The sequence below is a fragment of the Notamacropus eugenii genome, chromosome 2, assembly GCF_028372415.1.
Source record: "Notamacropus eugenii isolate mMacEug1 chromosome 2, mMacEug1.pri_v2, whole genome shotgun sequence".
In the NCBI taxonomy this organism is placed as follows: domain Eukaryota; kingdom Metazoa; phylum Chordata; class Mammalia; order Diprotodontia; family Macropodidae; genus Notamacropus; species Notamacropus eugenii.
Window position 1 is genome coordinate 462,188,593 of NC_092873.1, and position 72,089 is coordinate 462,260,681.

Sequence of the window (72,089 nt, forward strand, 5' to 3'; positions counted from 1 at the left end):
CTGTCCATGAGCTAGCGATCAGAGCTGCGATCAGGTGCCCTGACCATTGCACCTGCACATACAGGGCAGTCAACCTCCCTACTGCCTTCCATCTGTCTTGGAGTGGGAAAGAGGACACTGAACTACATGCTCCAGTGTAAGGACCTCCACACCTCCTCCCCTTAGCTTAAGAACTGTTGTTCTTAATAGAGATCCCTCAGGCAGGTAACTCCACCTGTATCCTAAAGAACACTGCAGCTGAGATTCAGAATGAATACAAAAGCTATGGGTCTTAACATTGTGCCTCAGCAACAGAGAATTCCTTTTTCCCTTAAACCTCCAAGTGTTGACCAAGGCTGTGACTTGGGCCTCCAGCTGCTGCTATCAGGGCCAGGATCTGAACCATGGGCTTCATCAACAGAGAATCCCTCCCTCCTGTAGTCAAGGCAAGGCTAGTGTTCTCCAGGGAGTGTAAGTGGATCCTTCAGTTGTACTGTCATTTCCAAAACAATGAGCTCGGATCAGGTAAGGAGATGCCTTTTACTATTATGGATGCAGAAAAATGACCAAACAAGTGTTAGAGATGAACACAAACCACTAACAATAAGAGAAATAGAAATGAAAACAACTCTGAGGTTCTACCTCACACTCACTGATTGGCGAAAATGTCAAAAAACGAAAAAAACAATTATTGAAACAGGTATGGGAGGAGAAGCAAACTAATATACTATTGGTAGAGCTATGAATTGGCCAAGCCATTCATGAAAGTAATTTGGAACCATGATGGTTGTTGTTCAGTGTTCTCAAAGAGGACCAAAATGACATCACTATGTTGGGGTCAAGGCACAGTGTGGCTAACTGTGGCTGATCAGACCAATACGAGCTCAGAAGGTTCTACCACAGATCAGGCACAAATAATCCATATGAACATTTAAAGTGAAGACACACAGAGAGGGAGGTAAATAGGGGGTAGGAGCGAGGAGAGACAGAGAAAGAGGAGGAGGAGGAGGAGAAACAAAGCCTCATCCTATGACTGAAACAGTAGAAGGCAGTAGATGCTACAAGCTGGAACAGCATGGACAGAGAGTCAAACGCTTGTATGAGTGTACTTGACTCTCCTTCCCACTCTGAGCACAAAAAGAGCTATTTGCCAAGTCTATCACACAGCAGTATGAGTCTCAGATTAGTTTGTTTCCTACACTATCGATTTGAAGAAAAGAAACCTAATCCTCAGAATTTGTATGTGCATATTATTTTCCTGATTCCTTCACTAATTGTTTGAGTCCTGATTAAATGTTTTACTTTTAAAAAGGCATGTTCCTTTCTTGGTCTGCTAATCTGGCATAAACAAACTGAGTTTATATGAGTTTAGAAATTCCCATTTAAGCTAGGATGAGGGCTCAAGCAAAATGAGGTTTACTTGACATCCAAAAAAATAACCAGATTCATGTGAATCCTATTATAACCACTCTTTGTCAAAACTAAGATTTGTGTTGAGTGGAACTTAGTTAGACATGGCACTAAATTTAATATATTTGAATTTAAATAACTCATAGAATAATAAGATTTAGATGTGGAAGGGACCTCAGAGATCATCTAGATCTCTGAGATCAATGCCTTCATTTTATAGATGAGTTAATTAAGACCTAGAGAGGGAAAATGACTTGACCCAGGTCAGCATTTATTTTTCAAGGCACAGGTCCTCCAACCAATAATATAATTTATTTTACTACACAAGGGGTCTGAAATGTCTGTGTAAAAACTCTCTATATCTTAGGTAATGAACAAAGTCAAATAAGGAAATGTTTTTAAATGATCACCTTAATTTTAAATGGTGCTTTAAAGAATTCCATGAGTGATGGGGGGGGGGGGATTTTAATGTTTTTATCACAAATAAATTTAATAAGTCTAAATATTTCCATGTTGTTTAAACTGACTATAATCCAGTCCTTAAAGTAGGTTCATTTTTGCCCTTATTAACATACTAGTAGATTAAGTAGATTAATTTTATTGAAGTAAAAGATATTCATCCCCCAATTTGAAAGAAAGGAAAAACACTCAATTTTATCTTCAAACCACATGAAATTAAGAGTTGTTAAAGACATTTTTTAAAACCTTTAGTTATTTTCATTAAGGAACAATAGGGACACTATCCTAACTCAGTCACAAGTTTAATGCGAAAAATTGTTACTGGATTGCACAGCTTCCTTTAAATCCCAACTAAAATCTCACCTTCTACAGGAAGCCTTCCCCAACCCTTCTTCATTCCAATGCCTTTCCTCTGTTAATTATCTCCTATTTATCCTACACGTGACTTGCTTTGTATGCATTTCTTTGTATGTTACCTTCTTCATTACATGGTAAGCCCCTCTAGGACAGGGGCTATCTTGCGCCTTTCTTTAATATTCCTAGAGCTTACCATGGTTCCTGGAGCATAGCAGGCACTTCATAAATGTTTGATTATTGTCTTGTCATGTTGCACAGCCTTAGAAAGAGTTCATTAATTTACTTGGCAGATTTCTTTGGGTAGGGGTTTGAATTGTCCTTTCCTTAGGAGACAACATTGGATTTACTCACCCACAATGTCAATAGCTATAAGACACAATAACAAACACCACAAGATTTCGTGAGCACTGAAAATGAAGCCACTGTCTGGGAGAAAAAGAAGTATCATAGGAACTTTAGAGGTCATTAGTTACAACCCCTCATTTTACAGAGAAGAAAATTGGGACCCTGAGAAAGGAATTGACAGTAAAAGGCAAAGGTAAGATGTTAACAACAATAATAGCATTTATAGAATATGTTAAGGTTTGAAAAGTGGCTTACAAAGATTACATCATTTTATCCTCACAACCACCCTGCTATTATTATCCCCATTTCACAGATGAGGAAACTGAGGCCGACATGTTAAGCTTCTTGTCCACAGTCACACAGGTAGTAAGTATGAGCTATACAAATTTATTAAGTTCTTATTGAAACCTGATTCCTTTAGGTAATACTTTATTGGAGTAAATTAATCTAATTTTAAAAACTTCTACAAGAGGGAAAAATAGTTCAATTTATTTTCAAATAAATAAAATCTACTTCTTACTGGGGTTTAAAAATTGAGATTCAGGGGCATTTATTATGATTCAGCACTTTTTTTATCACTACTCCTTGTCAGAGCCAGGATTGTGTTGGTGATAGAATATACCAGACTATGGATATTTGGTATTAAGTGACTGGACAGACCCATTGGGATGACACATGCAAATTGCAGCTGATTTCAACATCAGAAAGTCCAGACAGGCAGGCCACCCAGGATCTCAGGGGTCTTGCAAAGGGCAAAAGGTGGATGGATATCTCAGAAAGGCAGGAAGCATACTAAAAGCTAGGGAATCTAACAGAAGAGGAAAACAAGCTGAGGTCCTGATGGACAAAGGATTAACATCAGAAAGGTCTGGAATCAAGAAGTGAGATCCCAGCTTTGGGATTAGAATTTAGGAAAATCATGGCAAGGAAGCAAGACTAAAGTCAGTAGCAGAACCTGAGGCAATCTGGGTATCCAGCAAGGAACCAAACCTGGGGAAAACAAAATAGAAACCCTGGAAAACTGAAAGAGGGAGTGAGAGGGCGATTTGGTCATAGAGAGTATTATTAAAATTAGGGAAGGAGTATAAAGAGTAAAGTAAGCAGAGCCAAGGAAAAATATAAACAATGACTACAACAGTGTAAACAGAAAGAACAGCCACCAAAATCCAAGATTGCAAAATCAGAAAGAACAAGCATGGCTACAAAGAAGATATATGAGATGATAACCTTCACCCTATCCTCCTTCTTTGAAGAGGTGGAAGCATCTACTTTTTCAGATTTTTTCACTGTATTGGTTGGTTTGTTAATTTCTCCCTTTTCTTCTTTACCTTTCTTTTACAAAATATTATGTTTTATATAGAACAGCTCTTAAGGAGGAGCTATATTGGGAGAAATTTTGCTGATTTTAAAACAAAAGATATCAATAAAAATTTATTTTAAAAAAGAATTGAAGTGTGGGAGTGGAGCTGTTTCAAAGCATCAAGGCTAATTGAAAGCTGAGTCAGCTAAGTTACAGTTCATTTAGTTGAGCTCTTCCATTTCCTATACTGAGGGATTGCTTCCAGGGTCTGGAGTGAGGCTAAGGAGACCCAGCTGTGGGGACATAGAGGTAAAGAGCAAGGCTACTCATTGCACTTTTCATCCTCCCCAGGACCTCCTTCCTTTCACTGTCAAATTTCCTAAGTGAGTGCTCTGGTCCTCCATTTTTTTAGCATCCTTTCTTCTTACTGATCTGCTGTGTTCTAGTTTTTATCCTCAACTAGCCACTGAAACTATACTTTGGAAAATCACTATTATCCCAAATCAGTGGTATTTTTCCTCAGTTCTCCGGTCACTATCCTTGATCTTTGCAGCATTTAGCACTGTTAACCACTCTTCTTTTTCTCGAGCCTCACTTCCCTCTGTTGACCATCCGTTAGACTCTTTCCTTGTTCTTCTTCTTATGCCTACCCCTTACCCAAGGCTCAGTCCTTGATCTTTTCTTCTCTCCTGTCCTCAACATCTCTCTCTTGAACAACTGGTCTATTTCATGGGTTACGTTATCCCCTCTTTGTGTATACCTCGCAAATCTCTAGTTCTAGCTCTAGCCTCCTTTCTCAGACAACCAGACATTTTGAGGTGTAGAGCACTTGGTGGTGGGTATACTTGGAGACCTGAGTTCTAATCCTTCCTCAGATGCTTACCGGCTTTGTAACACTGGATGGGTCAGTTAGCCTCTCTGTGCCTCAGTTTCTCCATCTACAAAATGGCGATAATGGTGTTGTGAGATTCAAATGAATTAATATGCATAAAGCGCTCTGCCAGCATTCGCCATTATTACTGTGAGATGCTTTTTTGGAGAAGCATGGCAATCAATGCAGTAACGAATGATAATGATAACAGCCAACACTTATGTAGCTCTTAGTGTGTGCCAGGCACTGTGCTAAGCACTTTGCAAGTATTATCTCAGTTGATCTTCACAGCAACCCTAGAGAGCAGATGTTATTATTATCCCCATTTTATGGTTGAGGAAACTGAGGCCAAAGAAGTTCAAGGATTTGCTCAGGGTCATATGGCTAACGGAGATCAGATTTGAACTCAGGTCTTCCTGACCTCAGGCTCTGTGCATTATGATGCCAACTAGCTGCCTCTGCATATGTACATACAAGATATAGAGAGAGTTGTTTAATCATGTTCAACTCTTTGGTTTGTTGGCAAAGATCCTGGAGTGGTTTGCCATTTCCTTTTCCAGTTCATTTTACAGATGAGGAATTGAGGCAAATAGGGGTTAAGTGACTTGCCTAGGGTCACACATCTTATTAAATATCTGAGGCCAGATTTGAACTCAGGCCTTCCTGACTTTAGACCTGGCACTCTATCCATTGCACCACCTAGCTGCCCTACATAGGGAGTAGATGGAAGGCAATCTTTAAGGGAGGTAAATGAAACAAGGTTTTGTAAAACTACAATTCAAACCCAGGACTTCTGATTGCAAACCTAGGACTTGTGATGGCAAACCCCCTGTTCTTTTTACTACCCCACACTTTTATATTCTCACACAAGCTCCCAAATCCATCCAACAGTCTCTGGTCTCTTGCCAGGAAACTTCTGAGCATTCTTGGATCCATCTACTGAAAGCCTTGCCAACAGTAGAACAGGGAGCTAACATTTTTGGTGATAACACAGGAACACTTGGTTCTGGACTCTGCTGTCCTTATGTCCCTATCATGTATCTCTGCTTCCCCAACACCTCTCCTTCCAAACCACTGTTTCTTTCCCTCATTCTGATTCTTTTCACTCTGCTCCCAAAGCAAATCTCTCCTTCTTCCCTTCTCTGTCTCATGCTTATGCAGCTGTTGCCACTCTACCCTTATCCTCACCATACCCTGTCCTTCTGTTGTTGCCTTCTGATATGTCCTCTGGGATTGCCCTTTCATTGTGAGCAAAACAGCCTGGAAGCTATACACAGGCATGACCATGCCCAACACAAGATATGGCTCTGCCTGCTCAGCCAAACTCCCCATCCTGCCCTGCACTCAGAGAGTCCCATGATGCAAAATTGGGTCTCTCTCCCCACCTGCAATTCTCTTATCAAAATACTCATTTTCTCAATGCAAGTGATTTTCACCTAGATTGGTCGGTCTATTTGTTTGTTGTTTTTAAGCCAGACCTATGATATCATTGGCATAGGGAACCCTCAGTGAGGAGACTGAACCCCTTCTACCAATGCAGATTCGTACCTACTCTGCAACATATATTCTGGGAGAGTTATCTACTAAGGGGTTAAGTGACTATCCTATCAGAGGCTAGACTTGAACTCAGGTCTTTCTCACTATGAGACTAGCTCTCTCATTCACTGTGCCACATCATCTCTCTGCTTGGGTATCAGGATCTAATAGTAAGATAGCTAACGTTTGTGCAGTGCTTACTATATGTCAGGCACTGGCTAAGGACTTTCTTTATAAATATTATCTCATTTGATCCTCACAACAGCTCCGGGAGGTAGGTGCTATTATTAGCCTCATTTTACAGATTAAGAAACTGAGGCAGAGAGAGGTTAAGCAACTTGACCAGGGACAGTCACACAACTAGTGTCTGAAGTAAAATTTGAACTCAGATACCACCCCACTGCTTCTATTAGGAGAGATTAAATTGAATTAACTGTAGTGTCACTGACACTTTCTCTCAGTAGTGTTTGTTTTTAAATTCCAATGACTCTTAATCGGTAGAATTTCCATAGCAATACAAGAAAGATAAACGTTAGTGTGTCTTCCCTGACAGAATGTTCCTTGAGTACAAAGACTGTTTTTAGTCTTCTTTGCATCTCCAGAGTTTAAAATGTCACCAGATACAGAGAAAACTCTTAATAGCTTAATGGTTGTGAATTGACTGATTGATTGATTCACAAAAGAGAACTGATTGATGTCCATTAAATCATACCATTGGCCTTCCCTTCTCTTGAACTATTTTAGGAAGGGATACCCAGTCCGAAGGAAGAGGGGACCGTAACTCCACTTTTCCCCTAAACTGGCAGTCTAGAGCCTAAAACATAGGTTGCGTTATCTTTTTTTTTTTTTTTTTTTTTGCCCCTCAATGAGAACTGAAAACTGCTATTGCAGAGAGGAAGGGCCTGCCCCACCTTAAGCCCAGCTATACTCTAATGACCTAATACCCCACCCAGTGCCTAGCCCCACCCAAGAGCAGATGCACCTCTCAGTTGGGGTAGCTGACTCTTAGAACATCTGAGTCATAATAAACCCTTGCCAGAGAACACGGCAATTTCAGTTTCCAGGGGTCAGAAAAATCACAGAATTTCAGAGCGGGAATTAATCACAGAAACCATTCAGTCCAACCCACCCCTGATGAAAGATCCTTTCTATGACTTCTATTTATAATAAATCCTAAGCCCAGCTTCAGTGAAAAATATTATACCATCTTCCCCTTCCCTTTTGTTTTACACTGTTTTCTGAGTTTTAATCTCAGCCCTGAAGGGATAAGACACAACTCCTTTGCCTGAATTATTGACCCACGTGACTTTGCAGCTGCAGACATCCAGAGCCGATGAAGAAATCTAAATATCTGGCATTTATGTGTAATACAAGGTCCCTGAAGTCTCTGAGAATGCTGATTCTGAAGCCCTTGCTACTTTTCCCAGGATGCCTGTGGTTGATATGGGCAATCAGTTATTCAAATTCAATCCCTATCTAATACAACTCAATTTTCAGATTGTGTAAGAGTTACCTATCCACTAGAGATTATATTAAACTATGATGTAAAAGTTATGTCAATAACAGGTTAGGGTATTCAGGAGTAAAGTCTTTCTCTGCCCCTAAACACAAACAGATTCAATCTCTTGCAGGCTTCAAGAGAATGATAATCTAATCCTCATTAATTTCCCTGTCAGGATAGAAAAGGGACACAGTCACTTCAGAATTGATGATAAAAGCTTAGAGTTCACTGCCATATAGCTCATGGAGATTTGTAGGAGTCTCTTAAGGCAAACTGGAGCCCTGTGTAGACTCTCATTTCAACTCTAAGAATAGTAGAATTCTACCAGGACTCCTGGGTTCAAGGATATAATCGATAGCTGTACCTCCTCCCTCTGATTTCCCTATATCTCAGCTCATCTTGGGACTGGACTCTGACTACACTTAAAAAATTTGGTAGCATTAAGTACATTCCTTACCAATGGAAGCTCTCACTCTACTTGCCTATAGAGAAACAGAGAAATATGATCTTCTGGGTTATGTAATTCAAGTCATGAGTCATGCTTTCTCAGTCTACAGCATTATGGGAAATAAAATCCTAGGAAATTAACTCTATGTTCATGCCCACTAACTGTATAATCTATGATGTCTATACGGCAGTGTTTTTGACAAAGAAAAAGACCTCTATTTTTTGAATCACTACAAACTCCTTTTTCTTGAAATATTTGTTATTAGTTACTACAGGACCTTTGCAGAAATGAAATTTCAGTCAGAATTGTTTGATCATCAAAGGCGTGTGTGTGTGTCTAGTGCACACACCAAGCCCACCTCCTAACTCCCCACCCCCAGCTGTATCTTTTGTATCTCTACTCTGGTTTATGCCACTGACTTCCCAAAATCCACATATCTAGCCCTCACCTCTCTCCTGAGCTCTGGGGCACATCTCCAACTGATTATTGGAATCTCCATTTGTATATCCCATGGACATCTCAAACATCACATATCCAAGACAGAACTCTTATCCTGCCTCCTCAATTTTCCCCTTCTGAAAGTTCCTTTTTTTCTATTAAGGGCGCCACTCTTCTGCCAGCTAACTAGATTCGTAGCATAGGCATTCTCCACTTTTCATTCTCCCTATACCCAATCAGTTACCAAATCTTACAGATGCCAGGGCCATGTAATCATATCTATCCCACTCTCTCCATTCACAAAACCACACCCTAATTCAAGCACTCATCAGCTCTGCTCTGGGCTAGTCAATAGTATACTAATTAGTCTCTTTACTTTCAGCCTCTTCCCTCTACAATCCAGTTCTCACACAGTTGTTGTTCCTAACATATAAGTAAGACTGACCGTATCACTCTCCTTTCTTAAAAGCTTCAATATCTCTCTTGGGCCTCTAGAATGAAATGTGATATATGAAAAGTCCAAGAGATATATTTCTGGGTAATTAACAATCATTTGACTAATTATGGCTAGACGATAATTAATTAAAGGATTGTCATTTGACTTTCTCTCATAAAACAAAGAGTCTTCAAAGCATATTGAATATTTAAAAAGCCTTTGGAAAGGTGCATCCCTGAGGATAAAAATCAACTGTGATTGGTTAACAAGAAATGAGAGGGTGAACATATTAATGAGGAGGGGGCAATAAGTCTAGCTCCTCCTGCTGTGAATGTGACCTGATCACAAAACTCAGGCACCTGAGGAGAGTAATCTGGGGAGAAGAATTCATCTCCACCCAGACCTCACTGGTTGACTTTCCCCTTCATAAGCTGGGTCACCCTAAGTTCTATTGGAAGGTCTCAAGGACAGACAGGGGCTTATTTTCCAAGGGCAAGATCTTGCTTTGACTGGATTCTGTTTGTAAGGTGTCTGAGTTGGTGTCCCACTCAAGATCAAAAAAGCATGTATCAAAAAGCATTTGGGCAATCTCATCTATCAGCAATGTCCTTTAGAAATGGGCTGAATAATCTACAAGGGCTGGTTTATGAATGAGGAAATAAAAAGGGTTAATGTCAATTAATAGCTAATTATTAATATAAGAGAGAAATAATCATTTCTTTCAAATAGAAACTAGTCTTTTAACACATGGCTCCAGTCTACCTTTCCAGACTGATAACACATTGATTTCCTTCATACCAAACTGGCCTGTTTGCCATTCCCACACACGTTTCCAGCTTTTGCACAGACCGTCCCCAATGCCTAGACTTCTTTCCCTCCTTCCCTCCACTTCTTGGAACTCTGAGTTCCCTTAAAGGCTCAGTTCAAGTGACATCTTCAGTCTTTCCTGATTCCTGTTGGATGTCTCTCCCCCATAAGATTGAGGCAAATTTGTAGGATGTAAGGGGAAGCTAAGGAGACATTGAGAAATGGCGGTATCCAGCATTCAGGCTTGGCTGTGGCCACAGTTGCACATTTGTAAACCATCAGATTAAAATGAATTATTTTGTGCCTAATAGATGTGAAATTTTGGATGGGCCCATTTGCATCTAATAAAGGTTATAAGGCTTTGACTAGCCTTAGTCTACCTACATATAGAACTGTGGTTTCAGCAGAAATAGTCATTTATATAACCAAGTACCAGGCCCTGTGGTAAGTAAGCACTTTACAAGTATTATCTCATTTGCTCCTCACAATAGCCCTGCAAGGTGGGACCATAAATTAGGATTAGGTCTCTCACAGCCTTGTACCAGGAAAAGGTGTCAAAAAGGAAAGGCCAAACCTAAAATAATTAACTTGCCAGGATGACCCTGTTCTCCTCTCTCCTGCTTGCAATGAGGCAGGCCTCAGAGCCAAACCTCCAGGAAAGGAGATGGAGTTCTTGAGTATCCCTTCACACCTTAATAGATGGCTTTTTGTAGCTTCTGTACAAAAAGAAAAAATCAGCTGCTGGTAAAACCAGTCTCAGAACATAACTAGACTGGACCTTGGACAACAAATGTAACATATTATTGGGTTTGTCATTAAAGTTTTTTCAAATTATTTGCATCTGCCAGAGTCTGGATTCCAGTAGCATAGGATTCAAGAATCCAGGGTCACCTCCACTCCATGATGAGTGGAGTAAATAAAGCAGATTACCAATTTACTCTACCTAAAAACAATACTTTCATATGTTGCCAAAAAAACCTGCAACAACCACCCACATACGTAACACATACATAATAAGATCAGTCTACTCATTCTAGCTCTGACACCTGCTAACTTTAGGTACAGCTGGTAAATCACTGATTTTTGGTGTCTCTATCCATGAAATGGGGGTGATAACACTCATATTAACTCCTCTAGATTTATGGTAAGAAAAGTGCTCTGTAAATCTTAAAGAGCTATGTAAATGGAAGTTATAGTTTTTAGTTTTAGAGGCAGACAGGGTGATACATTGGGTAGAATGCTGGACCTGGAACCAGGAAGACCTGAGTTCAAATCCTACCTCAGATCCCAGCTATATGAACCTGGGCAAGCACTTAATCTCTTCCTCCCTCAGTTTCCTTGTCTGTAAAATGAGGACAATAGTAGTACTTACTTCCCAGGGTTGTTGTGAGGATCTAAGGAGAAAATATTTGTAAGGTGCTTTGTAAATTTTAAAGTGCTATTATAATATGTTAATATGCTATAATGATATGAGCATTAATAACTAGCTCATAGCTAATTGTTATCCTGAAATTTATGACCTATAGAATCTGGCTCCACACTGCTTTTCTAATCTTATTTCCAAATTAAACCTACTGCAGCCAAGCTAATTTGTGCTTTGTCTCCATCCATGCCATGTTTATTCTAATCTCTACACATTTGCAAACACTATTTATTTCCCACCTCTGGCATGCCTTTCCCAGTCCTAGCCCACCATCATTCCTTTGGCCATCCCTCTAGGAACCAGGTCAGATGCCACCTCCTTCAGGAGCCCTTGCCTTACAGTTCTAGCTGGCTTTGTTCTTCCCTTTCAATGAGCTCTTACAGCACTTGATGCCCATGTCATTCATTTTGGCATTTAATCATACACTGCCTTACATCATTTCTTAACAATTTCATGTGGCTCTCTTTTGTCTATGCCACCATAGTGGAAATTCCTGAAGGGCCAAGGTCCACATCTTAAGTTTCTTTTGTATTCCTCCTCCTCCACCCACATCCTCCAACACTTAGCAAACTGTTACATACCAAGAAAACACTAGGTAAATTCTCTTTGAATAAATGCCTCCATTAGTTTTCACTTATAAACATGAATAACCAACCATTGATAAAAGTAGCAATGGAAATCAACCAGTTCATACTCTCACCTTCCTTGTACACACTTCCTCCAGAGGAAAAAGCTACACATTTGAAATGATAACTATCACTGGCTTTACTTTTGTTAATTTGCTAATGATAATAACAATATTAAATTATCTGTATTCAAAGTGAGTTTTTTTTTAATATGAGTTATTGAGATGTGATACATAGAGTTTTTGTTTCTTCTAACCAGAGAGCTGAATTCAGGCTAAACAATTCAGAGGTCTTAGGAACAGGACCAGACCACATAAGCACATTTCAACTAAAGAACCACTGTGGAAATCATTGTAGCAGCAACTGTTGAAACTCACATATTACAGAACTCTAAGGAACCTTTGTCCAACATGCTATACTAATACTCCCCCTAATATGTATACAGAGTATTCTAAAATGCAGCTTTAATAGCTTAAGGTTTTGGAGACACTCTATATGTATTTATTTTCCCCAAAAAGAGCTATTGTCTCTTTGTGCAGATTTAATTCTGAGTCTTAAGAGCATAGATGTAGAGCTAGAAGCATCCTTGGAGGTCATTGGTCCATCAATTTATTTTACAGATGCTGAAACATGAGATTCTAAGTGACATGTTAAAGGTGCTCAGGTCCTCTGACTCCAAGTTCAGCACTTCTCCCACTGCATAATGTCGCATGGTCCAGAACAGGAATCCAGACTATCTTTCTAGACTTACTTCTCATTATTCCCTTTCATGAATTCGATATTCCAGCCAAACTAGCCTACTTGCAATTCTCTGAACTCAGAATAGCATCTGCTATGCCTTTGCTTTGCTCAGGTACCTAGAAAGATATTCTCTCCTCACCTCTATGTGATGATATGGAGCATACTCAGCTTCCTTCAAAGATCAACATATGACAAACCTTCTATGGCCACTCATTTGTGCTCTTTCTTTGTTCAAAGTATTTATTCTTGGTTAAATATACATCCCTCCACTAGAATGTAAGCTTCTTGAGAATATGTACTGTTTTTCATTATCTCCAGAGCCTAGTGCAGTTCACTGTACATAAAAAGACTTAATAAAGGCTTTTTGAATTGAATTAAATATACTCATTTGTTCTCCATAAATACTATGGCTAGCACTTGTTTTAATAGTATCATTAGTACCATTAATAAATACTATTAATAAATACTAACCTACCCAATTATGCTGCTGAATTTCTACCTATTTGCTATTTCCTTTGAAGAGGTACTGTAAAAACCATTTAAAAATTTCTGAATTTCACCATCTGTAAAATGTGTTATATCATATGTCCTTAATGGCACAAAGATAGACATTAATATTTCATAGTATTCCATCATGATCCATAGTATTCCCTCAATGGCTCTCTTCCACAAGCATTATCATTCTGTTAAACATAAATATTCTTTTCTTCTTTTACATCAAGTAAGTTCATTAGCATATACTTAACTGAATTTGAGAATACAATTAAACTTTTGTAATTATTGGACAGGTAAAAACATAATCTCTCATAGTGAAAGAGCAGTTAGCCCCAAAGGATCAACCTTCTAGGCATCCTCTCAAAATGCTTTATCCAAAAAACAATGACAGCTATAGTGGGCTAAATTGTTCAGGCTTTCAAAACAAATCAAGTAAAAACTCATGAGATTTGCCTCTTCAACATTTCTCCATCTATAAGTTTGACTTTTTTAAATGTGTTATAACAAGTAGTCTTTGGAGATGCTTGTGTGCAGTGGATGGGGATCTTGACCCACCTCCAGAAGAACCAGTTGCCACAACTGATCCAAAAGCAAGAAAGAAAAAAGATAAGGACTGGGAGAGGAAATTCGTCTGGAACCATGGTATCACTCTGCCTCCAAAGAATGTCATAAAGAGGAGATTCCGTAAGACAGTCAAGAAGAAGTATGTTGAGTCATCAGCTGTGGAAAAAGAAGTAAAGAGGCTTCTCAGTACAGATGCAGAAGCTTTCAGTACTTGATGAGAGGTGATAACAGAAGATGAAAAGAGGAAGTGGACAACCAGGTTTCCTTAGCAGGTCTAGAAATTTCATCTCCAGGAATGAATCATAAGCAGGGCCATAGCTCTTCAGAACATGATGAGCTTCAGGAGATATTTAATGATATTAGCAGTAGTAGTGAAGAGGAAGATGAAAGAGATCCTCATGACGATGAAGATGAGGAAGACCTAGAGAGGCAACAACAAGACAAGCTTGATGAATCTGATGAACAGCGCCAAGAAAATGAGGAGACAAATCATCTGGTCATGGGAATTCAGAAGCAGATTGATATAATGAAAGGTAAACTCCAAGAAACTCAAGAAAGAACAAAAAGACAGGAAGATCTTATCATCAAAGTAGAAAATCTGTCACTCAAGACCCATTTTCAGGCTGTGCTGGTTGAGCTCAAACAGCAGAAAGAAAGAAACAACAGCTCAGTTCCTTGCAGGAACAGCTAGAATCACTCCTAGAGAAATGAGGTCCCTGCCTGAAAATTCACTGTTGTCCTCACATTGGTAAATGGCTCACATTCCATCCTTTGGATTGAGGACAATATACATTGTTAATGTGGAAATTTGCCTGTATTTTCATTTCACCATTTTTCTGTTGCCTATTTTGACTTCATCCCATTTCTCTCTCTGTAACACTGTTTATTTTGCTAGAAACTTACACACTAATAAGTAGAAGGTGATAGGTGAAAGAAGACCAGTTGTAGAAGAGTTCTGGGATTAATAGACTAAATAGTTCATCCTCTAATTCCCATATTTATTCCAAGGTTTTCCTTCTCAAAATCAGAATTTACTCTTACTTTGTGGTAAGAACCAATTCAACTACAAAAAGATTTGAGGATAGATGCTGTAAAGCTTGTTTTGTGTACATTTTAGTTTCTCAACTGCTCTAGATCTCTCATGTAGAGGAGCAAGTTATATGGTGGTAGATAACTGTCACAGCAAATAAAAGTGACAGCCATTCATGTTGTAACAGAAGTAGTTTCCTACCGAGTGTTTGTCTCCATTTTTTTTTTACTTCATTAATGTTGATATTCAGTGGATTAATGAACAGTTATTTCTGTGATATGTTGTAGAATCTTTTACGATAGAAGAGAGTGATAGACCATATTTGGCAACTTTTAAGGCTACATTTTGCATCTCCCCTTCACAGCTGATAAAAATGTTATTCTGTTATATGTTACATTTTCTAGTGTTATATGTTACTCTGACTCACCTTGAACTTATTATGAGTTCCAAGTTAATTCTTCATGCTGTGAAGTTTTTCTAACTGTATTAAAGAGTGATTTGACTCCCTAAAAAAAAACAAAAAACAAACAAATAGCCTTTGGGACTGTAGAAGGTGTTAATCTATTTAGTGGGATCTCTTAGCCAAGGTTTACATAGGAAAATTAGATCCTCTGAAAAATTGTTTCCAGCCTGTGACTTGAGAATCATGTTAGCCAATCCATCAAATCAATGAAATTTAATAATGAGTTGTAAACGATTTGCTTTGAAAGATAGAGAAGTGTCTGTTTAGTAGAATGCAAGCTCCTTGAAGATAGGATTGTTTTAGTTTTATGTTCCTGGTCGTTTATAAGTAATAAACACAATAATTATTTGTTGAATTGTTGTTGAATTAATTTTTTAAATGGCTTTTGCCCTCACAAAGCTTATGATGATAGAATCATAGCTGCTGTTAATCCCTCGTTCTCAAAGAGGACCAGTGACATCACAAAAGAGTGATGCCTTGACTGAGGTTTGGAGTTTTAAGGGACTTAGAAGTCATTTAGTCTAATATTGTTTTGTAGGTGAAGACACTGAGGCCCAAAACGGTTAAGTGATTTTTCCAAAGTCATATGGATAGACAGTAACAGGACTATGATTTAGTCCCAGGTCTTCTGGCTCCAAAACCTTTTCACTGTACCCAGATCTAATTGAAAATAGTATTTTAAAAAATCTATTGTAACAGGGCTTATTAGCATGGGAGTTCGGTTTCTTCTCCCACTAAGGAGCTCCAGCTCTGGGATCACATAGACCAGGTTCAGTTCTGATGAAGCCTGACCTCTGAGGAAGGAGGTTAGATTTTTCCTCATTTTCTCTGCCTCATTATGTTCCTACCCCAGAGTAGATATCTGGGGACAATCTCGTAAGCATGTTTTAGGTTTAGCTTATGTCAAGGGCCTTCCCAAAATGGTTTAGCAGGGTCCCTTTTAAAGTCTACCATGAGGGACATTCTTCCTGGTTCAGTGGCCATTATTCTTAGAGACAACCTCTGCTTCTGGGTGTGATGCTGGAGGAGGCAAGCACCCATCTGGACTAACCTGGGACTTCTGGCTGTTTATGTCCTTTAGCAAATAGCCAAAACTCCTGTCTCATTCTCCACAGTACCAAAAGATATCCTCCAATGGGATCACCCTCTTACATTACTATTGATTAGCTTTTTAAACTTCTTGGAATTTTCATACAGATATAGAATGGCATACTACAGTAAACTAAAAAGCTTAATACTGCTCTTTATCATGATGAAATAATCAACTTCACAGATACTCAAATACTCAAATGGATTCAAGAGCTAATTTATTTAGGAGTTCTTTCCAATGATGCAGTTTGCATCTCATTTATATGGACCCATCCTAAGGGTCTCTTGTGCACGTTTGTCCAAAAGTTCACCATAGAGCATTCACTCAACATCACTTTCTCCGAACACCTAGAGCGTGCTAGGAGAGCCCTCTGGTTGTCTACCTTTCATACTTGTCCCTTGCCATGTGAACAGAAGATGCTCTTTTCCTATAATAATATTCTTTAATGATAATCTTTATTTCTGATCTTCTTTTGAGTTGCTCATTGGATATATGTCATAACCTGTTTACACCCAGCATGAACCTCTCCATTGGTTTCTGTGTGATTCTCATCTTTAGTTCTGCAGAGACAGTGGCTTTTCCTGCTTCATTTCCATATTGCAACATCAGAAAAATTTTAGTATTGGAAAGACAAGCTATAGCTTTGATGGGAAGGTTGGGGTCAGTAAAAGAACTTTGCAATTTCCTGAAATGTACCCTGAAATCTAGGTAATAAATATTCTTCATCCACTTTGTCTTTCCTATGTGGATGAACAGGACAGACTCCTCTGAGTGATTATAGATATCTTCTAGAAGGCATGAAGTATCCTGGAGCTTGACACAATCAGTATAATATCATTCATAAAAGAAGAATCTGGAGGAACTCACTATCCACCATCCAGTAAATTGGTATTATAGATAAATCACCGTTCCTGAGGGAACCAGGTGGTATTTCCTACTAAAACTACCTTTACTTTGCTTATCCTATCCACAACAACTCCCTGGCCATGTTTCTAACCAGCAAATAGTACTTCCAGTGGAAAAGCAGAGAATTAATCATTTCAAAAACCTACACTTGATCCCATGATTTCAAACTGGTGTTAGGAAGCTCCAAACCAAAGTAAAGGTACCAGTTAAGTATGATTAGAATCACAGTGAGGTCCAAACCATTGAACCTCAGAGTTAAAAGGTATCTTAAAGATCATTTGATCTTTGATCCCTTCTTGTCATGGGTGAGGAATCTGAAACAGAAAGATGAAGTGATTTGTCTTAGGTCATACGGTGAGTTAGTGGTTGGGTGGGTGTTACTGATAAATAGCACTTATACAAATGATTTAAGTCAGAGCACTGATAATGAAGCAAGCTATCTACCTCCTGAGAGGGAGGTATTAGATGAGGATAGTGCATTAAAGATACATTTTTTTTTTGGACATGCGCAATGTAGGAATTTCTTTTACCTAACTATACATATCTGTTACAAGAATCTGTTACAAGCATCTGTTACAAGAATTCTTTTTTAATGGGGAGGTAATAGATTGGAGATAAAATAGATTTTTGTTTACTGAAAAAATTGTTTTTTAAATTAAACAAGTGCTTTAAGGTTAACAAAGTACTTTGTGTAAGTTATTTCATTTGATCCTCAGGGCAACCATATCAAGAATTCATTATCCTTATTTTACAGATGAGGAAACTAAGGCCCAAAGAGATTAAGTAACTTGCCCATGGTCACACAGGTAACCAGAGGTAGAATTCAAACCCAGATACGACTGTGACTCCAACTCTAGCACTCTTTCTGCTATATGTTCCTTGTCATATCACATGACCAAATTTTAACTGTCCTCTAAAACTGAATACTATGAGGGAGTTAGGTGGCTCAGTGGATAGAACATTGGACCTGGAATTAGGAAGACCTGAGTTTAAATCTACTCTCAGACACCTACTAACTGTGTGACCCTAGGCAAGTCACTGCCACTCTGCCTGCCCCAGTTTCCTCAGCTATAAAATGAGTATAATAATAATTATCTTCCAGGGTTGTTGAGATGATAATGTTTAACATAAAGTGAAATAATAATTTATTTAGTATAAAATGAGATAATATTTATAAAGTTCTTTGCTAATCTTAAAACGCTATATAAATGCTAACTATGTTGATGATTGGGATCAGGGTTTTTAATCATGTAGTGGAGAAACCCCTTATTCTTCAGTCTCTTTTTTTTTCCTGGGCCTTTTATCTATCTGTGTGTCCCTCTGTGTGTGGCCTCACCCTTCTGCTTCTAAGTAACAGAAATGGTTAACTGATTTAATTTAAATATTTGCTTAATAAGAGGTCTGGAATATCAATATGTATGTCATTATTGTTGGTCTGATAAGCCTTAGATAGCAGGCACTTTATCCAATTAACTTACTTTAATAGCACAAGAGCTTAGTAGTATCAACAGCTGCTCAGTTAATGCTTTTAATGATTTTCTTTTATCTGAACCTATGATTTCATTGGTGTGGAAAGCTGCCAATGAGGAATCTTGAATGATGTAAATGGAAATGCCTATGTTGCTAGTAAAAGATGAAATGTGAAGCAATCTAAATGCTGATCTCAAACGCAAAACAGGTGTTATTTCAGAACTACTTCTGGGGATGACGGTCTTCTTAAGCATAAGGTGAAACAGGACAGTTGGAAATGCCCAACAACATTCTCCTTCCACTGACAGCCAGAACTCCCCACATTGTTTGCTAAAATCAAACCAGTGGCAGGATCCAGTGGAGAGATGGGATCTTTGAAGGCTGAGTCACAGCAACATTCTAGTTCTCTGTCTGAGATGCAGAAAGAGCTTTTTCGTTGCCTCTTGGGGTAGTAGCCTACCCTGGAGTAGTAGTAGCCAATGTGTGTATACTTATGCCTCTGATGATCTTGCTTTGCATCTGTCCGACTTTCCACATTTCCCAGTATTCTTAATATAATCTTATAGTACTATAATATTCTGTTACATTACTATACCATAATTTATTCAGTCCTCCAGTTTTAGGACTTAGAGGATTTTTTCTTAAGGTTCCTTTTTAAAGTAGTTACAAAAATTTTGTAACAGATCTTACTTTTCCCTTTTTTGGGTGATATTTTTGGATAAATTCCCAGCAATCCAATCTCAGTCAAAAGATAGGCTTAGTTTTTTGACTCATTGTGTATGGACAGGTTGCTCTACAAAATGTTTGCAGTAATCTATAAGCCCATCAATGAAACAGCCAAATATGTGGCCATATATATATATATAACATATATATTATATATATATATTTTTTTCATGACCCCACCAATACTAAATTTTATCATAAATTTTTTTGCCACCATAGTTTTTGGAAGGCAATATGTTGAATTTATATTAACATTTTAGCATATTTTAATACAGATTTTAATTTTACATTCGTCCAGCTATATGTATACCTGGATACTATTCTTCCACTTAGTTGCCATTTTCTTCTTTCTTCTGGTTTCAAAAGAATGCCAAGATTGATATGATTCAGTTCCTCTAGTAATAAGTCCACTTGTTGGTCACTGGACAAATATCTTAACTTTTAGAGTACCAATAATCAAATTGAAGTCTGTTGACATTTTACTACCATTCTGTCACAATCACAGCAGCAGAAGAGAGCCATATAGGACCAAGGACCTTTTTCATTTTTCTTTGATTCCTGGGTTGCCGTAGAAAAAAATTTTAAAAATGACATCACCAGGTAGCCAGCCCACTGTACTGTGCCATGCCTGTTCAGTTTCTCAGTAGTTTTTCATCATATCAGCACTTTTCCTCTCTTTGTCCATTTATTTTGTTGTGTGTATGTATACAGGTGGCTGTCCCTTCCCTTGTTTTTAGTGGTTTTTCCTTTTCTTTGGTCTGTATATTGCTGTTTTCCAAACAGGATTTCAGGAATCTTGGCTCCCTTCAACTCTTATTCTGCCATCTTGACTGGAAGCCCAATCCCTCTTTCTTGGTATGCATTCTTCCCTCAGGTTCTATGACACTGCTACCTCCTCATTTTCCTTCCATTTTTCTGATTACTCTTTTTTAGTGCCCTCTGTTGATTCCTCTTCTTCCAGCCCCTAAGTGTGACTATCCCCTAGGGCTGTATTCTCTTCTTTTCCTTTTACAATCTTTCCTTTGATGGTCTCATTTACTCTGGTGACTCCAATTATAACTTCTAGGTAGACAATTACCAAATCTATATACTGAACTTTGATGTAGTGCCCTGAAACTCATTTTCAACAGATCCCAAACTACCAATCATCAGATCTTTGCTTTCAGTTTTCCTGTTCTGTTGATGGAACAACCATCCTCCTGGTCATCCAGACTAAAAATCTTAGCTATTTTTGATTCTTCCCTTCCCTTTACCCTTTTACCAATAATTTGCCAGTTTCAATGATGATTTTGCACCTACAATGTCTCTCCTAGCTAGATTTTCTTTTTTATGCAAATATCACTATAATTGTTGTTATTCTTGAGTTGTCGGTCATGTCTGACTCTTCATGACTCCATTTGGGGTTTTCTTGGCAAAGATACTAGAGTAGTTTGCCATTTCCTTCTCCAGCTCATTTTACACATTTACTGAGACAAACAGGGTTAAGTGACTTGCTCAGGGTTACAGAGCTAGTAAAGTGTCAGAGGCTGGATTTGATCTCCCACCCAAGTGCTCTACTCACTTCTGACACACAGTTTCCTTATCATTGTGATATTAGGGGCACCCATTGGAGTTCCAGGGAGTGAGCAAATTGTATGATATGTAGCAGTATCTTTTTTCAAGTAGTGACAGAAGAATTTAGCTTGAATATTTAAGGAAAAAGAAAGGCAATGATTATTGCCAGAGAATGCAGGATTCGTCAAAACCATTTGGAGAAAATTGTTTTTAGGAGAGAAAAGAATTGATCCAAGAAAATCTTTGGGGCATGAACTTTGTAGGAATCCTGGGGGGTTTCCCTTGTTCTCACTTTTTTTGTGTCCATATTGCGTTTCCCACCTCAATAATATGTAAACTCCTCAGAGGCTTTTATCATTGTGTCATCTGCACCTAGCACAGAACCTAGTATATAATTAGTTGGTTGATTATTGTAGTTTGTTCTTAAAGAGTACCAAAATGTGCCAAAAGTACAGTATATAGTAGGTACTTAATAAATGCTTATTGAATTGAATAGAGAATTGAATGTAGACATTTCAGTCTACTGACTTGCTGAGGGCAGGGTTGGGAGAACAGATTGAGATGGAGAGGGAAGCTCATTTCTTTCTCCCTATATCAATTTGTAGTATATACATATATTACAAATATACATATATGTAAATATTATAGCCCACCATGGCTTGTTTGATACACTGAGGCAAGGAATGTGCCCTTAAAGAGCACATCATTAATGATATTGTAACTCAGGGAACACAGCATAGTCTCATGGAAGGAGCACTGGCTTCAGAGTCAAAGAACCTAGGTTCCAGTCCCACCTCCTGACACTTACCTAGGCGACTTTCAACAGGCTGCTTAATCTCTCTGGGCTTTGGTTTCGTCATGGGTTAAATGAGGGAGTTCTATTGGATGGCCCTGGAGGTCTCTTTGGGCTCTAGATTTATGACACTAAACCTTTGTGTATCCCGCAGCATACAATGAAGGCGATTGATCTGATTGCCCCATCCCTCTAGGAACATGCCCCGAAGACCCCAGGTGTTCCATTTCCACCCACACTCTGGGAAAGACTCCCCCTGGAGCTATTGATGCAAGTTGTTGGAGGGCACAGGACCAAACTGCAAGACTCACAGGTAATGATGGGCAGGGTAGTGTCACAGCAAGCAGGGGCTACTCATGTGACAAGGGCTGCCCGGGGTCTTCACAAGCCAGGGCAAACCCTCCCTTGTCTTAGCCTGCTCTGGGATTGCCTCCCAGAGTTAAAGGGCCATGCTTGGGCAATGGGAACGAGAGGGTTAAGACTCACCCTTGGCTTTTACTGCTTCTCTATTGTAGACGTCTTTTGTGATGGAAGAATGAGGAGAGGCCCCCCTGAAGCAGATGTTTCCTTTGACCCAGGAAGAGTCCTGGCCGGGGAGCTGTTAACAATCTGAGGCATTTGTGGATGTCTCTTTTCTAAGTGGGATGTTAATTAGTCAGTCAATGAGTGTTTTAAAACTGCCTACCAAGTATTAGGCACTATGTTTAATCCCAGGGAATATAAAAAAGTGTAAAAGCCAGTCTCTTTTCTCAAGGAACTTGCTCTCTAATGGGGGAAAGAACATGCAAGCAACTATACACAGATCTGATATTTACAGGATAAACTGGGGAGAATCAGAGGAGGGAAGACACTAGTGTTAAGGACTTTGGGGAAAGGTGGGGTTTTAGCTGGGACTTGAAGAAAACCAGGAGGCAGAGATAAGGAGGAAGAGCAATCCAGGCATGCAGGGCACCAGTAAAAACGCCAGGAATCGGAAATGGAGTGTCTTGAGTGAGGGACAGCAGAGAGGTTAATGTAACTGACTTACCAGGTAATGGGACTGGGAGTAAAATGTAAGATGCTTGGGTAAGTAGAGGAGTGTGTGTTTGATACTGGAGTTCATTGAAAAGGGGAGGGTGGTGACCTGATCAGACCTGCCTGGGCTTTAGGAAGATCAGTTTGAGTGGAAGATGGGCTGCAGCAGTGAGAGACTTGAGGCAGGGTGACCAATCAGGAGGCCCATGCTGTACTCCATGTATGAAGTATTAAAAGACCAGGTGGTAAAGGAGAGGAAGCATATATGAGAAATGTTACCCAGGTAATACAAAGTAACAGCCACACTTGGGCCCTGATAAGGATATTACTTGCCAACCGAGAGCTGTCTTGGGCAACGAGGAAGCAGCACCCATGAGCATTTTTAGAAGGGCTTAAATGAGAATTTAGAAGCTCTTCTAGTACATGCTAAGCCTGGGGGCTTGGCAGCCTTATCTGAGCCAGTCATTGCTTGAAGGATGGAAGAACTCAGAGAGGACAGGAAGAGGGAGTCGTCTTGGGATCAGGAAGACAATAAAAAACCCACAACCCTCCGGGGTGACAAAAGAGCTTGAACCCACACAGCTGGGTGTCAGCCAGAGATTACAATCCCCTGAGGGGTGCAGTGCTGGAGTAGCCACAGTCCAGGTTTATGAGGTGTTGTTTCTAATTATCTAATCCAAAAGAACTAGTGAGCCTGGGGCAGAAATTTTCCAAAGGAACCCTTGGGAAAGCAACGGCTTCACCTGAGACTAGGCAGCTAACTAATGTGGCCCAAGTCCTCTCAACCTGGCAGTACAGGTAGTTTATATACAGGGTGCCCCCCAAAGCCTGGTGCAGTTTTAAGTTATTTAACATAGATTTTAGTAGACACTAAACCTTTTGGGACACCCTGGATATTTTGTATGTACTTATGTGCAAATGGAGGAAACCCCATGTTAACTGTGTGACCCTGACCAAATCACTTCACTGTTTGCCTTAGTTTCCTCCTCTGTAAAATGAGCTGGAGAAGGACATGGCAAACCACTCCAGTATCTTTGTCAAGAAAACCTCAAATAGTCAGAAATGACTGAACAACCACAACAGAAAGTACTTAGGAATTATCCTTAGTGCAACAAATAAACAGAATGCTCCCTCTCCCAATCTTGGCCCAAGCTCTTCTAGGTTCAGTTTAAGATTTTAAAACGTAAGAATTGTTCTGCAATGTTCTGGCCCCACTTTCTTAGGATCATACTTGCTACATTTCCCTCCTTTGAGCTTTCCGGTGCCTTCAGGGTTTTCTTTGTTATCAGCTCAAGTCCTACCATTTTTAAGGGACCAGAATCTATCACCCAGTTCCATTTAAGCACTTCTAACACTGGGGGATTTTTACAAAGAGGTCTTGATTTCACAGATACGGCAAGAATAAACCTACAAACATTCTTCCCAATAATTCCAGGACATACTTTCCCTTCCCCTACCTTGGTCTCTGGGGGAATAGTTTCCAAATTTAGTTCAGTTCCTATATAACAAGTATTCTTGGCTAATCAAGTCTATGTCCAGATGTGGTACTACTGTTAAATGAGTCCTTTCAATGGGCTGGTGACCTGAAAGTCGTTCTGGAAGATCAAAGAGTGCTCCTGGCTCCTCGAGGTACTGATACTACTCAGCTTCCAACCCTGGTCTGAATTCTGACTCCTGGATTCCTGTGTCTCTCTCTCACCCTCAGCAAAGGTCAGAGACTCCATTCCCTTCACATAGAATGGAAAAGAACAAAAAAAGGCCAAGGAAACCCTGTTTCTTCGGTGGGAGAAGTTCTTCCCTTTATAACATAGCTTCTCTCATTAAATCAAGTAATTTTTTAAAAAGTGCTTGGCATAATGCCTGTCACGTAGTAGAAGCTCTATAAATGCTCATTCCCTTTGTTGAGGTTTAGGGGTGCTAGGACCCCAAAATAGTGACATATGGGTCCTGCCCAAATGAATTTGACCCAAACCTTCTTTCAGTCAAAGACAAAGTTTATTAAAACACTGTTCAGGGTGGGTGTGAAATCCACCATACTGGCCAGACTCTTAAGGAATCTGAGCATTTTAATGGAGGCAAATTGGTTCTTATATATAGAAGACTGTGGGAACACAGAAAGGGTCTAGATGGAATTAAGGCAGAGGGGATCTAGAGAGGTGTCAGGTGCAGACAACGAAAGGGCAGTTAATTAACTGCGAAGGGCCGATTGTTCCAGGCAAACACCAGGAACCAGGACCACATGGGAAAGTCCAGGGGCTTTTCCTTTTTGGGGTCCAGATCCCAAAGACATGGTCTTTTTCTTTTGGGGCTTCAGATCCCATTCTCATCATTCCCTCCCTCAAACAAATGGGACCCAAATTCTTTTGGGGTAAGGGTGAAAGTCTCCACTTCTGAAACTGCTTCCTGCTTGCCAAGGGCGTAGAGCTGTTCCTGCCTTGAGGGGATCCCAGAGAGGAGGTAGACAGGAACGAGCATAGGCTGCATCCCGGGATGATGGGGAGACGTTGGCTGTTTCTGTTTGCTGCCAACTGTAGGTGAGTCTGGAAGACACAAATCTGACAAGCAAGTCTGCTGGGCCCAAATATAGGGAGAAGTAAAAGTGCAAGAGCCTCCATTAAACCCATTTACATTTGACCTGAAGGATTATCGAATCTTGTTACTTTCTTAAAAGTTTAAGTAGTTTCTGCCCATAGTTTTCCACCCCCTGGATTCAATAGTTATACTAATGAATTTGCCAGAGACTGACTTTTTACTCCAACTATAACAAGAGACTCGAGAGGACACTTAAGTAATGATTAGACCAAATAGGTTACCTCCCTCAAAAAAAAAAAAAAATCAAACCAAACTGAAAATGTTTCAGATTTAATTTTAGTTGTTTGGAGTGTGCAATGACTACACATTCAGGTCAAAACAGCAAGAGCTCACACACTTGCATTGCGTTTGTATCTTTTACTGACCATTTGCTCTGATTATAGAAATTTGCTGTAAAAGGACATGGACAAGCTTTATACCAAGTATGACAGGATTTTCCCCATGCAGTATCAATTTCAGATCCCATCCCCATCACCTTTGCCCTCCCCTTCGCTTCCCGTCAAAGGATACACTCATGCTAATTAGAATATAGCTTAAGATAAGGAGGCAGAGATGGCCAAAGCTGATTCAGACCTTTTTGAAAATGCCAACAGTTTTGACTATGCAGCCAATAGAAAAGGGCTCCTCCCAACCACATGGGTAACCAATTGGAACCAGGTGGAGAATGACCATACATGATCCCTTCTCCCCAAGGCACTTTCCTTACACCTCATTATGAGTCTCCTACCAGCTCCCCAGCATCCTCCATCTGGAGATGATATTTGAGTCTCTCTGCACCTGCACTGGATCCCCATTACCATTCACATGGAAAAATGCACATATTGATTACAATTTCATTTACTTTCTCATCCCCACCCAAAAGTTAAAGTTCTGGGAACATCTCCAGAAACAGCAATCCCCCTTAAGTCTCATCACTTTTCTGGCTTCTCATGACTTAAAAGAAAAACATGTTCACATTATGGTCTGGGTACATTCACTACAAGACATAAAAGACGATAAAGTACAGTATGGAGACTTTCCAAATAACTGTTCACTGCTCAGCAATGAGCAGCGTGAGAGGAAGCCAGGCAGAGAAGAGAGCACGTCAGACTTGGAGTCAGGAAAATCTGGGTTTAGATACCTCAGACACTTATTAGCTGTGTGACCCTGAGCAAATAAATGTCTCTATGCCTCAATTTCCTCATCTATAAAATGGGGGGTGGGGTTGACTTAATTGCCTCTAAAGTCTATTCTGGCTCTAAATCTATATCTCCTGGTCAGCTTCCTCTGCTGCCAGCCATTAATGTCTTGAGTTGAACGTTAACCAAAGAAGTAACACTATCTGTATTCCTCCGCTCTCTACTCTCCTGTCTTCAACTCCTGTAGTCAGGTGAACTCAAAGCTTTTACTAAGACAGCAACCTCCTGATTAAACCTCAGAAACAAAGTGAGAGGAGTCATGTCACCAATGTCCTCATCATATCACATCTTTTGTTGTTGTCATTCAATTGTTTTCAGTCGTGTCTGACTTTCCATGAGTCCCATTTGGGACTCATTTTACAGATGAGGAGACTGAGGCAAACAGGGTTAAGTGACTTGCCCAGGGTCACACAACTAATATTATCTCCTTACTCCAGTCCATCTTCCACTCAGCTGCCAAAGTGATTGTTCTAAAGTTCAGGTCTGATCATGTCGGCCCATTACTCAATAAACTCCAATTATTCCCAGTGACCTCTAGGATCAAATATAATATCTTCTATTTGCTTTTTAAAGCCTTTCCCAACCTGACTCCTTCCTACCTTTGCAGGTTTCTTACACTTCCCATGTATTCTTTGATTTGTACACTGATCTGTGATCTGTGGCCTCCTTGTTACTACTTGTACAGGACCCCCTTATCTCTCATCTCCCTACATTTTCTGTCTATCCCCCATGCTTGAAATGCTCTCCCTCTTCATCTCTGCCCATTGGCTTCCTTGTCTTTCTAAGCTTCAAGTAAAATGCCATTTTTGCTCAAAGGATATGAACAGGCAGTTTTCAGACTAAGTAATCAAAATTATCTATAGTCACATGAAAAAATGCTCTAAATCAGTACTTCTTAAACTGTGGGTCTTGACTCCAAAACAACCAGAATTTAATTACAAATCAAGCACCTAAGGAATCTGAGGTGTTTCCAGAAGCCCTTGCCCATGTTGAATCATGCAACTTCAGTGCAGCCTTGGTTCTGAACACAAAGCATGCACACCTTAGACTGCCCATGCTCTCACTCATGCAACATCAACAAACACTGCTGAAACCAAAAAGGGATCCTGAGTGGGAAAAGTTTAAGAAGCCCTTCTCTAAATCATTATTGATTGGAGAAATGCAAATTAAAACAACTCTGAGGTACTACCCCACCCTATCAGATTGGCTAACATGACATAAAAGGTAAATGACAAATGTTGGAAGGGATGTGGGAAAATTAAGACACTAATGCATTGTTGGTGAAGTTGTATAATGATTCAACCATTCTGGAGAACAATTTGGAACTATGCCCAAAAGGTTATAAAACCATGCCTATCCTTTAACCAAGGAAAACCACTTCTAGGTCTATACCCCAAAAAGATAAAAAGCAAAAAGGAAAAGGGCTTATAAATACAAAAATATTTATAGCAACTCTTTTAGTGGTGCAAAGAACTGAAGGGATGTCCATCGATTGGGGAATGGCTAAACAAGTTGTATATAATTATGTTGGAATACTATTGTACTATAAGAAATGACAAACAGGATACTCTCAAAAAAACTGGGAAAGACTTCCATGAACTGATGCAAAGTGAAATGAGCAGGACCAGATGAACATTGTACACAATAACAGCAACACTGTATGAAGATCAGCTATGAATAACTTAGCTATTCTCAGCAATACAATGATCTAAGACAATTCTGAAGATCTTATGATGAAAGGTGTTGACCATCTATGGAGAAAGAACTAGTGGAGTCTTGATGCAGATGAAGTATACTTTTTCATTCCTGTCTTTATATTTTTCTTGGGATTTTTTTTGCCTGTGTTTTCTTTCACAGCGTGACTTACAAGGAAATGTGTTTTGCATGACTACAGATGTATAACTGATGTCCCTACATAGGTGTAACCTATGCCTTCTCAATGAAATGGAGAGGGAAGAAGGAAGAGAATTTGGAACTCAAAATTTGAAAAAAAGAAAAGAAAGTTAAAATTGTTTTTCCATATAATTGATGACAAACAAAAAAACTAAACGGGGAAAAATCCTCCCCCCCTTTTTTTATTTACAGGAGCCTTTCCCAACTCCTCTAAATTCTAATGCCTTCCCTCTATTAATTATTTCCTATTTATCTTGTATATAGCTTTGCACATATTTATTTGCTTGTTATCCCTCCCAGTAGACTGTAAGTTCCTTAAAGGCAGGGATTATCTTTTGCCTCTTGTATCTGTGTATGTGTGTGGCACATAGTAGGTACTAATAAATGCTTGTTAACTTGACTTGGCAAAATCAGCCCTTCAGGAGAAGACAAGATACAATGATAGACATAGGTATTTTGAGGTATATGTACAGGTAATATGGTACAATGGAAAAGGCCATGGACTGGGATTCAGGGAGCGTGGTTCACATCTCAGTTCTCTCTCTCAATACCTGTGAATAAATCATCTCATCTTTCTGGTCCTTAATTTCCTCACTTATAAAATGATGGTGTTAGAAGATAGGACCTCTGAATGCCTTTCCAGTTCTAAACCTATAATCCTAACTCCTCTACAATCCCTTTCAAACATGAGAAATGGCCAACCACTGAGAGACAATTGTATATGCAAGAGGGACAGGCACATATTCAGCTTCCTCTTGTGGCTTCCCTTCATGATGAGATGCTTACTTCTGAGAGGTAGGATGATGTAGAATCAAAGTGACTTGGAAAGACTGTGGAACATGCATGGACATTCTTTAGCTGATTCCAGTTAGCTAACCAGATTGCTTTCGTTAACTCAAGGCATTTTTTTTAAAAAGGGGGGCTTATCAGTATCAGCATATTCTTTTTCAGCAGCTCTGTTCATAGCTGGATTCCTTCATCCACAGTATTTAGTGACAGAAAATGCTGTAAGGGGACAGACCTTAGGGCCATCTCACCATTGAGTCCATGTGGTCCTGAAAAATAGGCTTTGGTCTTTGGACTCTGTATCTGTTCTTTTTCATTTTAGGTAAGGAAGATTAATTCAGAGGTCAGGAGAAAGAGCCACAGAAATCTGGGAAGTCAAGTGCAGGCAGAGTTTTGCAACCAGCCCAGCATCAATACTGGTAGGAGTAGGGGGATTTTCAGGAATGGTCTTCTGGATCCAGCCTAGTATAGTTGTGACAAGGTCTCATCCAGTCATGCCACATCTGCACATGTTCTGTAGGAACTGTACTAATAATGAGCTTATTCTCCCCAGAGACTGAGAGGGGAGATGGGAGAGTGTGTTTCCAAGGTGTTGGGGAGATATGTTTGTGCTTGGCTATTGCAATCGCTTCAAAACCTAGTAAAAACTAATTGCTGTTAAGCGGTTAAATAGAACTGAGGTAGTAGTCATTGGTCCCTAATAGTGGGAGGAACCCAGTTAGTGGGAGCTCCAGTGGATGGCAAGAGAGAAAAAGTCATCTCCAAACTCCTTAGCACACCCTAGAACCCTGAAGGAGAATTGTGACCTGCCAGGCTCTGGGAGAATGAGCCAGAGGATACTTGCTACATTAGACATACTCTTCAGATGCCACAGTCCAGTTGAAAGAGGGAAGCTGTCCTTTTGCCAATGTGAACTCATTTTCTCTAGAGTACATGTAGGGAGAAAAGATCATACCCCTTTTTCCAGGAAAGGGGGATGAGGAACGAAAGGGCTTTAACTGCTATACTGTAAGTAGACCTAGCAGTCACAGGAGAACTGCCCTGTGAGTAATTTAACTGCCTTTCTGGCATTCATAGGCACTGTTTAGCTAGGAGTTATTTAAAGGGAAATAATGACTATGAAAGCCAGTGGAATTAACACTCCTGTTGTTGCCTTTAGCTACAACTGTCTTCCCAGTGGAAAGAGAACATGATTGACCCAAGCAAGCTCTAATGTAGGAATAGGTACTGGTGTTCTGAATGGATTTCCTGGGCAGTATTGCCTAATGGGGGCATTTCAGTGAACTCTAAACAATGTGCTAAACACCTGAGAAGGAGACCAATGTCTCTTTTTCTCCCTAAGAATCTTGTCGATTGTGACTGTGTTTGGTACTAGCCAGAATGTTCTGTTACGACCCGGCTGTATCCTGTAAAGACATGTCTGTATGTCCTATAAAGATAATTGATCTGATACTCTCTGGGGTTCCATTTGAATATGTGTGTTGGCAGCTTTGAAGCACTTCTGAAGTCATAAAGAACTTCTGGGCAATGTATTATAGTGATGATTCTTGACAAGACAACTTTTCGTTGGGGGATAGAAGGGTGGGGAGACACACACTGATCATGAAGTTTGAATGAGAGGTAAAGACACTTGTAGTCCAGCCATTTCAAAGGGAGCCCAAGAGACTCAAAACAGTTTGAATCGATAGTTCGTAGGTGTGTAGGGAGGTAAAGGAGACTCAGTCCTAGATCAAAGGAACAAGAGTGGATATTGAGGCAGATTGGCTTTCTTGGCCTCTGCCAGCATCTGGAGTATGTCGATGTGAGGTGGGGCGAGAACAGACTGAGCTGTTTCTCTGACTGAGTTGTTTCTCCCTCAGAAATTTGAGTAAGACTAAAATGTGCTTTCCCACTCTTCCCAATGAGCCCTAACCAGTATTGATTTCCTGCAAAGTTTCTCTGTTCTCTTAAGTCTATTCATCATTTTTAACTTTAATTCATACATTGAAGGCTGACTCACTTAGACATAAAACCATGATTAACCACAACCTCTTGGTAATGGTGTATATATCCTTATTTGTGAAGGAGGTGGGTAGTAAGAGAGGCAGAAGTGAAAATGAAAATCCTAACTAGGGGATCCAAGAAGAGGAGAGAGAATTTCAAGGAGTTTTTGATATGTATATATATATATATATATATATATATATACATATATACCTATATCTATATCTACTTGTAGATATAGATATAGAGATATAGATAGATAGATATAGATATATCTAGATAGATAGATAGATAGATATCTTTTAAAAATGTCCCAAAGCAAAGTAAAGCTAGATGGGGGGTGGAGGGGCCCTTTGTCCTTAGGCTATAGCAAGTCCCTGGCTATTGCAGTCTGGTGAGGGGGATGGGCATGACAGAATCACACCTTCCTCCTCATTGACTTCCTTATTTCCCCTCCCCACTCCCACTCTTTCTTTTGGAAAATTTAGGAAGTAAATTTTTCTCTAGTCTAGAGTCCTTTCTAGAATTACCTGGATAAAGAAAATCTTATCAGAATTTACAGACTTTCACGAAAACAATGCCAGGTACTAAATCTTTTCCTTCATTTTCAAAGGCCTGACCACTTTCAGTTAGGAAACTGAGTAAAGGTTCAAAAAGGGAGCTCTAAATTCCTAGAAAATGAACTGAAGGGGGTGGAGGTAATCTGACAGAACAGGAATACCTTAATCTACTTAAGGTACTGGTCTTTGCTAAGCTTCTCTGTTGGGGATGGAAGCTCAATTCCAGGTGGACAGTCTCAGGCAGGTAAAGGTGGGAACTTCTAAATCTTAGAGTTCTCACGAGACCCCCCAGGAAACGACTGGGAATCGAGGTGAACCGAGCTATCTCGTGTATTTCCGCCTCTTCCCGTGAGAAACGTGATGGGAGAGAGCTCTCCCCGCCCTCGAGATTGTCCCAGATTTGGGCACACTATTGTTATCTAACAGCACGGTACTCAGATGCAAACTATGCTGCTGGAGGGTTTAAGTAGGATCAGGAAAGCCTGAAACTTCTCTTGGGCGGAGGGGCCACGTGTGAGGACAACAAGGCTCCGCTTTCCCTCTCTCTTCTCTTCCTTCCCCCTCTCTCCCCACTTATACTTCTACTTCCAATCTCTTATTGTAAGATCTTTGCCTCCTTGGGAGATTCTTCGCTCCCTCCTAAGGAAGAATTCCCCTGCACTTGTAACTAGACCCTGAAATAAAGCTCAACCCTTGTTCGACTCTGGAACGTCCTTTCTCTCATACGAGCATCCGGTTTGGCCAACCGAAGACCTCGGGATAGAGGTAAGAAGACTCGGGTAGCCCTCAGGCCTCTAGGCCTGGCACTTCTCCCTTGACTACAGAGAATAGTTCAGGAAAATGATTCTCCAAGGTGAGTTGACTTTCTAAGTGACTATTGCTCTGTCTGATAAATCCAACACTTCCCTGAACTTTGCTACTGTGTTTTATCTTATTGTAGGATTTTGTCTGTTTGAGAATACTCTAAATTGTAACTTGAAAACAGCTGGTCAAAAAGAGATTTTCAGAAGCAGATTGGATTTCTGTCACTTTGGACTTTTTCTTTTTTTTGAAGCAGAAATTTTTTTCTTTCTTGTGACTTTCTCCTTTTGTTCTGATTCTTCTTTCACAACATGACTAATGTGGAAATATGTTTAATGTGATTGTATACGTATAGTCTATATCAGATTGCTTGCCATTTTGGGGGGGGGAGAAAAAGGTTTGGAACTCAAAGTCTTATAAAAGTAAATGTTGAAAACTATACTTCCATGTAATTTGAAAAAATAATATACTATTAAGTGGGGGGGGAAAGTTATTTTAAGTATAGATTGGACAATGTTGATTTCTTACTCAATAAACTCAGTGGTTACTTATTGACTGTAGATTAAGACATAAATTCCTCTGTTTGGCCTTTAAAACCCCTCAAAAACTAGACCCAACCTATCATTCCATTCTCATTGTTGATTACTGCCCTCTTCACGCTCTACAATCTGGCCTTTCTTCTCTGTTCCTCACATCAGCACTCCATTTCTGTGACTATACAATAGCCATACCCTATGCCTAGAATGTGCTCCCTCCTCATCTTCTCCTCCAAGAATCCCTTCAAGATTTGGCTCAAACATCACCTTCTGCATGAAGTCTTTCTTGATCCCCATAGCTGCTAGTGTCCTCTGTACCTAATCTATATTTAACAGCTTTGTGTTCATTTTGTATTATTCTGCATACATTTCTTTAGTACAGGAGACTCTAACTCTGATGTTGATAATGTCTTTTCCTGTCCATTAAAATGTAGTGGCTTTCATTCTTTACGATGTTATCTGATGCTCAGCATGTCTAGGGGCTAGAATTCTTTTTTTTAGGAAAATATTCATGATACCAAGTTTAGAGGTATTTATATAATCTGTAAGTCTTTGGTCTTTTTCTTTCTCCTAAACCATTCTTTCCCATTTATTTATCCCCATCCTCGCCTTTTCCTGTCTTTGCACTGATGTCACCAAATATCAGAGTGTGTATGTAAATTGTTGTCTTTGTGGTTCACTAGTTTCAGTCATGTCTGACTCTTTGTGATCCCATATGGGGTTTTCTTGGCAAGGACACTGGAGTAATTTGCCATTCTTTCTCCAGCTAAGAAAATTGAAGCTAACATGGTCAATAATTGACCTGTCCAGGGTCCCACAACTAGTAAGCGTTTGAGGCAGGATTTGAACTCAGGAAAATGAGTCTTCCTGACTTCAGGCCCTTCACTCTATTCACTGTGCTACCCAGCTATCCCATATGTATGTATTTATGTAGGTAGGTAGGTAGATATTCACACATATATATTGCAATTATTTTCATAATGGCCCTTTTGCAAATACTTTTGATTAATATTGCAATACATAGTGACCAAATGTCCTATGAAATAATGTTTCTTACAGCCTTTGGGCTCCTTTACTTCTCTAAGGAGTATATGTGAGGCATCCATTTTTTTAGCTACAACTTCTTTCTTTCTTCTGGTTTCATTTATGATAATGAAACCTGTCTGTGTCTGGGGGTAGGGGAAAGGAGAGGAAACTTCAACACAGGCTGATGGTAAAGGCTAGCACTATTTGTCCAGACGCTCCCTTCTGTTTTTCTCCACTGCACCGCCCACTCATTCATAGCAAATACTGACTCAGAATGCAATAAAAAATCAGTTTATCTTTATCTGGAGACAAAATAAACAAATAAGAGCTAAAGCTAAGGAACGCCAATGTGCCCATAGTGGTGAGGAAATGGAGAGGAGATAAATTCACCTGGACTCAGTGTGGAAGCAAATTTTATCTAGGAAGGTCATTCCTTAAACAGGTCAGTGAGCCAGACAAGGCTCCAACTGGTTGGTAATTATATTTAGTTCATATTTGTCTTAGCCACTGGCACCGTCCTCTCAGGTGAGCTCCTAGACTTCCCTTTTGCATGATCCTTTAGTTCCTTCCTCTCAGCTAAGAAAAATGAATCTTCCCATCTGACTCTTTCCAATAAGAGGACAAGTGTTCAAGTGGATATGATTCAGCTCCATCTCTAATGTTCCCATTCATCAGTCACTGGACAGAGATCTCACATTTAGAGTACTAACAATCAAATTTAAGTTTGTTCATAGTTTTAAAATTGTGTCTTTTTTCTTTCTCTGTATTTATTTATTTTTTAGTTTTCACCATTCACTTTTATAAGATTTTCAGTTCTAAACTTCCCCTCCTCCCTCTACTCCCTCCTTCCCAAGACAGCATCAATCTGATACAGGCTATATATGTACGATCATATTAGACTTTATTAAACTTATTTCCCCATTAGTCATGTTATGAATCAGAACAAAAGGTGTGGATGCACTCATCCTATGTTGCTGAAGAAGACCATGCCATCAGAGAAATAGTGACATGACTTGCACTTGACTTTGTTTTGAGTGAGGGAGGGCTGTGCAGATCACCAGCCTCACTTTTTCTCCAGAGCCATCTGAATCCAGTGACCAGATATTCATCAGGATGACTGGAGATGACCCAGGATGAGGCAATTGGGGTTAAGTGACTTGCCCAAGGTCACACAGCTAGTGAGTGTCAAGTGTCTGAGGTGAGATTTGAACTCGGGTCTTCCTGACTCCTGCACTGGTGCTCTATCCACTGTACCACCTAGCTGCCCCGGAACAAAAGGTAAAAATCATGGGAGAGAAAATACAAAAAACAGCAAAAGAAAGAGAAAATTGTCTGCTTCAATCTGTATTCAGACTCCATAGTTCTTTCTCTGAATGTGGATAGTATTTTCCATCATGAATCTTTTAGAACTGTATTAGTTCACTGCATTGTTCAAAAGAGTTAAGTCTAACAAAATGGGTCATAGCACAATGTTGCTGTTACTTTATACAGTGTTCTTCTAGTTCTGCTAACTTCACTTGGCATCAGTTCATACAAGTCTTTCTAGAAAATGGTGTGATTCTTAATAGTCTCTGCCCCTTTCCTCGTCACTCTGCTATTTTGTCACTACAGAAGTACAGCCTAGGTTGCACAGTGGATAGAGTGTTGGGCCTGGAGTTAGGAGGACCTGAGTTGAGGTCCATTTACTTACAACCTCAGCCATTTGTTTAGTTGTATGACTGTAGGCAAGTCACTTAACCTCCATTTGCCTCAGTTTCTTCACCTGTAAAATGAGGATAACAGCACCTACCTCCTACAGTTGTTGTGAGAATCAAATGAGATGATATTTGTAAGTACTTAGCACAGTAGGCACTATTTGAATGCGTATTTCTTTCCCCCAAGGAAACCATACAGATCTGAGGGACAGCTTTCATTTTTCTCTGCGGCCAACTTACTGCTTAAGGGCATTAGCTAAGTTTTTCCTTAGGAAACAGACTTGGTCTATCACTGGGCCCATATTCCAAGCCTTCCCAGCTTGGTCTTACATCTGCTGTTAGGATTTTGAAGACCCAGTGTTCCCTGTGTGAAATGATGATGCATCAGCATAGATCTATATGAAGGTATGTAAGCAAATTAAAATTTTGGAAATTATTAACATTATAAAAGATGACTGAAAAGAGCATCAGTAACTACCAGTATTGTCTAAACTCTCCTATCTATACATAATCTTTGTAAGGGTTATGTATTATATACATGAAGAGCATCTTCAATGAGAGTATTAGAAGGGAACAAGCAGGGTTCTACAACCATTGCTTGATGATGGACCACACCCTTCTACCCTCTCACAAGTAAATTAAATATGTTGTAGGGAATATAAAATCTCACCATATTTATTATCTGTTGATTATGAAAAGACATTAATTTAGTAAAACAAAATGCTCTCTTACAGGCCTTTTATAACACCATGTCTCACATTCATATATTAACATCATGCGGGATTCTTTGGAAGATACAACAATAGAAACAAGGCTGCTCAATCTCAAGTGGGAGCTACGTGCCTGCCATTATGATGCAGGTGATCTCATGCAGGGACTATGTTAACTCCCTACCGAGGTCCACCTCTTGCTCCTCTTGGCAAATGGTATTGTTTTGATTGCATTGAGCCCCCAAACACTGCAAAGATGCCTGGAAGTGATAAGTCATCATCAGAAGGGATTGCTCTTTCAATCTACGCAGGAAAGACCAAGTGGATAAAGGATGTATATTGCTCAGATTTCAACATGAATTTGTACAAACACCCTACAGGTTGCCCCATAATATGTACATTTGGACTGGACAGTACAGATGAACAATGAACTGGAACAAGAGTTGTAGAGGAGGGAGAAAACAGGCTGCATTCCTTTCAGGAAACTGCAAAGCTCTTTTAATGGTACCAAGCTTCCCATGAAAGCAAAGGCTCATCTTTTCAATACTGACATTTAACAGTGCTGCTATATGGTAGCAAGATACAGATCTGGTACAACTGTCTCCAAAGAGCTAAAGACAAGTGTCATACTAGTTGGTCTTTTTCCAAGTCTCTCCCCTTCCTAGTCCACCCTCCACTCAGATGTCAGGTTGATCTCCCTAAAACTAAAGCTTAAGTCTTACCTTGTCACTTTTCTATATAAGATAAATTCTGGTGGCTCCCTAGAACCTCTAGGATCAAATATAAAATTTTGTGTGGCATTCAAAGCCCCTTATAATCGGGCCCTGCCTATCTTTCCAATACTCTTGCACTCTTCTCCCCGATTTTTTGCCATTCTTTGTATTTCCAGAACTTAGCACAGTGCCTGACCCTAGTAGGTGAATAATAAATGGTTGTCAGTGGGCTCTGAGGGCATAATGGAAAGTCACATGGTGAACAGGATGCAATGCCAAAGAACAAGAATAAAAGATATTATAAAGAAATTGCATAACAGGAAGAACAGATGGGCTGTTCATGTTGCTAGAGTAAGTAAGTAAAGAGTGTACCATTGAAAATGTCCTCATGAAATAGAGAAAGGCATCCAGAAGATTGGGTGGGACTCCCTTTATTGAACTTGGGGAAAGCATGGACAAGAGTTCCAGAGGATGGGCAGGCATAGATGGGCTGTGATTTGAATCACTGGAGAGAATTCCTTAAGTGATAAGATATCAGACCTACTTAAATATTTAAGTAAATTTGCATGTGCCTCCCTCACCTCCAAGACTATGAGCTTCTTCTTGCTTCCTATTTATATCCCCAGCTACTAGTTACAATCCTCAAACACATAGTAGGTACTTAATAATTTCTTGTTGTTTGGTAAGTGGCAAAACTAGGATTAGAACTCAGGCATTCTTCCCATTTTACTACACAGTCATGTAATATATTACCATATATTACCACTCTAAAAGGGAGAATGCCACTGATTGGGGATGCTGGAATTGATGTGGTAATATTGGTTCAAAAACATGGACCCTGAAAGCCACTAATAATAATGGCTAACATTTACACAGCACCTACAATGTGCCAAGTATTTTACATATATTATCTCATTTGACCCTCATGATAATCCTGAGAGGTAAGTGCCATTATTATCCTTGTTTTATAGATGAAGAAACTGAGGCAGTTATGTACCTTACTCAAGGTTACCCAGACAGTCAGTATCTGAAGCTGGATGGGAGCTCAGGTCTTCTTGACTTCAGGTTCAGTGCTCTGTCCACTGTGCCATATAATTTTCTTCCTGGTTGTGCAACTGTGGCTATTGACAGCACCAGTACTTTGAGTACTGAGTTCCTGTGGATGTAATAACTTATGAAAATATGTGGACACTCCCTTTTGGTCATATTTTGATTACCCAACTCTAGCCTCTCCATCTCATGCCAATTCTAACCAAGTTAAGGCAAGTTCCTGGCAATTATTACACATTTCTATTATCAAGAGAGTTATTATTTACCAATCCCACTGTTTTTAGAAAATATAGATTTGTAGTGGGAAGAATGACGACCTTGGACTCAGGAAACCTGGGTTCAAATACCGGCTTTGTTGCTTACTCTTGTGACCTTGGTTAAGCCATTTCTTGTATATAGGATTGAGTTTCTTTGTTTAAAAATGAATGGGCTTGACTAGGTAATCTCTTAAGACTTCTTCTAGCTCTAAATCTATTACTACAACCTGCATTTCAGACTTTTGAAAGCAATGATGATAATTTTTTTTACAGCAATCATACACATTATCATACATTAAAGACAGCAATTTCAGTAGTGTGGAGGGAAAGGAAAGCAGATTGCAAATAGTTTGGAGAGTGAGTAGGAGAAGAAGTATAGGTAGTGAATTTATACTGTCTTATCAAGAAGTGTAAAGGTGAAAAGGAGACAGGATGGAGGCAGGATGCTTTCAAAAAAATGTTTTTTAATATAAAAGACCAAACCATGATTTTAGAGAGGAAGGAGGTGGGGGCAGAGGGGCTGGGGGGAGAGAGGGAGAGGGAGGGAGGGAGGGAGAGAAAGAGAGAGAGAGAAGGTGGGATAATTAATGGAGTCAGGGACAAGGGGACAAATTTCGCAACCTCTAGGGATTTGCTGCACTATGGGAGTGCATTGATTGAATATTTGGCTTTAGCAGAGTCATAAAATAAGATTATGAGGGGATAATGGGGAAGAAGAATATTAAAAGTGTCAGTCACATTTCATACTACGTACATTTCACATTATACAATCAATTCCATGTGGTTCAATGAGATTCGTAATCATTTTTAAATAAAAAGAAAACAGAATGCTATGTTGTATGTATGAAAATAGGGATAGCTCTTATGTGATAAATTAGTGAACTGGACAAATAACTAAAAAACCAATTGGTATTAGTAAAGGAAATTGAGGTAATAAGTGTATGGTGCTTTGCAAACCTTAAAACATTATAAAATGTCAATTTCATTATAATTATAATATTTATCATTGTTATTGCAAACACCTTCTTTGAAGTCACTCTCTCAGGCTGGAACTTGTACGCCTCATTTGGGATCAACAGAGTCATGGCTGTTACTCTGCTTTATCGGAGTCCTCAGGGTCACTGGACTTCTATTCCTCTTGGCTGTAAACCCACAAGGATTCTTCCCAGGGAGAGTCAAACTTCAATCAACTTTTAGAAGAGAGTGTTTACTAGAGCTGTATAGTAAGAAGAGTTTGTCTAAAACATTCTTCCCCAACCTGAGTATAGTCTCCCCTTGCACACATACTCAAAGATCCTGAAGAGAGGAGTACAAGGGTAATGAGATACACATGTAGGGAACACATGAGGTAGTATGGAGGTAACTCTCCACTCCTTGTTACCAGAAGCCCTTTTTGGAGTCCATAGCCAGCATTCTTTCTGGTACAAGTGATCACACCCTTGAAGCTGCCTGCCTCTGTATGTGGCTATCTTTCAGGATCCATCCCTATCTGTTTATCTGTGTTTGTCTTCAGGGTTCTCTGAACGCATTGTCTGCCGCTGGTCAGTTCTCTCTGGTGACAAGGCAGAAAAGTGTCACAATCCCTCTGAGCTCATTCCTCCTTCTCTTCCTTCCCACCCCCCACTCCCACCTCAGGAGTAAGGTTCTGTCTCCTCAAGGCCCTCCAGGGTCTAGAGTCCTCCACCACTTTTCTACTTCAGCTGGACTGCTGAAATTCCTCCACCACTGAAAGGCCCCAGGGGCAGGGTTAACTTATTTGTTTTCCTCTTGACCCAGTTAAGGAAGAGTTTATACCTTATGAAAAGTTCATAAGGTAAAATCCTCTTTTTTATGCATTTAAAACTTCACAAAATTTGATCACCTTTAGGCTTAATATGTTATAATTACATTATTTGGGGGGAGGTGGAACTCTACCCTTATACTATTTTTAGTATTAATTCTTCACTAATAAATTTATAAATCTTTAAAATATTAATGAATAAAAATATTTCTTTAATAGTCATAAAGACTAGATTCTTAGAGCTGTTTCCACTTTTATCCCCAGATATATAGATGATGCCAATTGGCAAAAGCAGGTAAAACAAATGGGTTTTGCCAAATTCATTTTATAAGTTTAACTATCTAGAATGTCATCTCTGAGCTTCCTGACATAGGCCTTTTCTTGGGTGCCCTTCTGGTCTCTGTGCTCACCCTTTCTGCTTGAAGAAATAGCTAAAGCTGTAGTGTTTCTGCTCATGGGGATTTTCATGTCATAGTGATGTATGAAAGTTTAATCTTTCAAGTGGGGTGCACTGGCACAACCCCTTCTACAAACACATTCCTTTCATGCCTCTATTTGCACCAGGCTGTGTATGAGCTGTCAATACAAGGAACACATCTGATATCACAGACTCATGTCTGCACTTACTTTGCCATGCTCTGCCCTGATTTACATAGCTATAGTCTTCCAGAAAGACACAGCATGGCAGAATATACTAATTCTCAAGTGATATGAGGGGGAGGGAGTCTCTAATCATTTTTAAGAGTGTAAAAGGGTCCTGAGACCAAAAGGTTTGAGAATTACTGGTATAATAGAAAGAACATTGTAATCGAAGGAAAGACCTGGATTCCAATCCTAGCTCTGCTATGTGACCATGGGCCAGTCAATTTCTTCATCTGTAAAACAGAGATAATAATACTTACATATTGAGAACAAGAAGTATCTAGTGTTGCACTAGTACATTTACAATATGAAAAGATCCAGAGGAAGGTGTCAACCTGTTGATTCTTCTATAGAGGATTTGTAGAAGGGCATGACTAGGATTCTCACGAGACTGGAAGTTTTGCACACTCCAAAGGAGGGAGTATCTACTTTGATGAGCTTAAAAGTCCACTAAACATGAAAGTTTAACTCTGTTTTCCCAGATATCCTGAGAGTGGTTAAGGTAAAAGCTTACAAAGGCTTTGGGTAAGCTAGGAAATTTGTGGGGGTATATATTTCCCAAGTCCTCAGCTTTTGGCTTCTTTACAGTTCTGATAATGAGTTTGGGGAGAAAAGAGAGATCCTGGTCTAAACTTCATTCTAAAATTTCTTTCCAAGTTTTGAAGCTGAGAGGTCCTCAACACAAGTGGTGCAGCAGGGAAAGGAGTGAGATAAGAACTCAGAATCATTCTGTAAATGCTCTATGGCTCTATTTGTAAATCTGATAGGGCAGATAGGAAAAAGCCAAGGTGAAACTAGGATTTGGGATTGACTGGGCATGACAACACAGCCTTTGTGATAATGTCAAGTGGAGCCTAATTCCAGGACTTTCCTCTCCCCTAATTCTCTCAGGGCACTCATTAAGAAAACTTACCCAGTGGTTTCTGTTTTATCTTCCATTTTTACCAATCAGAAAGAGGTGTAGAGATAGGGGGTAAGGAAGTAGATCTGAGCTAAAAAAGGATCCTGTTACTTGCTATTTGAAAGTTTTTTTATACTTTGTTTTGGGTTTACATGCTACTTAATTGTTTAAATAAATCCCCTGATCATTAAGAGGTAATTATCAAATCCTATAAATTAGGGATCATGAAAGAGGAGGAAAGAAGAATCCAAGCACAGCATGGAACTCAAAGAGTAAAGACAAGCAGTGTTTCCTATTTTGGGTAATTTCTAAGCATGTTTCAAATCATAACTGTAGGTCTCTATTGACTCTGGGAGTCAGTTCAGCCACACATATGTTTAGGAGAAAGCATAGATGTCTAGCAAGTATGATGTTCAGGGATAATCAGAGGGCTGCCTGATTACCAAACAATATACTACATCCCCTCAGTCAATTAATTATTTGACTAATTATGTGACAGCCTCCTACACTCTAGAAAGACAAGTGAGAGAAGTGTGGGTGGATACAGCTTGGGGGATGCTATAACTTTTACACCTTTAGCCCCACCAACTACACCTAGTTTTCACAAGAGTATTATTGTGATCTGTGATTGTGAATTGTGATCACTCTGCTAAGCTGCTCAGCTCATAAGAACTTGGTATGAATTGAGAAACCATTCCGTCACAGGCCACTCTGCCTTACTCCACAAAACTAAACAGCTCTTGGAGTTGTCTCTCTCTTCTGACATTCAGTGGTAAGGGACGCTTCAGGTGGGGGTCCTTTTCAAGGTGGAGAACCTGGGGATAAAATGGTAGTGTGATTACAGAGGAGTTGCTACCAATCTTTCATAAAGGTGTAAGATCTCTATTCCTATAGGTGACCAACCAGCCTCATTGTCATGTCTCATTATTATTGAATCCATAGAATCCAGTCCCTATTATGGAAAATGATACATCAAGTATTCCCAGGAAGATCATCCTCTCACAGGTTACCCCCTCCTCCTTTATGCCCTACACCTGCATACTTCTCTCCAGGTGGGCAGATACAGAGAGTTATATAAAGTATGAAAAGGATCTGCTAGTGGCTCAAACCACTTTTTTGGGAAAAACCACTTTGGAGAGCAGTATTGTGTCTGTGGAGCTGTCGAGGAATCTTCTCAGAGGTCTACTCGGTCATTGCCCACACCAACCATAAGCATATAAGAACCAAGAATATTTTTCCAACTACCTAGCAGCTATTAGTCAAGGACATTATTTTTCAAGTATAGTATCACCTACAGTCCCCATGGGTCCAAATGGCAGGTAGATGTACTGCTGTAAAAAACTGAATCTTCAATCACCTCTATAGGCAGGCCCAATACTACTCAATTCTAACCAGAATTAGTAGAATTATTCTTCTAATAGTATGTATAACTTTCTTCCCTTTAAGAAGGGAAATAGGAAATAAGCATTTATTAAGTGCCTACTATGTGCTAGTCACTGTGCTAAGTGCTTACAAATATCTCATTTAATCCTTACAACAACTTGGAGAGAGAGTTATTATCCCCATTTTACAGTTGAGGAAACAGAGGCAGATGGAGGTTAAGCAACTTGTCCATAGTCACACAGCTTTACTAGTTGTCTAAGGCTAGATCTAAAAGCAGGTCTTTCTGACTCCAGGCTTGGTGTGCACCACCAACCTGCTTCTTAAGTAGGCATTATACCCATACTGGGGCTAGAATTAGTCTTCTATGGATTCTTCTACTTCTTATACTCATGTACATGTCTCTTTGTGTGAAATCTTAGCAGGGCTCAGAGCTATAAAAGACCAGTAATATGGCCATTTTAAGAATATTCAGTCTTACCTGACTTTTGGTGGTTATGGCTATGATTGTATAGTAACACATATGCTAAGTCATGTAAAGTACATGTGTGGGCCAAGGACCCAATGGGCTTGCTGTATTCCCTGCCCCTAAGAAGCAGTAACATTAGATTTCATTGTAAACCTGCCACCACTGCTGGAGAATGATGCCAATTTGATGGTGCCAAGCACCTGGCTCTCAAATGGTTTCCTTCCTTCCTTCAGCTGGGCATCCAACCTCAGTCAAGGTAACTCTTTACCCTGAAGGAAGGATGTTTTCCAGTTCTATGGCTGCCCCTCTCATGTCACGTCTGATTGGGGACCCCTTCATGGGGACTTCTCTTCTGAACTACATTATTCACAAGCCTTCAGGTAAAGACTTATCCTTGTCTTTGCATGTCACCTTCAATCTAAAAAAGGGACAAAGCAGACTGAACTCAGATGGCCATCTACCTACTCTGTCCTACTATGTCTGAACTACTATGACTACTACGATGAGGGGAGGGGGTTTTTCTTTAACCAACACAGGTTGGGTGGAGGATAGAGCCAATGTGAGAGAGAATGTTTGTCATGAATAACCATTTTCCATAGTGTATATATCTATTTCCAGATCTTATCTCAGACTTTTTCTTTTGAAGTCAGAGAGAGAGAGAGAGTAAGAAAGGGAGAGAGAGACTGATACATAAATGAGCTAAAAAGTGAGTGCAGTATGGGGGTTGGTACACCTTTTGCCAAAGGGCACCATGAGGTTGCTGAAGTGCCTGAGGTCTGTGGCTGCTGCTGTTTTCAAGCCTTGGCTGGTGGTGGAGTCCCTTGGCTTGAGAGCATGCATGCACTCAGATATTCACATACACACATGGCTCCTGTTTTTCAAGGGCCCCACCTCACTTGGAGCTTACATTGCTATAATAATTCAGTCCACTTATCCACCCAAAACACTCCCTTAAAAAAAAATTCAGTTTAACTCAACCAACATTTATTAAGCAAGGCACTATGCTAGGTTTTGGAGATAAAAAGACAGAAACCAAAAGTCCTTAATCCCAGAAAACTTAAATTCTACTGTGGAAAAGTAGACACACACAAGTTAAGAAATACAAAATATGTACAAAGGAAATGTAAAGTAATTCTCAGGAAAAGATAATAATAATAACTAACATTTATATTATACTTACTCTGTGCCAGAGACTATGTTTTATAATTATTACCTCATTTAATCTCTCAACAACCCTGGGAGGTGGGAGCTATTATTATCCTCATTTCCCATTCCCAGGAAATTGAGGCAAATGGATTAAGTGACTTGCTCAGGGTCACTCAGCTAGTAAGTACCTGAGATTACATTTGAACCCACATCTTCCTGATTCCAGGCTTGATGCTTTATTAACCAAGCCACCTAGCTGCCCCAGAGACAGCTGTTGACAGATATGTATAATAAAGGCAGGAATAAGGGTTGTATAAGTGAAGAAGAATGATCTTGACTCTTTAGCTTACCTTTTGCTCTACCTCCAATTCAATGCTGATCTAAAGAGGATCATGGGAACTTCTAACTCCAAGTAAGATAGCTGTCTGAAACAGAAGGCCTCCAGCTCTGCCCAGAATTGATTAATATCGAGCAGTAACGCTCAGTAGGCACTACAACCCTAGCAGCCACCAGCAGGCATCAGGGAAGCGGCTGTCCAAGTAGAGATCCTTCCCTAGCAGGGTTCAGGTCTAGTGGGAAGAGTATGATGACATCATCAGGAAACATCAGTGGTCTTGCAATGCCAGACCCAGAAGTAAGTTCTACACCTGTGCCCTGGTAATGTGTTTCCTTCACACATCTTGCTCAGGCATTATCTCCACATGTGTCCACTTTCTCCAGTGATGATCATGTGTGTATTTATTGGAGTGTTAGCCTTGGCTTGGGGGTGGGTATGTTCCATTACAACTTCTTTTACTATTTCATTAAATGACTTGGCTTTGAAAAAACCACAAGCTCTGGCTGCCTACAGGAAAAGTAAATCCATCAGAAATGCCTCATTGGGGTGTTACAAGCAAAAGTCGAGAGAGGATGTGAACCCACAGAGGACCTGAAACCTGAGGTAGCTATTCTGGGGACCATGTATGTCCTGGAGAGCAGGGAAGGGTCTCCCCAGGTACTATACAAATTTTCTAGCTTTCAAAATCTACTGACTTTTCAAAAAAGTAAATATGATGGATTTGCCATATTTAAAAGGAAATAGGTTTATTTTTTACATACTCTTAAGATTTAAAACTATTGTGAACACTATGTAACAGAAAACATTTAAAATATCATTTCCTTCCTTTAGTACCAATTTTATCTGTTACTATTCTACAAACACTTATTGGTGAGCTTCCTGATTGAGATAACGATATAAGTACTTTGAAAACATCAGGTTACTATGTACATGTCAGCTATTTTTTAAAATTTAACTTGTTATTAATTCAGCATTTATAACAATTGCTAATTAATTGAATAATGACACCAAATGTAAGGTAGATCTCTAATCCCCAAATCTGAATCATTTCTATCATAATTAGATATGGAAGAGGGAAATAATGTGCTGAATATAGTTAAAGGTGATCAAACAGCTGATAACAAACAAAATATTTCCTCTGTGTTCCAGCTGTGTTCCTGTCTGAATCTCTTTGATGTCACCTTTTTAAATAGAGTTAAGAATACTTCCCTTATTCTTCTTCTGATCTTTTTTTACATCAGTGCATCCATGCCTTTTTATAGTTGGTTGTATTCTTTATACGTAGCATTTTTGTCACCATAATATTGTTATGTTAACTGACTACAATTTAACTTATTCAGTTATTCTCCAAATTCACTGTTATAAAAGTTGTTACAAGGTTTTTTCTGTTATGAAGCAACTACTGAATATTTTTGTAATTACATTCTCTTTTCCTTCTTAATAGTCTTTTCTTTTCCATATTCTGATATATTTATATCATCAGGGTAAAATTCTAGCAAAAGGATTGCTGAGTCAAAGGGTATAATCAGTTTTATGATGCCAGTGATATAAATGATGTCAACTGCTTTCCCTCGGCTCCACTGACAATGATAATTTTCTGATGTATATATGTATATGTATATATATACATATATATGGAGAGAGAGATATGTATAACCAATTTAATGGGAAAAAGTCGTGCCTTAAGGTTGTCTTTTTTTACATTTCTCTGATTAGAAGAGTATCTGTTCATCTTTGGGAATCTATGTTATGGGAGGGAACAGGTTTTTGAAAAATTGATTATGGATAGAAAACTTTTGTCTGATACATTTATTGCAAATATTTCCCCCAATTTGTATCTTTTATTTCTATTTTGGAGATATTACTTTCTGTTAGTCCAAATCTTTTCACATTTGTATGTTCAAATCCATTAATTTTGTGTCCAACAATTTCTTCTATTTGTATGATTATATCCTCTTTCTGTTGGAGACAAACTAAATTTTAAGGATGACTTCAAATTAGTTATTTCAAGTTAAAACTAGCTTAAATTGCTTGGGCTTAGGAGGGGTTTAGTTATTGCTCAAACCATGGAGGTGGAGGGGGAAAATAATTAGTTCTTTTTTGGATATTTTGAGTTCAAGATGAATTTCAAGATGTCCAATAGGCAACTGGTAACATAGGACATCAGCTTAGGAGAAAGATTAAGTAAGGTTGGATATATATATCTGAGAATTATTGAACTCATGGTCATTGGAGGTTGAGAGGGTAAAGGGATAAGCATTTATGTGGTATTTAGTATGTGTTAGGCACTTTTACAAATATTATCTCATTTGACCCTCATAACAACCTCATGAGGTAGGTGCTATTATTATCTTCATTTCACAGTTGAAGAAACTGAGGCAAAAAAGGAAATAAATGACTTGCCCAAGATAGGAAAGAGAACACAGGAGGAGAAGATGATTTGACAAGTGCCAAATGCGATAGAGAGATCTGGGAGGATCAGGATTGAGCATAGGTCATTATATATGACAGTTAAAACATGGTCCATAGCTCTGCAGAAAGTAGTTCCAGTTGAATGATAAGACTGGAAGCTAGACTGGAGAAGACTTAGAAGAAAGTGAGAGGAAAGGAAGTGTTGGCCCTGATTGTTTGTAGATGGCTATTTTTCAGTCCTCATTTATAAAAATTGGTCAGCTAGACGGTGTAGTGAATTGAATGCCAGGCCTGGAGTCAGGAACACTCATCTTTGTGAGTTCAAATCTGGCTTCAGACACTTATTAGTTGTGGGATCCTGAGCATGTTCATCTTAATTTTTGTCTTAATTCCTCATCTGTAAAATGAGCTGGAGAAGGAAATGCCAACCATTCCAGTATCTTTGCTGAGAAAATCCCAAATGGGATCACGAAGATTTGGACATGGCTGAACAAACATTTATAAAATCATTACACTAGGCCAGGTATTGTGCTAAGCAATGAATATACAAGTACAAAAAGTGGGACAGTTCCTGTGTACATGTCTTGTATGTACAAAGTTATTTGCATGTTATCTCTCCCATTAGAATGTAAGTTCCTTGAGGGTAGGAGCTATTTTTGCTTTTTCTTTGTATACCAAACACTTAGAGTAACTGACACAAAGAAAGTGCTTAACAAATGATTGTTGATTGATTATATGTGGTGAAAGGTTAATGCAAAAATAATTAATTTTTTACAAGTGGTATTTCTCTGTCAGTTACTCTTGATTTTGTGTAGTTTATAGCAATTCAGAAGATTTTTGTGATATTATCTTACCTTTATTTATTTTGCTAAAATCATATATCACTTAAATTTCTGTTGTTGAATGTATTGTATTGTCTAGATATATAATTGTCATCTACAAGCATCATTTTATTTCTTTACTTTTATTCCTTAAATTAATGTTTATTCCCTTAATTTCTTTTTTCATGGCACTCCAAGAGGATAATAAATAAGAATGTGATTGGAAGAGACAGTATTGTTTGTAACTTTTAAGTTTAGGATTCTTTAAATGTTTCTCTGTTGAATATTATGTTGTCTTATATTAAATATATTTCATCATATTAAAGATAGGTCCTGCTATTCTTATATTTTTGTATATTTAACATGAATAAATTATTTTACTAAAGACTTTCTTTGCATCAAATTATATGGCATACTTTTTCCTTTGGTTTATATGATTTATTATTTTAGTACCTTCTCTGGGATACTTCCCAAACTTACACTCCAAATTAAGGGTTGGATTAGCCAATAGATGGCTTCTCTTGAAGGTTCTAGGGTGCAAAGTTTCTATACTCCTACAATGTAACTCACAATTCCCTACCAAACTGCCTAGGGGGAAAATGGGAACAAACTTAAGAGTACAACGTTAGTGAGGTACTATAACATTGGGAGAGAGGCCAAGGCAATTCACGCTTCCAATGCTGAAGGCCCCCCATGTCCTTTCTCTTCTCCCAGTGGTCTTATGCTGCTAACCTACCTTCACTGTAGAATTTTCACTCAACAAGTTGTGTTTCTTCTGTTCCTCTTGACTCTACATACAAGAGTTAATTCTCTTGAATCTACAGGCAGCTCTTTTCTTTGATGCCAGGAGTCTTACTCCTTGAAGTTTCTTCTAGCCAGGAATGTTGCTCCTCTCTGTGTCTGTGTCTCTATTGAGAGGGTACATCTCTGCTCCCTATAGGCTATGTTATGCCTAAACTCTAACAATTAACTCTCAAACTCTCTCTGATTGTATGTAGTTGTCTTTTCCTGGGTAAGTAGCGCCCCTCCATTATCCAACATTTTCCTTTAGTCATATTAGCCAGTCTGAGAGGGATGCAAAAACAGAGTTGTTTTAATCGTTGCAATGGTAGTGGTAGGCAGTGGTAGGAAACAGTGTTATTACCCCAGGAGGAAACAAATCACATCCAGCAGGGAGTGAAAGAGACAGTCGGTAGAGGCAACTCTGAAGATTGTAGCCCCCAGTAGGCTAATACCTAAAAGAGATCAAATAAAGAGGAAAAGGTCTTTTATGTACCAATATTTATAGCAGCTCTTTTTTTTTTTTGTGAAAGCAAAAAGAAAAAAACATACACAAAAAAACCCTGGAAACTAAGATAATTGAGAAACAGCTGAATAAGTTGTAGGATAAGAATATGTTGGAGTTCTATTATGCTATAAGATATAAGGAAATGGATGATTCCAAAAAAGACATGGGAAGACTCGTATGAATTGATGCTGAGTGAAATAAGCAGAACTGGAAGAATTTATCCTATAATATCAATATTATAAAAATGAACACTTTTAAGGATTTTTATAAAATGACAAAGAATGACATTATATAATGACAACACTGTAAAAATAAACAACTTTGAACACTGTAAGTAATCAGTTCAATGACCATTCATGATTCCAGGATGAAACGTAACATTTATAAGGAGGTGGTGGATTTAGGGTACAGAATAAGACACACACATACATATGTACGTATGCATATATATAATTTACATTGTGTGTGTGTGTGTGTGTGTGTGTGTGTAGCCATTGGGAGAATTCATTTTGCATGACTAAGGAATATTTGTTACAAGACATTTTCCTGTTTTACTTTTAAACTTAATTTAAATAAAATTTTTAAATTCAATAAATGCTTGTTGACTTGAGACCAGTGTTTGATGATACCCATTCTTGTCAAGAATACCCCAAATGTTTCTCCAAACAGCTGGTAAATCACTATTCTTCTACACATAGAATTGACCCAAAATGATGAAAATTGCTTCTCAAGCTTTAGTTCATTTCAGCAACTCACTACTAACAAGGAAAAGGAACACCTTCAACCACTGAGAATGATAAAATTTTCAAAACTGTGGTTCAGCAGACCACTGCTGGATCCCAATTTCTTTATGGATATCCTGCTTGCTTCTTCAGAAGGACCAAGGAACAGCAGTTTTCTATAAGGCCAGTTTAGACCTTCAAGCAGGAAATGTCTCCTTGTGAAGAAAGAAGTTGATCAAGTTCCAGTTATCCTCAAGGTGATTAATCTCAAGACTGGAAGAAACTAGAATGGTTTGCTAAAAATTCTCAGACTGTCTTGCCAAAATAAAGACGAGAGAGGGTGTCCCACATCCTTTAGGACAACTTGCCAAAAATCTGTTTCCATTTCCTAGTATGCTGATTGTAACTTTGAGGAAAAAAATTTGATGAAAAAAAGATCAAATGTATTGAATGTATAAAGCAATGAATTACAGGGCACACATCTTCCCATTGTCAGATGGCTACATGATTTCTCTTGTTACTAAAAAGGCAAATAATTTTTTAGTTCATTTTAGCAACTAAAACCTAAAGATGACTCCTGATCCTTGAGTGTGGGGGCCAGTCACAGATGCATTAAAAAAACATGGTGTTGATGCTGGTAGTACTAGAAATATTTCTGGAATTAACAAATCTCGTGGATCTGGATCAAGAGTTGGTAAATCTGCACAGGAAAGATGCAGCATTATCATTCTCATCTTACTTCGTGACCAATGACTCCACTCTCTTCACTTTGGCTAAGACGATGCCAGTCTGTGACATTTATTCTAATTCTGGGAACCATGTCTTCATGATCCAAGGAATTCATAGCTGCAGTGCCAAGATAAACATTTCATCATAATATGGAAACTATCTTAAAGAGCTGCTAAAGAAATCAGACACATCAGTCCCCAAGGTTGTTGCATTTGAGAGTGTTCACTCCATGGATGGAGCAATATTTCCACTTGGGTGGAAGAACTGTGTGATTTGGCCTATGAATATTGGGCAATTATCTTTGTAGATGAAGTCCATGTTGCAGAACTTAATATAGAACTGAAGATGGCAGAATAAGTGATCAAGATAGAGTCACATAAAAACTGGACACAGTTACTAGAACACTTAGCAAAGCCTTTTGTTGCATTGGTGGCTATATTGCCAGCATAAGTTCTTTAATAAACACTATGGCAGCTAAGTGGCAGTGGAAAGACCACTGGGCTTGGAATTAGGAAGACTCATCTACATGTGTGACGCTGAGCAAGTCACTTAGCCCAGTTTGCCTCAATTTCTCATCTGTAAAATGAACTAGAGAAGGAAATGGCAGACTACTCAAGCATCTTTGCCAAGAAAACCCCAAATGGGGTCATGAAGAGTCAGACACATCTGAAACAACTGAATAACACTATGGGCCTATGTTGCTGGCTTGATTTTTACAATTTCCTTTCCACTTATGACTCTGGATTGGCTGGAATTCTTCCATCTGTCCAAACCTTAAAGAGTACAGAAAGTCAAGCCCTTGACCATCCATGACAGCATAATGTTAAACTCATGAGACAGATGCTAATGGATACAGGTTTCCCTGTGGTTCACTGTCCCAGTCACACCATTCCATTTTGAGTTGTATATGCAGCTAAAAACATAGAGATCAGTGCTCAACTAATGAGCAAGCATAATATTTATATCTAAATCATAAAATGCCCCCAAATTTCCCCATGGGTTAGAGTTCCTATGAGAAAAAATTCATTTGGACTCCTCTATTCCAATTAATATCGATCAATCTGATACAATTCCATAGGGGTAGTGATTATAAGTTCTGCATATTAGACCTCAGAACTGTGAGCTACAGATTATAAAATCACTTGCTTCATAGGAATCTAAGTAGAGGCCTTCTACCCTTGTTTTTTCTCATCCAAGACCAAGACCAATGTAGCAGAGGTGATTCAATTACATGGAAAGTCCTCCAACTTATTTTTGTAACTCCAGACATCGCTCTCTTGTCCAAGAGCAAGTGACCATCTTATGACCACTTAGTCAGTGGAGATGACCCATGCTTTGTCCAACCTGTGACCCTCTACTAATTTGTCATTTTTAGCCCTCAAGAGAAAATTCTATCAACCAATGAGATTCTGTGTTTTACCATGTCTCTTTTTCATGTTTGGGTATCAAAACCTATAAAGACAAGGTCCCAGAAGAATGGGGCATCCCAAATTGTGAGGAAGATCTGAGTTTCACTTCATTAAAGGGGACTTTGGAATCTTTAATAAAGTACCATTGGCTCAGAGCTCTGTCTCATTTTCTTTTATTGTAGGCCGGACAATTTTGATCCCCATGTTCTTTTGTATTGCTTCATCCCCTCCTCATATTCCATAGCTGAAGAACTATTTGCTTGGGCTGAACCTGAAGGCCTTCTCCTTAGGAGAGTTTCTGTAGGACCTCTTTACACTTTGAAGTTATGAGTGAAAGAGAAAAAGGCTATTTATCTTTTTTTTCCTTTTATTCATCTGTCCTTCCCCCTAACTCCCACTTCACTAATTTAAAAAAAATATTCAATTTTTAAAAATTAAAATAAATAAACAAAGCCATTGATACATACAAGGTAGTCTGGTAAAACAAATTGGTCATGTCTGAAAATATATGCCTTTGAATTTTAAGTTCATCACCTCTCTGGAGAAGGAAATGGCAAATCACTCCAGTATCTTTGCCAAGAAAATCCCATATGGGGTCATGAAGAGTCAGAAACATCTGAAAGGACTGAACAACAACAAAACCTCTCTTGCAAGAGGTGAGTGTCATATTTCACCTTCATTCTTTTGTATTTCATTTCATTTGGACTTCATTTCCCTTCATAATTATTTCACTGATCACATATCTAGTCTTTCAAAGTTATTTTTCTACATAATGTTGTTATTCTTGTAGAGAATGTTCTCCTAATTCTGCTCACTTTACTCTATCTCATTTCATTACAGTTTTCCCAGCTGCTTATGAAACTGCCCATTTTGTCATTCATTATTTGCACAATAATTATTCCATTACATTCACATCCTATATTTTACTTAGTCATTCCCCAACAGGAGGACATCACCCTTACTTTCCAAAAAAAGCTGCTACAAATATTTTTGTACATGTAGATCTTTCTCCTCTTTTTAAAAAAACTTCTTTGAGGTATAGGTCTAGTAGTGATGTGTGTATATGTGTGTGTGTGTGTGTGTGTGTGTGTGTGTGTGTGTGTGTGTGTGTGTTCATCCTTCATTGCCAAAGAAGACCATGCCATCAGAGAAATAATGACATGACTTGCACTTGACTTTGTTTTGAGTGAGGGAGGGCTGTGCAGGTCACCAGCCTCACTTCTCCTCCAGAGCCATCTGAATCCAGTGACCAGATATTCATCAGCATGACTGGAGATGACCCAGGATGAGGTAATTGGGGTTAAGTGACTTGCCCAAGGTCATACAGCTGGTGAGTGTCAAGTGTCTGGGGTGAGATTTGAACTCAGGTCCTTCTGACTCCTGCATTGGTGCTCTATCCACTGCACCACCTAGCTGCCCTCTCTAATAGCAGTACAGCTAGGTCAAAGAGTATGTGCAGTTTTGTAACTTTTGGGGTATAGTTACAAATTGCTTTCCAGAATCTCTAGACAAACTGACAACTCCATCAATAGTGTATTGATGTGCATGTTTTCTCATAGCTCCTCTAATATTTGTCCTTTTCCTTTTTTGTTCTCTTTGTCAGTCCAGTGGGTGTGAGGCAGAATCCCAAAGTTGCTTTAATTTGCATTTCTCTAATTATTAATGATTTCAATTTCTTCTTTTGAAAACTGCCTGTTCATATTCCTTGACTATTCATCTATTGGGAAATGGCTCTTAGTTTTATATATCCGAATCTTGCTTATATATCTTAGGTACAAGAGCTTTATCAGATAAACTTACTAGAAAGATTTTTCCCAGTTATGTTTCCCTTCTAATTATAACTCCATTAGATTTGTTTGTGTAAAAACCTTTTAAATTTTATCTAATCAAAATTGCCCATTTTATCTTGTGTGAATCCCTTTATCACTTGTTTTGTCATGAACTCTTATCCTTTCCACAATTTCTTGCTTGCTCCTCTAATTTGTTTATGATGTAACCTATTATATCTCTGTCATATATCTACATGGAGCTTAATGCAATAAGTATATAATGGGAGATATTGGTCCAAATTTCTGCCAGATCTCCTCTCTCATTCTCGAATATTTCCTTTTCTGCTGCCTACAAACATGCTCAGCTCTTCCTCATCATTAAAACTTAATCCTATCTTTTCTTCAGTATCTCTGCCTTATCTATTTTCCAAACATGCTAGAAAAAAGAAATAACCTACTGTTTTATCTCTATATCTTTACCTCCTTGTCACTACTTAGTCCTTTGCATTTGTGTTACCTCAGACTCTGGGCCATCTCTAGTCATCCTGATGAATATCTGGTCCAGTGGCTCTGAAGGAGAAAGCAAGGCTTGTGGTCTTGCACAGCCCTCCCTCACTCAAATCAAAGTTCACTGCAAGTCATGTCATCATTTTCCTCTTCGATAACCAAGGATAAACACAACAACACCAGACTTGAAAATGTGCTCTTCCAAGATTACCAACCATTTCTTAATTAAGTCAAGTCAAATCAAGAAGCACCTACTAGACATTGGGATAGAAAGAAAGGCAAAAATCAGCCCCAGCTCTCACGAAGCTCATAGCCTAATGGGGGAGATAACATGTAATTAAAAAAAAAAATAATTTATTTTTAGTTTTCAACATTCACTTCCACAAGATTTTGAATTCCAAATTTTCTCCCCATCTCTCTCCTCCCCCCACTCCAAGACATCATGTATTCTGAATACCTCTTCCCCCAATCTGCCTTCCCTTCTATTACACCTCTCCTTTCTCTTATCCCCTTCCCGTCTATTTTCTTTTAGGGCAAGATAGATTTCTCTACTCTATTGCCTATATATCTTGTTTCCCAGTTGCATGTAAAAACAATTTTTAACATTCATTTTTAAAACTTTGAGTTCCAACTTCTCTTCCTCCCTCCCCACCCAAGCCCACTGAGAAGGCAAGCAATTTGATATAGGTTATACGTGTGTAGTCAGGCAAAACACTTCCATAACAGTCATGTTGTGAAAGACTAACTATATTTCCCTCCATCTTATCCTGCCCCACATTTATTCTCTCTTTTGACCCTGTCCCTCCTCAAAAGTGTTTACTTCTAAATACCCCCTCCTCCCATTGTCCTCCCTTCTATCATTTACCCCTTATCCCTTTCCCTCCACTTTCCTGTGAGGGTAAGATAAATTTTCATACCAAATTGGGTTTACATGTTGTTCCCTCCTTAGGCCAAATCCAATGAGAGTAAGGCTCACTCTTTTCCTCTCACCTCTTCCCTCTTCCCCTCCACTGAAAAAGTTTTTGCTTGCCTCTTTTATGTGAGAGATAATTTGCCCCATTCTCTTTCTCCCTTTCTCCTTCTCCCAACATATTCCTTTCTCATCCCTTAATTTTATTTTTTTTAGATATCACCCCTTTATATTCAACTCACCCTGTGCCCTCTGTCTATATAATCCCTCCAACTACCCTAATACTGAGAAAGTTCTCAAGGGTTACAAATATTATCTTTCCATGTAGGAATGTAAGCAATTCAACTTTAATTAAGTCCCTTATGATTTCTCTTTCCTGTTTACCTTTTCGTGCTTTTCTTGATTCTTGTATTTGAAAGTCAAATTTTCTATTCAGCGCTTGTCTTTTCATCAAGAATGTCTGAAAGTCCTCTATTTCACTGAATAATTATTTTTTCCCCTGAAGTATTATATTCAGTTTTGCTGGGTAGGTGATTTTTGGTTTTAATCCTATCTCCTTTGACCTCTGGAATATCATATTCCAAGCCCTCTGGTCACTTAATGTAGAATCTGCTAGGTCTTGTGTTATCCTGATTGTGTTTCCACAATACTCGAATTGTTTCTTCCTGGCTGTTTGCAACATTTTCTCCTTGACCTAGGAGCTCTGGAATTTGACTATAATATTCCTAGGAGTTTTCCTTTGGGGATCCCTTTCAGTATGAAATTGATGGATTCTTTCAATATCTATTTTACCCTCTGGTTCTAGAATATCAGGACAGTTTTCCTTGATAATTTCTTGCAAGATGATGTCTAGGCTCTATTTTTGATTATGGCTTTCAGGTAGTCCAATAATTTTTAAATTGTCTCTCCTGAATTTTCCAGGTCATTTATTTTTCCAGTGAGATATTTCATATTGTCTTCTATTTTTTTCATTCTTTTGGTTTTGTTTTATAATTTCTTGATTTTTCATAGTCATTAGCTTCCATCTGTTCCATTCTAATTTTTAAGGAATTATTTTCTTCAGTGAGCTTCTGGACCTCCTTTTCCATTTGGCCCATTCTGCTTTTTAAGGCATTCTTCCCCTCATTGGCTTTTTGGTTCTCTTTTGCCATTTGGGGTAGTCTATTTTTTTTAAAATTTATTTATTTAACTTTTAACATTCATTTTCACAACATTTTGGGTTCCAAATTTTCTCCCCATTTGTCCCCTCCCCCCACCCTAAAACACTGAGCATTCTCATTGCCCCATCACCAATCTAGTTTTGCTGTTCAAGTCATGTTTGACTCTTTGTGACCCCATTTGGGTTTTCCTAGCAGAGATACTAAAGTGGCTTGCTATTTCCTTCTCCAGCTCTTTTTACAGGTGAGGAAACTGAGGAAAAGAGGGTTAAGAAGCTTGTCCCAAGTCACACAGCTAGTAAGTGTCTGAGACTAGATTTGAATTCATGAAGATGAGTCTTCCTGACTCCAGGTCTGGCACTTTATTCGCTGCGTCCCCTAACTAATGATCCTTGCAAAAAAAAAAAAAGTAGGCACTTAATAAATTCATTTTGAACTGAGACTGCTTTTCTGACTCAATCAAATGCCTGTTTTATTACAAATTCTAAATTTTTTTTAGGGATTGATGTTAAACTTATCAGTCTGTAGTTTCTGGAATTCACTTAAAATGTGATCTTGACCAATTTAGAGAAACAAATCTCTACCTGAAGTTTATATAGAATGTGGTTTCTGGCCTCAGAAAGAACCTCAGATTTAATCCTATCTTTTATGCTTACTATCTGTGTGAATATGAGTAAGTTTCTAAAGTTCTCTGGGTTCTGCTTACTCTTCTGTAAAATAGGATTTATAATAGCATCTACCTCATGAGGTTGTTGCAACAAATCAAATGAGATAATGCATGTAAAATGGTTTTTAAAACCTTTAAGTGCCATATAAATGTCAGCCATTATTATTAAAGACCCAGCCCAAGGGCTCCTGCCCTCTTTGCTTTGATGCCTATGGAAAACGGAGGTGGCTCTGGTGCCTAATTCTGAAGCCCTCCCATTATTAACCTTGTTTAAAATTCCATCCTAACTTTTTAGCTTGACTACACAGCAATGTTCAGCCATGAAGAAATAAGTCAATCTTTCTCTTGGCTCAGAGTTCACCTGAGCATGCACCAAGGTCCCTTTGTTTGGTTGAGTGGGTTCAGCTTTATGAATGAATAGCCCCTTTAACAACAAACAATAGGTAGGGCCAAAACCAGTGGAGAGGTGTTAAGCTCCATTCAGGTAATTATTTCCAGAGACTCCCTATTGAACTGAAGTTGTTTGAATTTCTACTATGTTCTGGAAAATTAAGAGGTAACAAAAGGTGTAACATTAAACTTCCCTTTAATTGGGCAAATCTCTCCTGCCTGGTGCATTGTTGTCTTGTGTGTGTGTGTTATGTGTGTGTATTAACTTCAGAATCACTATATTCTATTGAAAGATGAAGCAGAAAAAGAATTCTCAGTTGTTTGTTATTAACCTGTAGTTTAGAGGATGGGTGATTCATTCCATTAAAAAGTTTAATTCCTATTATATCTTTTAATTAAGAAAGAGATGATAGCAACATTTACTAAAGAGGTAGTTTACTATTAAAGTTCACCTTTAGCTTACCCTCTGAAGTTGTCTTTTAAACTCCTGTTGTGTGACTCCAGTGACCTGCAAATGTTTGCTGTCAGGAAGTTAAACATCATACCTGAGAAGGAGGAGTTTATAATAATCTGTTTCTGGTTGCAATTCCACTACTCCCCACCCCTATACCCCTTTATTTTTTAGCTACCAAAGCAACTCCAATCTCACAGGGAAGACAAAGCTGATCCCTGGTCCCCACATTTTATGCGGTCAAAGGAAGATGCATAGGGTACCTAAAAAACTAAAGGAGAAACTTGAGAAGTGGAAAAAATAACTCCAAGCTTTATTTTTCAAAATGAAGATTTATTGTACACCTGAGAAATCCTTCCCTTGATTTGTGTTAATGGGAGAAGAAGGCATTGTATACTTCACAAAATAGTGAAGCAGAAAAAACATACTGAATTCAATAGGGAAAACGTATCCAGTGCTTAAAATCCAGGTCATTTGTTTGGTGTTGTTGGGTTCTTGTTAGAGAGGGTCTCTGAAGAGTATCTATATTTTCCCATCCATCTCTCCTTACATTTTGATCAGAGTTGTACTCTGCATACAGGATTCCTATTGAGGCTGCTAGAGCTAGTGTTTTTGAGTATGCATGACTGGATACAACTAAAAAATGTTGTTTGGATCCAAGTTTGTGCCTTGCTCTGCATGGATTCCATTCCAACACTTTTTATATATCTTCCCTCTCAACTAATTTACTATTCTCTTAAGACCTCAGACATCTTTAAAAGCTTATTGTTATTTTTTGATTTAGTCTTACTACCACTTGTATGCCAGGCATCTCATATGGGGAGGGCCTATTCCTCAACAGTATCTATCAGCTTTCAAGTAAAGGCAAGAGTTTACATATGAGCAAAATACCTCAGACTCCTGAGATGGTAAGCCTCTCTGATGATGATAACCAGGCTTCTATCTGTAGAGAGCTGTTCTAGCTTCCAAGGCTGACATAAGTAAACTTCCTAATTATCGCATCAGGAGTTATGAAATATCATCATGACTGTCACATTTATAACTACAATCATGGTATACTGTCAAGAAATTAATTGCCTTTTATGTGATAGCATTTCTACACAACCTGCTCTGCCAAGATACTATGCTAGAGCAGGTCACACTAAAACATGGTTGAGATAAGTTAGGTACAGATTAGTCAGTCATTCTACTGTAGATGCCATTTTGAAAAGGTCTGTGTCATTTCATAAATATGAGTATTCTCTCATCAGCTTCTTGAAAATGAACAGATAAGCTATATATTTTTCCATTTAGAGAGTGGTACAGTGGGAAAACAAGTATGTCTTGCTCTCATGCCTCATCTTGGCATGGAGGTGACCCTGGATTCCCAAAAGTTATGCCAGCAAAGCAAGAGCTTTAACAGTTCCAAAGCTGGAAAATCTCTGAGCATGGATTCCAAGAGGACTACTGTATGTCTGTCATCTGAGGATCAGTCTAGCTATGTTTGAAAAGGCTTATCACTATAAGGTTAGCCATGGAGCAAGGATTTTTTTTTTCAGCCACAGTAACTCATAGAATCTCAGAGTTGGAATCCCAGAGGACAATTAGTCCATGCCCCATGTGGACAAAAATACCCTCTACAATATCTAAATAAGTGATAATCTAGCCTTCATATAAAGACTTCTGCTAAGGGGAGAAACTTTTCCTTCCCTTGCTTCCCCATCTCTCCCATCCTGTCTTCTCTTTTCCCTCTCCCTCCCTCCCTTTCCTTCCTACCTTCCCAGGCAATTTACACTTCTGAGCAGGCCTAATTGTTGGTAAGTTTTTCTTTCTGAAATCTGTTACTCTGCAACTTTAACTGTTCCTTCTTCTGGGACCAAGCAGAATGGAATCAATCCTTTTTCTATATGATAATCTTTCAACTACTTAAAGATAGCAAACTTGTATTCTCTTCTCCAGGCTAAACATACTAGATTCCTTCAATTAATCCTCGATGGTATAACCTCTTCTAGGTCCTTCACTGTTGTGGGTCTTTCTTTGGACATTCTCTAGTTCATCATTGTCCTTCCAAAAATGTCCTGTCCAGAGCATAGTGTAATGCAGTGGGTAAAAAATGCTTAGTCCAGAGCTGAAAGACTTAGGATTCAGACTAGCTTTTCGACTAATAACTCATATGACTTTAGGCAAGTCACTTAACTTTTCAGGGCCTCAGTTTCCTCATCTGGAAAATGAGAGAGTTGAATTCAATGGCCTCTAAGGTCCCTTTTCACCTCCAAATCTCTGATTCTACAATCCAATATTCTAGATATGATCTAATAGAGTCAAGTAAAGTGGACCTCAGAGTCTTAGCCATTATGGCTCTCATAACACAGCCTGAGGTCACATTAGCTTTGACTGAACTGGGGTAAGAATGGCACTCTATTGACTGGAACTGAACTCGCAGTCCATTGAAGCCCCCAAATCTTTTCAGAGAAAAGCACACTTCCCTGATCTTGTACTTGTGAGGCTGATGTTTTGAACCAAAGTGTAAGACTATATTTTATCCATAGTAAATTTCATCTTATTAGCTGTATTTCAGCTTGTTGAAGTAGTAATAATAATAGAAAGCTTTAAGATTTGCAAAATTCTTTACATATGTTAACTCATTTGACCCTCACAACAGTCCTGTGAGGTAGGTGCTAATATTATTATCCACATTTTATAAATAAAAAAATCAGGGCTCAGAAACTTTAAGCAATGTGTCTAGGGTCACACAGCTAAGTTAGTCCCTGAGGTAGGATTCAAACTCAGGCCTTCCTGATTCTAGGTCCCAGCCTAAGACCACTGGGCCATTCTCAATCACCTAGCTGCCTCTTTTTGGAACTGTGACTGTGTTACTAACCCTTCCAGCTTTGTGTCATATTCAAATTTTATAAGCATTCCATTTATGCTGTCACTGATATCATTGATGAAAATATTAAATGGAAGAGGACTAAGCAGAAATCCCTGTGAGGTGTCACTGAAGTCCACTAGCCAAGTGGACATGGAATTACTTCTTTTTTATAATGATCATTCTGTTAGTACTAAATTAGCTGATTGCATTGTTATCTAGCCCTTTCTCTCCATCTTATCCACAAGAGTGGCATGAGAGACTCTGTCAAACGCTTTGCTGTAATCTAAGTAATGAACTGATGGAAAATGAAGTGAGCAGAACCAGGAGAACAACTTATACAATAACAGCAATATTGTGAAAAAAAATCAATTCATCACAATTCCAAAGGACTCATGATGAAAAATGCTACCTCCAGAGAGAGAACTGATAGGCTCAGAGTACAGATTGAAGTGTATTTTTTCCCCTTTATTTGCAAACTGCCTTCTCTTTCCTCTTTTGAAAATTGGGACATCTGTCCTCCTTTCTCATCCTCCACGATCCTTCAAAGACCTTTAAACAATCACCATTTTTCAGTGCCCTGGAATGCTGGGCCCACTGACTTGAACTTCTCGAGGGCATCTAGGTGCTCTTTCATCCTCTATTTATAAAGCTCCTTATTTGCTACTTTCATCTGTCCTTTTTAGGTCAGATTTCATTCAGCAAAGAAGAGAAAACAGCAGCAAAACAAGATTTGGGCAACTCTACCCTCTATCTGCTAGCAGTCACTCAGTTATCATTGTCGCCACACATCCCAAACAGCTGTTGTAGCCCTCTTTTGGATTCTCCTTTTTTCCCCAAGAAAGCTTTCAAAAAGTCTTTTTTGCTCTCCATAGTGGTACTTGCCAGTCTCATTCTGAGCCTCAGCATGACTGATTCTCTTAGAGGTCTTTATGTTTTTGCATTCATCCTCCTTTCCTTTGTTTCTATCTCTTACATTTAATTTTTTCACATCTAAGGTGGCTGATAGATTCCCTGTGACTCCTCTTGATCTTGTTCATAGAATTCTCACTTTTCCTCTTCATTGCAATTTTTCCTCTCTGTGTCTCCAAAACCTCATTCTGGAGAGATCGTTATCCTACCTGGTCTGATTTCCCCAGTACAGCCATGGGATCCAATCTTTCCTTTCCTTCAACCTTTCGAAATGAGCTTTCATAAAATCTAGGGTGAATGTCAAATTTCTCTTTGTCCCTATCATGGATTCTAAGATTGAGTAATCATTTGTCCCTAAGGTATCCATAGTTTTCTTCTTCAGTAACCAGTTGCTCCTTGTGGATGAGAACCAGATCAAGAGAATAGTTCTTTTAATGCTGTTATCATTAAGACAAACCAAGTTCAAAGGGCGAAATCTAAATGGAATTTTGAGTTTGGTCAGACATTCTAAAGAACAAGCCATCTCAATCTGGTATACTAAGAGGATTTATCTTTGTTAGGACTTCATTATGCAAGAGATTTCACAATCTCCTAGTTCCAATCACATTTAATTTAGTAGGTTTTTTGATACCCAGAACTTTTAAACACATGATCAGTCATAAACAATAGATACTGATAAAACCTTACTAAAACCCAGACCAATGGGGCAGCAGTATAGCCTTAGGAATGTACCTGATGGTTCTGGTCTTATTCAGCATTCGATAAATATTTACTGAATGCTAAGTTCAGGGATGTAATAATAGGGAACATGTTTAAACTTTTGTAAAATGCTTTCCATACTTTACCTCCTGAAAGCTTCACAATAACCCCGTGAGACAGGTATTATAGATATGATTTTCCTCATTTTAAATCTGAGGAAACTGAGGTTCAGAGAGCTTTTGTAACTTGTCCGTGTTCTCACAGTTAGTGTGTCAGAAGTAAGAACTGCGTGCAGATCTTGCTGACTCTAATCTAGCAATCTATCCAAAGGCCAGTAATATAAACATGAATAAGATAAACAAATCACTGCCTTTGAAACTTTGACATTCTAATTGGGGAGATATGGAACAACATCTGTAAAAAGTGAAATAAGACAAGAAGCCACTTCCATTCAAATTCCATTTAAAGGTTTCACAGCTGGGAAGGAAAGATGCCAGGAAACATTTTTTTATAACAGTCTTAAAGGGACTCCAATCAAATATGTTGGCAAGACTGAACTAAGACACTGCTTTAATTACCTTAAGTTATTGAGTTATTTTTATTTAATAAAAAATGGATATAATGAAGTGTGACAAAGGAGTCATGAAAATGGGTTCTGGAGTAATGATCAATACCTTCTCAGCAACAATCACTTCTATAATAAAAAAGCATTTATTAAGAACCTACAATGTGTACATTGTGCTAGGAGCTAGGAATACAAAGAGAAATTGAAAAACAACAACTGATGTAAAGAGCCTTACATTCTATTTGCAAGGAGTCTATAATTCTAAAACATTGGTCAGCAAATTATGGCCCAAGGCCCAAATTCAGGCCATTGTGAGTTGTTGTATGACCTGCAGTGTACGAATGTTTTTTATATTTTAAAATACAACTTTATCTTAAAGTGCAAAAAACATTCTTAGATGGCAGGCCAATAAAAACATTGACCCTTAGGCCACAGTTTTCTGAGCCCTGTTCTGGAACACTGTCAAAGAAAGTGCCATACTGTTTTATATTTATAGATAACATTACATCTTCAACTGCCTATAGTCATTCAATCAGATTTTTCTACTGCAAAGTATGACTTCTTTTAAGACTGTAATTTCTTCATTAGAATATTATGACTTATATATTATGTAGTACAATACTACAATATTAATATTAATTAATATTAATAGACAAGACTCAGCCAAGCACACAATGGTTAATGGTGACTGCAATCACGACTCTAGAATCCCCTCATTATGAGCACTACTGACAGTCCATTGGCTACTCTTCAGAAGTAAGTTTGGTGTTTTAGGAAAAAGTACTAACTTTTCTAGAGGCAGTGGTGAAATTGGGTCCAGAAATAAGGATACCTGGAAAAGTTACTAGTTCAGTCCCTTGACTAGAGGGGTTTTTTGCCATCCTATTTCTGCTTTCTTTTCTGAGAAGTTAGATGGTCATTTCAGTGACCTCAATAAATGAGGAAGTAATAGCTAGAATGAGTTGAAGAGCTCTGAATTTGGAGCCAAAAATGAACTTGGTTTGAGTCTCAGCTCTGCCACTTGCTTCCTGTGTGAACTCAGGGCAAATCACTTAACTTCACTGGAGTTCAGCTTCCTTGTCCATATAATACAGTCATTGAACTAGATATCCTCTAACTAGCTTTAAAAAAAATCTGTAATACTATGATGTTGTTTTTCAGACATTTATAAGCCAAAGATAAGGCTCTCTTCCTCCTCCGTAATTCCCATGTTTTCCTACTTCTCTTTCTCCTAACCCTCTTCCCCACCCCCATACTCTGTCTACAAGTACAAGTTCCTCTTAATAGTACCCTCCAAGATCAAAGAGATACAATATAGGGAAACAATGTTTAAGTCAAACTATTTCTTATCTAAAATTTTGCCCATTTTCCCTTTTCTCAGTCTTAGGTATGTTACCCCCCAGCAATATATCCCCAGAAGAGAGGTGGGTGAGTGGTTGCTGTGAACAGGTGCCTGTTCACCTCAGGTCCCCCAGGGCTTGAGTACCTTTGGCTAACCCTTAGTTGGCACAAGGCCCAGAATCATCAGTAGAGTACTTCTGGATCTCTCAGCCAACAGTAATTGCTTAAGTTAGAGAAACTTTAAAGTCTGCAACCAATGACTTGACTTTTGAAGTTATGCTTATGGCTTAGATTTTAAAACATCTGAAATAAATCTTTACTTGAAGATGAATTTTTAATGAAATAGGGTTTTGAGTTCCCAGTGTCAAGGAACAAATATACTTTTGATAAAACTCTGGTATAACTGTACAACATACAAAGGTATGAGCTTTCTAAATTTTATGAATCAGTAACTCAATTAGCTTTCCAAAACCTCTAAGTGGATAAAAATAAGCTGGCTCTCAAAATTCTCCCCTTGTTTCATTGGGATATGTAACAATAACCATCACTGGCTGCTTTTCAAGAGAATTAGAAAAATGAAACGATTGGTAAAGTAAAAGAAAAAAATAATGTCTATTGAAACAAAGGGTGTCTGAAAAGAAATTAAGAGGTAATTAGGAGGACCCATAGGTGCTAGCAGGTATGAAGAAACCTATTACCAACACCAGGGAGAAGAGATCTATTACTGGAAAGTTCCTCTGTACTCATCTATAGATACAGAGGCACCCTTACCTGCTGAGAGTACAGAATAAGCCTCATTTAGCTGTGACATAGCTAATCAAGAAATCTGTTCTTTCCAAGCTGCAACTTAGACCCTGCCAGGACTCGTGAAATCCACTAATTGCTTATTCTTGTGGGAACAAATATCATTATTAGGGGAAAAAATGGTGTAGTTCTCCAATAATTTTGACATATTGGTTAGGAACTAAAGAACTTGGGAGGTACAAGTGCTGTTTCTATCATCTCTTCTTTCAGTGGATAGTTATGCCTTAGGATGAGAAAGGAGGAAGTAGGGAAATGAACAACTCACTATGGGGATGATATGAAAAACGTGACATACAGCGCTGGAACAAAAATCTCCTGGTGAAGGACGTAGAACATTGCCAAAAGACTGAAAAAATATGTTTTTACTAGAAATGATTAGATAAAATAACTATGTATTACTTAAACTCATTAAGTAATTACAATTCATTACAATTACATTAAGTAATTACTAAAGACAGGGTCACTAAATTTCACAGATAGTTAAATGTCTTGTTACCACATTAAAACCTCATCAAAACACTCAGCTGAGCTCGGAGAAGGGAATCACATTGCCCTTCCCTTGTATTAGGTTCCTAAGGCTCACTGGCAAGGTATCAGCCAGTATCAGCTGACCTTGCAACACAGATATTAACTTTTGGTGTACGCTGGGCCTAAGATGTGGTGTCCAGAACTGAATACTATACTTCAGATTGTGACTTTGCTCTGGGAATCACATTTTAGGAAAAACTGATAAGCTGGAGGATAAGCCCAGAGGATGTTAACAATGACAGCAAAGTACCTCTAGTTCATGCCATGTGAGGATCAATGGAAGGTACTAAGAATGTATAACTTGAAGAAAAAATATTAGTGGGAAAAGAATAATGGTCTTCAAGAATTTTAAGAGTTGTCTTGTGAAAGACAATAATAGTCAATAGTCTGTAGACTTCTTAATCACCTACTAAATGCCAGAAGTGTGTGTGTGTGTGTGTGTGTGTGTGTGTGTGTTCATCCTTCATTGCCAAAGAAGACCATGCCATCAGAGAAATAATGACATGACTTGCACTTGATTTTGTTTTGAGTGAGGGAGGGCTGTGCAGGTCACCAGCCTCACTTTTCCTCCACAGCCATCTGAATCCAGTGCCCAGATATTCATCAGGATGACTAGAGATGACCCAGGATGAGGCAATTGGGGTTAAGTGACTTGCCCAAGGTCACACAGCTAGTGAGTGTCAAGTGTCTGGGGTGAGATTTAAACTCAGGTCCTCCTGACTCCTGCACTGGTGCTCTATCCACTGCACCACCTAGCTGCCCCACATGATAGAGATACAAAAAGAGGCTAAAGATAGTTTCTTCCAGATAGTCAATGCATCCTTCTCAGATCATAATGCAATAAAAATTATATGTAATAAAAGACCATGGAAAGATAAATCAAAAATTAATTGGAACTAAATAATCTAATCCTAAAGAATAAGTGGGTTAAACAACAAATCATAGAAACAACAACTTCATTCAAGAGAACGACAATAATGAGACAACCTACCAAATCTTATGGGATACTGCAAAAGCAGTTCTTAGAGGAAGTTTTATATCATTTTATGAAAAAACCAATAAAATTGATAAACCTTTGGTCTATTTGATTTAAAAAAAAGAAAGAAGAAAACCAAATTACCAATATAAAAAATGAAAAGGGTGAACTCACCTCCAATGAGGAGGAAATTAAAACAATAATTAGAAATTACTTTGCCCAACTGTATGCCTATAAATTCAACAATCTAAATGAGATGTATGAATATTTTTTAAAAATATAAATTGCCCAGATTAACAGAAAAGGAAGTTGAATACTTAAATAATCCCCTCTCAGAAAAAGAAATTGAACAAGCCATCAATGAACTCCCTAGGAAAAGATCTCTAGGGTCAGATAGATTTACAAGTGAATTCTATTAAACATTTACAGTCAATTCTAATACTATCTCGACTACTTGGGAAAATTAGGGAAGAATGAGTCCTACCAAATTCTTTTATGATACAAATATGGTTCTGATACCTAAACCAGGAAGAGACAAAACAGAGAAAGAAAATTATAGACCAATTTCTCTAATGAATAGAGATGTGAAAATTTTAAATAAGATATTAGCAAAAAGAATACAGCAACTTATCATGAGAATAATACATTATGATCAGATAGGATTTATAACAGGCATGCAGGGCTGGTTTAATATTAGGAAAACTATCAGCATTATTGATTGTATCAACAACAAAACCAACAGAAACCACATGATTATCTCAATAGATGCAGAAAAAGCTTTTGACAAGATCCAATATACAATACCCATTCCTATTGGAAACACTGTAGGGAATAGGAATAAATGGAAGTTTCCATAAAATAATAAGCAGTATCTACCTAAAACCATCAGCAAGCATTACATGCAATGGGGATAAGCTAGATGCATTTCCAATAAGATCAGGTGTGAAACAAGGATGTCCATTATTACCATTATTATTCAATATGGTACTAGACATGTTAGCTGTAGCAATAAGAGAAGAAAAAGGAATTGAAGGAATTAGAATAGGCAAAGAAGAAACTAAGTTATCACTCTTTGCAGATGATATGATTATATACTTAGAGAATCTCAGAGAATCAAGTAAAAAACTCCCTGAAATAATAAACAACTTTGGCAAAGTTGCAGGTTACAAAATAAACCCAGATAAATCATCTGCATTTCTATATATTACTAACAAAGTCCAACAGCAAGAGAGAGAGAAATTCCATTTAAAGCTATGGTAGACACTATAAAATATCTGGGAGTCTCCCTGCCAAAACAAACCCAGGGACTATATGAACACAATTACAATTATTCAGTGCCATAGCAATCAAACTACCAGATATTTATTTTCTAGACCTAGAAAAATAATATCAAAATTCATCTGGAAGAATAAAAGATTAAGAATATCAAGGAAACTAATGAAAAGAAATGCTAGGGAAGGTGGCCTAGCTACCAGATCTCAAATTGTATTATAAAGCAGCAATCATCAAAACCACTTGGTACTGGCTAAGAAATAGAGGGGTAGACCAGTGGAATAGGTTAGGTACTCAAGACACAGTAGTCAATGAATATAGCAATCTACTACTTGATAAATCCAGGGACCCCAGTTTCTGGGATAAGAACTCAGTTTGACAAAAATTGCTGGGAAAACTGGATAACAGTGTAGCAGAAACTAGGCCTAGACCAATGCCTGACACCATACACAAGAATAAAGTCCAAATGGATACATGATCTAGGTATAAAGACTGATACTATAAACAAATTAGGGAAGCAAGGAATAGTGTATTTGTCAGATTTATGGGGAATGGAGAAATTTTTTACCAAACAAGAGATAGAGAACATTAGGAAGTACAAAACAGATAATTTTGATTACATTAAATTGAAGAGTTTTTGCACAAACAAACCCAATGCAACCAAGATTAGCAGGGAAGCAGAAAACTGGGAAAGAATTTTTGCAACTAGTGTCTGTGAAAGAGGCCTCATTTCTAAAATACATGGAGAACTGAGTCAAATTTACAAGAATACAAGTCATTCCCCAATTGATAAATGGTCAAAGAATATGAACAGGCAGTTTTCTGAGGAAGAAATTAAAGCTATCTATAGTCATATGAAAAAAATGCTCTACATCACTATTGATTAGAGAGATGAAAATCAAAACAACTCTGAGGTACCACATCACACCTATCAGACTGGCTAACATGACTAAACAGAAAGATGATAAATGTTGGAGAAGATGTGGGGGAGTTGGAACACTAATTCATTGTTGGTGGAGCTGTGAACTGATCCAACCATTCTGGAGAGCAATTTGGAACTATGCCCAAAGGGTTATGAAAATGTGCATACCCTTTGACCCAGCAATACCACTTCTAGGACTGTATCCCAAAGAGATCATAAAAATGGACAAGGGTCTCACATATACAAAGATATTTATAGCAGCTCTTTGTGGTGGCCAAAAACTGGAAATCTAGGGGATGCTTATCAATTAGAGAATAGCTGCACAAGTTGTGGTATATGAATATAATGGAATACTGTTGTGCTATAAGAAATGATGAACAGGAAGACTTTAGAAAGGCCTGGAAGGACTGATATGAACTGATGCTGAGTGAAAGGAGCAGAACCAGAAGAACGTTGTATATAAGAACAGCCACATTGTGCAATGACTAACTTTGATAGACTTATCTCTTTTTAGCAATGCAAGGATCCAAGACAACTCCGAAGGCTCATGATGGAAAATGCTGTCCACATCCAGAGAAAGAAATATGAAGTCAGGAAGCAGATTGAAGAATATTATTTGCTCTTTTTTTTGTTTCTTCTTCTTTGTGTTTTCTCCCTTCAGGTCTAATTCTTCTTTACGTTATGATTAATGTGAAAATAGGTTTAATATGAATGTATACGTAGAGCCTATATTAAATTACATGCTATATTGGGGTGGGGGGAGGGGACAGATGGGGAGAAAACCTGAAACTCAAAATCTTATGAAAGTGAATGTTGAAAACTAACAATAAATAAATAAGTCAATAAAATATACATATTTATTTTTATTCTGAACTTAACAGACATTTATTGACAAGTGAGTCTTTTTATCCTGATGGAAAGAAAGACTAAAAACTGCAGTCTCACCTCCCCACTCAATCAGGCACACCAGATGTAGACCTGGATATGAACATGTCAGACAAGATAAGCTGATGTAGGCCCCAAGAAAGTAGGCAGTGTGGTCACTCCCACTGACATCCCAAGGAGGCAGACAGAGCTACTAGAAGCTGTTCCAAGGTGACCAAGAGAAGTCATGGAGCAAAGGGGTGCTCCAGAGAAGCAGCCCAGAAACATGACCACAAGGCCAGCAGAAGACTGGCAGTGAAACAGGAGACAAGCTGGCAAGCAGGGCCAGCTACAGATGCAAACAAGGCTAGTGGTTTCTCCCTCTCATCTCACTGATTCCTTCTCAGGAGAGTTGTCCTCGTTCCCCAATCTCAGTTACTTAAGAATTTATTTGCATTCTGTTTCATTTTTGTTTTAAAGCCAGTTTCTCTAAGTTAAAGGTGATTAACCATTACACTGATGACCTATGTGTTTCATTGCTCAAATGCATTAGAGGAAAGGTAAATAAGGAAAGGGAGAAGGGTAGATTTTTATAAACTGGCAGAAATTCACTAGGAAAAATCAGGACTTGAGTTGAACAAAAGAGACATAATGATTTGTGTTTAAATTTTCCCACAGCAAAGAGAAAACATGGATTTGGATTATCTTGTACAATGACTTTATCTGTCTTTAGGAGAAAAATAGATGAGCATTATGGAGGGTGCCAGTAAGGAAGAGTAACAACTTCTCTCCTCAGCTTGGCATAGCAGTCTTACCACTACATTTATACAGAAACATTGACACTTTTGTGACAAATTCATCCTGACCAGTAGGTGTGCTATACCTTATCCTCCTGATAGATTTATCAATGCATGACCTCATTAGAATTTCATGCCAAACTTTCTTTAGAAACAATTTTCACTTTTATTTCTTTTTTCTGTTTTACATGGTTATATTGCTTATAATATTTCAACATTCTACTCTATAGCGTTTTACTAATGAATTTATATTCCAAACAGATCCTATACTTGGCTGTCACATTTGTCCTTGTGGAAGGAAATGAGATATTTTGCTGGTCAAAACATTTTCTATCCTCTTTTGGCCTTCTTATTGTGATGACTGCTTTATATCACTTAAATTTTCATGACAACGTAGTCAATTTTTCCATTTCCTACTTTTTAATATCAACTGCTCATTTAAAAAGGGCAAGTTCTTCTTTACAACATGACTAATGTGAAAATGTTTAATATGAATATGTATGTAGAGCCTATATAAGATTGCATGCTGTCTTCGGGAGAGGGGAAGGAGGGAGGCTGAGAAAATTTAAAACTCAAAAGCTTGTGGAACTGAATATTGAAAACTAAAGATAACTAATTAATTTTAAAATGTGGGGAAAAAAAGGGCAGGTTGAAGTTGCTGCAGTTGTTCAGTGCCTGCTCATATTTACCCTTTCTTCTAATTTAATGTTAATTTGGGGTTTCACTCATTTTTTCAACCTATTTCTTGACTTTTAACTTTATGTTCAAATTGGACTCTGCTCCTGGGGTTCAGGGGGCACTGTCCCAAACTTCAGGTTTTTGTGCAGCTGTTTTCAGAACTAGTTGGGTCTGTAAGTTTTCAGTTCTTCCAAGGAGGTATGATCTAAGAAAAGGTGGCTTGTGCTCTGGTCTGTGAATGACCACAAGCCCTCTTTTCCACCCTGGAACCTTGACCAAGGTCCCCACTCCCCTGAAGTCATGAACTCTGGTGTGCTAGTGCTCCTCCCCACCCTTGGACTGTGACCCAGGGCTGCAACCCAGATGTGTATATGGGCAATGAAACAGAGTCCTGCCCCTAGTGCCAGCAAAAAAGCCCCTGTAATCTCCTTCCAG

At 38.6% G+C, this 72,089-nt stretch overlaps 1 protein-coding gene and 1 pseudogene across 1 annotated transcript; both read left to right on the forward strand.

Moving 5' to 3' along the window:
- Positions 1 to 13,914: 13,914 nt before the first annotated feature.
- LOC140524180 (transcription initiation factor TFIID subunit 7-like) lies at positions 13,915 to 22,503 on the forward strand. Its single transcript, XM_072638608.1, has 3 exons — positions 13,915 to 14,269; positions 21,923 to 22,081; positions 22,284 to 22,503. Exons 1-2 carry the CDS (start codon positions 14,032 to 14,034, stop codon positions 21,940 to 21,942), a joined length of 258 nt encoding a protein of 85 aa, XP_072494709.1. The 5' UTR covers positions 13,915 to 14,031; the 3' UTR covers positions 21,943 to 22,081; positions 22,284 to 22,503.
- A 3,423-nt stretch (positions 22,504 to 25,926) lies between these two features.
- LOC140523182 (5-aminolevulinate synthase, non-specific, mitochondrial pseudogene) lies at positions 25,927 to 51,700 on the forward strand (annotated as a pseudogene).
- The last annotated feature ends 20,389 nt before the right edge of the window (positions 51,701 to 72,089 follow it).

Coding starts and splice junctions, on each gene's coding strand:
- LOC140524180 (XM_072638608.1), top strand. CDS start 14,032: ATGAATCATAAGCAGGGCCATAGCTCTTCAGAACATGATGAGCTTCAG. Junction 14,270..21,922: donor GCAGATTGATATAATGAAAG/GTAAACTCCAAG, acceptor TGTATCCCGCAG/CATACAATGAAGGCGATTGA.